The following is a 72,089-nucleotide window of genomic DNA, read 5'->3' as shown; positions in this document are numbered from 1 at the left end:
TTACAGAGAAAAGGGAATCATTTAACCATGAAATAAACCCAATAGGGCTGTTCTGCCCCAATAAGGGGTAATTATATCTTAGTTGGGATCAATTACAGGGACTGTTTTATTATTACAGAGAAAAGGGAATCATTTAACCATTAAATAAACCCAATAGGGCTGTTCTTCCCCCAATAAGGGGTAATTATATCTTAGTTGGGATCAAGTACAGGTTCTGCTTTATTATTCCAGAGAAAAATGAAATCATTTTTAAAAATTGCTTATTATGGAGTCTATGGGAGATGGCCTTTCCATAATTCGGAACTTGCTGGATAACGGGTTTACAGATAAGGGTACATAAGGGAAGTACCTTTCAAATCAAACTCATTTATGTTCCTTTATATCTATTATAAGATTGTGTTTCAGTGTTGACAAATAATAACCCCCCCCCCCATACAAATCTTGTTCTGCTTTACATGCCAAATTGACCTGCAGCCAATAGATAAGAACAGAAGGGGGAGGGGGAGGCAGCCATTGCATTTCCTGCATCTGGAACACTTCACTTCAAGTCACACACTTGACATTTAAGCAGTTTGCGTGACCCCTGAGCTTTTCCAGTATGTGGGGGCTTATCACTATCACACTGAATGGGTCAGAAATTCTACAAAAATATATCATGAAAGCTTATTTTTTTAAATGTTTCAAAGAAAATGGGTGTCATGGCAGCAGTGGATGCTGGGAAACATAATTTACAGTTCCACTGTGCAAAGACTGATGGGAGTTATGCAGGGGGCCCGGGGCTGCTGGGATACTGGGCAATATCTTACCTACTAACTATACTCTGTTTGTGGGACAGTCCCAGTTTTTGCTGCCCAGCCTGTGGCCCCAGATTGGCCCTTAATGTCCTTTTCTCCCCCTGGCCTGTCACAGTCACTTCCATCATGCTTGAGGGGGGAGGGGGGGGTCCACCATTTTGTTTGTCATGAGACGTTTGGGGCCCATAGTGTTATAAAATACTGGCTACAAAACTGGCTACAAAACATTTTCAAGGCAGTATCTAGGTAGACGCTTGTTCCAGTGGGGCCCGAAACCTAATTATTAAGTAATTAATTAATCATAATCCACACACACAACAAAAGTCCCTATTTCTGGCCCTTTGGCCCTGTTTCTGGTTACAATATGAGCCTGAACAAATGTCCCAAAGCCCATAAATGTGCCGGCACTTTCCAGGAAGTGACAGCAATAACCCCTTCCTATTGGCAGCTGCACATAAAGGGGCGGGCATTCCCATGCTTCCTGCTTCTGTGTATGGTGTGTTTTCCCTGACAGAGACAGGGGAAAGTGTTGGAAGGGTTACTGCCTGCCCTGCTCTCATTTCCCTACAGAAATAGGGGTTGGTAGCACTAGGTAGGTACCTAATATATAGGGGCAGAGACAGGGGAAAGTGTTGGAAGGGTTACTGCCTGCCCTGCTCTCATTTCCCTACAGAAATAGGGGTTGGTAGCACTAGGTAGGTACCTAATATATAGGGGCAGAGACAGGGGAAAGTGTTGGAAGGGTTACTGCCTGCTCTGCTCTCATTTCCCTACAGAAATAGGGGTTGGTAGCACTATGTAGGTACCTAATATATAGGGGCAGAGACAGGGGAAAGTGTTGGAAGGGTTACTGCCTGCCCTGCTCTCATTTCCCTACAGAAATAGGGGTTGGTAGCACTAGGTAGGTACCTAATATATAGGGGCAGAGACAGGGGAAAGTGTTGGAAGGGTTACTGCCTGCCCTGCTCTCATTTCCCTACAGAAATAGGGGTTGGTAGCACTATGTAGGTACCTAATATATAGGGGCAGAGACAGGGGAAAGTGTTGGAAGGGTTACTGCCTGCCCTGCTCTCATTTCCCTACAGAAATAGGGGTTGGTAGCACTAGGTAGGTACCTAATATATAGGAATTTTTTTTTATTTATAATATCACTTTACAATGAATAATCAACATATCATACACATTTCACAGATCATGAAACAAACATAACAAAACAAACCCCACAAACCCACCATATCCCGCCAGCCCACAGAGTCCATCCGTCCATCCATTGGCAACTCCCCACCAAACACACCAAATCAAAGGCTGGTTTGCAGAGTCCTGTGTTTGTCCATACGGCTTCCTTCCACCACCCCCAACCAACCCACCATCCCCAGAAAAGTCTTTCCTGGTCCAACCCACCAACCTCCATTTTCCATCCCCCAACAAAAAAAAAAAACACAATCAATAGCATATAAGCAACACAATAACAGAATGATGCACATAACATATATATATCCATGCCGAGCAGATTGCCCCAGGCCACACAAAACCGCCCTCCAGCCTATAGAGAGAGGGAAGAGCAGTGTCAGTGCTGGGGGGCCATATACACACAGTAGGTACATACCTAGAGAAGAGGACATGTTTATGAAGAGGACAGAGTAAGGTGCACCCCTCGCCATAGTTTCTGATTGGAGGGTGACCTCTTTATCTCATTTCCCTTCAGGAAACTCAGCTGACCCAGAGCTGCCTTCACAATGTTGCCTGCGTTAGCCTCCAAATGGCCAAAGGATCTCCTGCACCTATGCTGCCAGATCTGGTACCGTGTGCATGCAATGATCATATAGAGTGTCTCACGGTCCAGTGGGTGGTACCTAGCGGGAACCCCATAGGCTGAGCCTGCATAGTTCAGGTGGTTCAATACTGGGACCCTAAGGGCGGCCGCCATCTGACCATACACATCCTTGGTCACTGGGCAACTGACAAGAAAGTGCTCCTGGGTCTCCTCCTCCCCACACTCCCAGGGGCAATCCCTGCTGTCAATGTTAAGGTATGTCAGGTTGCCACGGACATAAAGTTTCCCCTGAAGTGAAAGCCAACTGATATCAAAGAACTTAGGGGGGCACCTCCTGCCATTAAGATAGCGAAGGCTTTCCTCAAGGGTGTTCCCCACACAGTCTCTCAGAGCGAGAGGAACAGCAAAGTAGGCCCTGATCACCCTGTGGTACAACTGCCTTCGGGAACATGTGGCCAACTCACCCACCCCGACATTCCACCTCTTCAGAATCTTCAGAGCGAGAAGAAGGTATGATGGGAGGGGACCCTGTCCTGCCCGAACTCTCTTCATGCTACCGCCTTGTAGCCATGTCCCTACAAAAGGCGATACCCAGTTCCCGATACAAACTTCCCACAGGGAATCACTTCTTTGGGCCAAACCCCCAAAGTTAAACTTCAGGAAAAGTGACCCAAAGAAAGCCACAGGACACAGCATGTCCAGCCCTCCCTCCTTCCGCTGCAGGTACGTTATCCCCCTTTTGACTGGATTCAGCCTGTGTCCCCAGAGCAACTGGAAAAACAGGCTGTGGACCCTGGCGTAGAGAGATTCTGGCAATGGGTACACGTACGCTACAAACAAAAACAGAGGGACCAGGTAGGCCTTGATAAGCTTCACCCTTTCCCTGTAGGCCAGCCTCCATCCCTTCCATCGCTGGACCTTTGCTGTTCCGGCATTCAGTTTCTCATCCCAATTTAGCCTGCAATTGTCTTCCCTCCCAAACTTTATCCCAAGGATCTTTATGTGGGATGGGGCAGTTGAAAATTCAGGGAGCTGGAAGTCAGGCTCACCATTCAACGTCCAAAAAGCCTCCGACTTGTCATAGTTAATCATTGACCCAGAGGCCTCAGAGTAGCTTTCGATGGCTTCGTTAAGCAGCCTCCTGTCCCCTGGACTGGACACTACCACTGTGACATCGTCCGCGTAGGCGAGGGATGCCAATGTCTGGCATCTGGGGATTGACATACCCCTCAAGCCACAACTCTCCAGACTCCGCAGAAAGGGGTCTATGGCAAATACGTACAAGAGTGGGCTTAAGGGGCAACCCTGTCGCACACCAGACTCTACATTGAAATCATCTCCCCTCCAACCATTGACAAGTGGGAAGCTTACGGCCCCTTCATACAAAACTGCCAGCCATTGGATAAATTTGCCCGGGATGCCGTACTTACCCAAAGTAGACCACAGGTACTCGTGATTCACCCGGTCAAAAGCCTTGGCCTGGTCCAAAGAGACAATGTAGCAGCCCTTGCTCTGAGCTTTGCATACCTCTAATGTCTCCCTGATAGTAAGGAGAGCACCAAAGATGCTCCGCCCTTTCACCGTGCCGAATTGAAAGCCTGACAATAATGTGCCTGAGAACTGAATAAGTCTATCAAAAAATACCCTTGCGAGGATCTTTCTATCGTTATTGAGAAGGGCAATAGGCCTCCAGTTCTCAATACGCTCTGAGTCCTTACCCTTTGAAAGCAGGATCAAAGAGGAAACCCTCATGGAGGGGGGCAAGATGCCCTCCGCCAGGCTGTCTCTAAAGACCTCCACGAGGACCGGGGCCAACTCATCTTTGAAAGTCTTATAAAACTCGGCCGTTAAGCCGTCTGGGCCTGGCGCCTTCTTTTTATGAAGGGTGTCAATGGCTGCTCTTACCTCGGCCTCCGTGATCTCTGCTTCCAGAGGGGAAAAGTCCACATTGGAAGTATTAGGCCCTGGGGTCGCCTCCAAGTAGTCAGTCAGCCAGTCCCTATCCAAAGCCTTGTTCTGGAAAAGGTCGGCATAGTATGACCTCACAACACCCAGAATACCCTCCCTGTTAGTCTGCAACTTACCCTGGGTGTCCATGAGGCCGGTCACTAACTTCCTGGCCACAGAATCTCGGTAATTCTGAAAAGGGTCCGGTGAGTGAAAACTCCCATAGTCCCTTTCTAGAACCAGAGATCTGTACCGGCTGTACTGATGCTGCCTGATCTCAGCCTTCAGCTGGTTCAACTTTGCCCCATCCACCCCGTCCGAAATACTGGCCTCTAACTTCTTTCGTAGGGACAGGTACCTTTTGTATTTCTCCCCCTCCCTGCGTACAGATAGCCTCCTGAAGTGAGTTCGGAAGGTCTCCTTGGCCTCCTCCCACCACAATGACACAGAGTCATAAAAGTCAACCCTATCAATCTCGCACTCAAGAAGCATCTTGAAGGACCGCTGAGCTGACTGCCCCACTAGGGAATTGGCATTAAGCCGCCAAAGGCCCCTCCCTCTGACTGGAACAGAAGAAGCCCCCCACAAAAAAGAGACTGCCAAGTGATCGGAGTATTCCACAGCCTGCTCCCGTACATCTGTGAAAGTCTCCCCTGCCCCAACAAAGGCCATATCCAGACGACTGGATCGCCCCGCACAGTGGTAAGTATGCCGCCCAGTACGGCCATTCTTGGTAGCAACATCAACCAGGCCTGCCTGCTGGATGATATTATTAAGGAAATACCCTTCTGTTCTGTAGCCTTTAGTCCCTGTTCTATCTTGTGGCCTTAAAACCTGGTTGAAATCACCAGCAAGAACCACTGGGAGGGAAGTGTGGAGGTACTGCCTCATGTCCGACAGCAGTGCGTTCCTTTCCTGCGCAGACTGGGGCCCATAGATATTAATAAGGCGCAGCTTCCTACCCCCCACTGTGACATCAAGGAGCAGACACCTGCCTACCTGGATCTCAATGAGACGGTGAAGGACAACATTTAAGGCAGCTCTGAACAGCACCCCTACACCCCCGCATGGCTCGGCCGCTATTGACCAGACAGAGGGCCCATCGTGCCATTCAGAGGTTGCCCTCCGAATGTCAGCTCTGGTAGTTAAACGAGTCTCCTGAAGGAAAAAGATGTCTCCATCTGACGATGAGAGACTAGAGAAGGCTAGAAATCTAGCCTTGGGCGAGCGGATGCTACAGACATTGGATGTATAAATCCTAATTGGAGACGTAGCCATGTTGGTTTTTAAATTTGGCTTTTTTCCCTTCTCTTTCCTCTTCACATACCTCTTCTCCAAACCTCTTAATTTGAACCCCTGCTGGTATAGGGTCCTCATCCCCAAGAGGGATCACCTCAACATCTGTAACCAGATCCACCTCAGGCTGAGATATAGTGGGCCCAACCACTTCTGAAGAGGCGTTACTACACCCCACATCAGCTGATATGGTCCCACCACCCCTAGGGGTTGACTGACTAAATGCAGCTGATTGCTGCGCTGACTGCTCCAGAGAAACTTCTTTCTCCATTCTCTGGTACTCCTCCTCCATTATGGATCCCCAAGAATCATCCTCATTGGAATCATCCTCCCCGGAGTCATCCCCTTCGATCTGCAACTGGGCATAACGATTGGATGTCTCCGGGAAGGTCATGACTCCGGGGGACCTCTTACCTGAGGACTTAACAAACTGCCAGCCCCCTACCTCAGGAGAATCAGCATCTACCTGCTCACTGCTTCGTTTATTCTTTTTATTCTTCTTCTTTCTCTTTTTGGGGTGTTCCTGCAAGGGGGGTGCAGGGCTCAGGCTGATTTCCTGAGATTGTTGGGGGGATGCTGCCCTTGAAATACTCAGTTGTTGCTTGGGATCAGGGGCATTTGGGGGGGTTGTTGGAGCCTCTGAAAGGCCTTTTTTAGCCTGTGATGGGCCCGCTTGTGGTGATGACCTCTGATCATCAACCCTCTGACCATTGGAGCTCCCTTCCTGACTTTGTGCCTTCCTGCCCTTACTGCTCTGATCTCCCACTGGGACTTCCCGCTGGGCCTGATTTGCCTTTGCAGCCTCTGGTTTCTGCCTAAGCTCCTCCCTGCACTGCTGCTCCACCTCCTGAACTGCCTCAAACATGAGCTGATCCTCCTCCTGCTCCGCCATGTTTCCCTTCTGGCCGTTGTTATTATGCCAGGCTTTAGGGCACAGGCGGTGGGGGTGACCCTCTTTACCACAGAGGTTGCACTTTATGATTTTACACACCTTTTTTGTGTGACCTATCTTCCCACAGTAAGCGCACCTTTCCACCAGACAGGAGCTAGCAAGATGGTTAAGGGAACCGCACTTAAAGCACCTCCTCGATTGGCCGGCATAGAAACAGATGCATTTCTCTTTGCCAATGAAGAAGGTGTTGGGCAGATGTTGGGGGACGTTATCTACAACCTTCAGTTCTACCTCTGTTTTCCACCCACCTGTCCACACATCATCTTCACATACACGGGTCAGTGGGGCAAGGAGGGTGCACTGGCGCTTTAACCACAACACCACATCATTTACTGGCACGCCTTCATTTTTGACGATGATGGTGATATTTTTGGTCTCAGGCCTGGAAACTGGAATGGCATCAAAGTTTTTCCATTCGGGCTGGTTCTTAAGGGTGTCAAAGAGACGCCAAAATGCATCTAAGCCCTGCGGGATTCTGAAGCTGACATCCCACTCTGTAGGGGACTGGACAATACAGGCCTCCAGGTCACTGGTCTTAAACTTGGCAGATTTCTCTAGCAGGGTCCTAATGACATAGGTTCTCTTAGGGGCCTCCTCTTTTTTCCCTCCCCACACCAATTTGACACAATTTTGCCTACAGAAAGCCTGACCCCCAAAGGAAGGCCCTTCCCCTGCTGGGAAAAACCGTCTGCGCTCCCAGAAATTACCCGATGTGCCCCCATCTGCCCCAGAAGTTGAGGCCTGTTCCCCAGGTTGCTGACCCCTAGGATTCTGTCCCTGCTGCCTTTCCCCTCCTGCCTGGGCCCTGCCACCTCTCCCTTCAGCTGTAACTGACTGCTTTGGGGTTTTATTCCCATCACTACCCGACACCCCTTGTGCACCCATCACCACTGACTCTCTGTGAGCACTCACTCCCGCAAGCACAGGCGCACCCTCACTCATACCAACAGCACCTCCATGCACCACCCCAGACATGCCACTCGCAGCTGAACTGTTGGACGGTATTGGTGCAACTGGATCTCCCTGCGCCACCTTGGGATGAGCTGGTTGGGCGCCGGGTGACAAAGGAGGGAAATCTTCCTGGGTGACGTTAAACTCTTCCCTCTGTTGCTGCTGCTTTTTCTCCTGCTCCACCTCCTCCTGCACATTAAATGCCAGCTGCTGCCAGTGGATGGCATCCTTCCTCTTGCCCTTTGGCGGTGCTTTCTTGGCTGGGGCTTGTGGCCGCTTGAATTCCCCCTCTGTATCAGAAGAGGCCGAGTGGCTGGTGGAGCTGGGCTTGCGGCTACGGTACGGCACCTCCTGCCTCAGAGATTTCTGCATCTTTTCAAACCGCTCTCTGTTCTCAAAGTCTCTCTCCAGGGCCCGGCTTTGCTCAGCAGTCTCTCTATGGAGACCTCGATTTCAAAGAGCTCCCCTTTAAGAGTGATGAGGTCCAGTTCCAGTCTGCCTCTGGTTTTGTTATTAGCAGCTTTGATCAACTTGCGCTGCACAACTATTGCTGCCTCTTTCTTTCCTTTCACCTTATAAATATCATTCAGCTCTTGCAGAAGAGGGACAATATCCTTATGACTGGGTGCCTGGGGGTTTCCATCAGTGGGTGCATCTGGGCTCTTTTGTGCAGTTGGCTGGCACTTTGCATGTAAATGAGAGTCAGTGGATCCCTGAGATTCCTGCTCCCCATCTGAATCCCCAGCCCCACTGCTTGTATCAGACCCCACACTCACAGCCGGGCTGCCCACGTTCCCTCTAGTGGCTGCACTCAGTTTGGCAGCGGAAGGGTTAAGCTGGGAATTGGGTTCAGGTGTCTCGTTACCTGCAGGATCCTGAGAGTTGGATTCCCCGGCCTGGGAAACCTCAGCAGCAATTCTGCCAGATTGGGACAAATAATCTGCTTTTTCCCTTTCAACTGGACTTTCCCCTGCAACACAGGCCTCAAGGGGTGTTTCTGGCACCACATATTCCCCCCCCCCCCCCCAGTGGAACACATTTGGCTCCCAGAAGTGATGTTTACAGGGGATGATGGGAGTTGTAGTTCACCTACAGGTAATTGTGACACAGCTTTGCCACCATCTTGTTTTTTCCTGTTAGATGCACCTTTAGCATTCAGTGTTGCTTCTCCCCCCACTGTAGCGCCAGAAGGTGAAGCCCCCACAGATACAGAGCCCTGGGATTTCTTGGCTTTAGGAACAGGGGGTTTGGTACTTACCCCACCAGTTCCCTCCTCAGCTGCCCCCGGGGTAAGTTCTGCTGCATTTTGTTGCTTCTGTTTGTTTCTCTCACTCCTTCTTACTTCTGGAGCTTCAGCTCCCAGCTCTGACTTTCTGCCTCCAACGGTCTTTCCCTCTGCAGTTTGCTTGGCCGGGCGCGGGGCCCGGGGCTCCATCTCTCCTGCCTGCACTTCCACTGTCCCACAATGGCTGCCGCTCAGTTCCTCCTGTGCAGGTCTCCCCACACCTCCTCCAACCGACCCAAACTCCAATGTCTGAGAGTCAGAATCTCTCTCCAAACCTTCCTCCAGGCTGGGCCCTAAAGCCTGAGCCTCCAGTGCTGAAATTGGCTGTCCAGAGCCTCCTGGTCCTGGGCTAACGCTGGCCATGCAGAGAGATCAGATTACACGTCTGCCCTGCTCTCAGTTCCCTACAGAAATAGGGGTTGGTAGCACTAGGTAGGTACCTAATATATAGGGACAGAGACAGGGGAAAGTGTTGGAAGGGTTACTGCCTGCCCTGCTCTCATTTCCCTACAGAAATAGGGGTTGGTAGCACTAGGTAGGTACCTAATATATAGGGGCAGAGACAGGGGAAAGTGTTGGAAGGGTTACTGCCTGCCCTGCTCTCATTTCCCTACAGAAATAGGGGTTGGTAGCACTAGGTAGGTACCTAATATATAGGGGCAGAGACAGGGGAAAGTGTTGGAAGGGTTACTGCCTGCCCTGCTCTCATTTCCCTACAGAAATAGGGGTCGGTAGCACTAGGTAGGTACCTAATATATAGGGACAGAGACAGGGGAAAGTGTTGGAAGGGTTACTGCCTGCCCTGCTCTCATTTCCCTACAGAAATAGGGGTCGGTAGCACTAGGTAGGTACCTAATATATAGGGGCAGAGACAGGGGAAAGTGTTGGAAGGGTTACTGCCTGCCCTGCTCTCATTTCCCTACAGAAATAGGGGTTGGTAGCACTAGGTAGGTACCTAATATATAGGGACAGAGACGGGGGAAAGTGTTGGAAGGGTTACTGCCTGCCCTGCTCTCATTTCCCTACAGAAATAGGGGTTGGTAGCACTAGGTAGGTACCTAATATATAGGGGCAGAGACAGGGGAAAGTGTTGGAAGGGTTACTGCCTGCCCTGCTCTCATTTCCCTACAGAAATAGGGGTCGGTAGCACTAGGTAGGTACCTAATATATAGGGACAGAGACGGGGGAAAGTGTTGGAAGGGTTACTGCCTGCCCTGCTCTCATTTCCCTACAGAAATAGGGGTTGGTAGCACTAGGTAGGTACCTAATATATAGGGGCAGAGACAGGGGAAAGTGTTGGAAGGGTTACTGCCTGCCCTGCTCTCATTTCCCTACAGAAATAGGGGTTGGTAGCACTAGGTAGGTACCTAATATATAGGGACAGAGACGGGGGAAAGTGTTGGAAGGGTTACTGCCTGCCCTGCTCTCATTTCCCTACAGAAATAGGGGTTGGTAGCACTAGGTAGGTACCTAATATATAGGGGCAGAGACAGGGGAAAGTGTTGGAAGGGTTACTGCCTGCCCTGCTCTCATTTCCCTACAGAAATAGGGGTTGGTAGCACTAGGTAGGTACCTATATATAATGTAAATTTTCTCAAGTGAAAATAAAAACACTATTTCCAGCTTGCGCTGCTTGGCCCTTTAAAGTAATAATCTTTGCACAATAAGATGCCAGTTCCATAGCAATAAGACAGCATCACGTAAAATTCTAAAAGCAGCATAGAATTTGCCAGGGTTGACACTTCTGCTTCCTTTGGGGCCCAAGGCGGCAGTCAGACCACCCTCTGCTGCCCATTGCTGCACGTGGTCATTTAGTAACCAACCACCATGACTATATTTAACCTGCGTGGGAGATGTAGGGATTCTGATGCGCCAGCGGTACAAACCTTGGGTTAAAAACAGACTTTAATAGCCTGAAAGTAAAAACAACATGAATATTGCCAGGTCCCACAGGCCTCAGCTCCAGTGTAAAGGGGCTTTATGGGAAAGAAGGTGCTGGGTCGGTACTGAAGAACCAAAACTAAGACTATTTTGGGAAATGGTTAACAGACCCCCCCGCTGGCCATGAAATCGCTGAGTGAAGTTCTTTGTATCTGGGAGTTGTTTTGAAAAGCCCACAGTGTGTTATTTACCCCAGGAAAAACTAAAATGGCATGTTTAAAGGGGAAATATGCCCTCAAATTATAGCTAAAGGGCAAGTAAACCTAAGAAAATGTAATTCTAAGCAACTTTCCAGTATACACCCATTAGTACACATTTTCAAAGTAATTGCTATTGTTCATGTGTCCCTTCCTATTCTCTACACTGCTGGTTCTGACTTCAGAAACGACGCAGCAGTACTTTGTAGCAATAGACAGGACCATCAGCTGCAAGAGGGACATGAAACCCCATTTGGCATATGTATATTTTGGTTATTATTAATATAACATTGTCTTTATTTTATAGGCAAAGTGTGCGCTTGTGTCTGGGTTTGCTTTAGTCATAATACTGAACAGATGATGCTGTAAATTCTTTGGCACTGTCATATGCATAAAGGCGAAAAACTCCCATAATGCACTTTAGGGTGTTCTGTCATAGGAGTGTAGAACTGCCAGCTATAAGAGTTAACACTGAGGAGGGATAAAAGTTTATAGCTGAGAAGTGTAAATGTTATGGTTTACCCTTTAAAAGTAAGAAAACATTAAAATAAAATAAAGGTAGGCCACACCCTCTTTAACACTCCCCTCCCCCCTTTGCCACTCCTTGTAACTACAATGAAGCAGAAATGCCAGTCTGGCATGTCTGCAGTTAGATCAGTATTCATCTGTTTTCTGCATTGGTCACACTGGCATATCTGGGGTTAATGCTGCAGCCATTATCCATATTTTTCAGTGATCTTAACAGCGTTCCTGGGGTTAATTCTGTATTCTGTATCCATTTTTAGTAAATTTACTGGCATGTCTTGGGTTTATGCAGTACTCAAGCTACTGGCGCAACTGGGGTTAATGGAGTGTACATTAAGACTTTTCTGCAGGGATCTTCCTGGCATATCTGGGGCTATTGCAATGCTGAAAATGGATAACAGGCGCTACATTAACCCCAGCCAGGCCAGTAAGATCACTGCAGAAAATGACACTACACTACAATTAACTCCAACCATGGCAGTAGGATAAGACCGCAAATCCTGTGATGCTTGGTCCTGTGAGCAGCTGACCCTTCTTTGCCATTCTATCTCACCCCATACTTACATTCTTTAATGAGACACTATGAGACAAATTTCAACAAAAATACATAGGCAGAGATCAGTATTTGGGATACTACTGTTCATTTCACAGTTGGTAGAAAATGCATTTAGTAAGAAGAGAAAAGTCTTCTGATATTGTTCCACTTAAAACTGACTCTTCACTGTTCACTAATTTCATTTTCTGAGAAGAGAAACATCACAGCACTTTCCTCTTCTCACTAACTTAATTATCTGCCACCAAAAGCCGGTTGGCCAAAATAAATAGCAGGCGGCATTGTTGCAAAAGTGCAGTCTCTAAGCAGTGTTACAATGCCTAGTTGCTAAGGTAAGGACACCCTAGAAACCTGATTCAATCCAATTTCAATTCCAAACTGGAACATGCAAAGAATAAGGGATAAAAATGCACATACACACATAAGGAAAGAAGGGCAGATTCAATGTCTGTCTCATACTTAAAGCTCATTTCAAGTTCAACTGTCCCTATCAGCAAAGGGAAGGGCAAGCAACAGCCTGCAGGCCTTGTAGAGTGAAATTCCAAATCCTGTTGGATTGTACTGCAGGCAGACTGAATAAAGCAGAGCCGGGGGAAGCCAATAGCGTGCTGCATTTGTATATATTCATGGCTCTGAGCTTCACAATTCTCTTTAGACTTGAAGGAGCAACATCAGAGCAAGCGCACAGCAATAAACTGAGTATATTTTCTGTACATACAACGGCTCAGCCTGATTCTTCACATTGGCTCAATGTGCTTTGATTCCTGCTCTTAAGCAGATAAACCCAGTAGGGATACATATAAATATATATCATAGAAGGGCTTATATTAAAAGCAAGTGCAATGTGCAAAGTGTTTTTTTTCACCCAAAATGCAGTAGTTTTCCCAACTATTACAGGGTAAATACAGGTTCCTGTACCTGATCCTGTTCCTTCCCTTATCCAAGATCCTGATTTTCCTTGGCTGACCCTCTGGCTTTGACCTCAGCCCCTTTGTTGATTCCTCACTCTGTACCTGCTCTGACTTCTGCCCTGTGTTACCAATGAGCTGATAATGAGCCTCAAGACCTATATCATGGTGTCAAGACTCATGAGCTATATCATGGTGGCAAGACTCATGAGCTATATCATGGTGGCAAGACTCATGAGCTATATCATGGTGGCAAGACTCATGAGCTATATCATGGTGGCAAGACTCATGAGCTATATCATGGTGGCAAGACTCATGAGCTATATCATGGTGGCAAGACTCATGAGCTATATCATGGTGGCATGACTCATGAGCTATATCATGGTGGCAAGACTCATGAGCTATATCATGGTGGCAAGACTCATGAGCTATATAATGGTGGCATGACTCGATCTATATCATGGTGGCAAGACTCATGAGCTAAATCATAGTGGCAAAACTCACAAGCTATATCATGGTGGCAAGACTCACGAGGTATATCATGGTGGCAAGACTCATGAGCTTTATCATGATGGCTAGACTCATGAGCTATATGATGGAGGCAAGACTCACAAGCTTTATCATGGTGGCAAGACTCATAAGCTTTATCATGGTGGCAAGACTTGCAAGTTATATCATGGTGGCAAGACTTATGAGCTATATCATGGTGGCAAGACTTGCAAGTTATATCATGGTGGCAAGACTCATGAGCTATATCATGGTGGCATGACTCGATCTATATCATGGTGGAAAGACTCATGAGCTAAATCATAGTGGCAAAACTCACAAGCTATATCATGGTGGCAAGACTCACGAGGTATATCATGGTGGCAAGATTCACAAGCTTTATCATGGTGGCAAACTCACAAGCTATATCATGGTGGCAAAACTCATGACCTTTATCATGGTGGCAAGACTCATGAGCTTTATCATGATGGCTAGACTCATGAGCTATATGATGGAGGCAAGACTCACAAGCTTTATCATGGTGGCAAGACTCATAAGCTTTATCATGGTGGCAAGACTTGCAAGTTATATCATGGTGGCAAGACTTATGAGCTATATCATGGTGGCAAGACTTGCAAGTTATATCATGGTGGCAAGACTCATGAGCTATATCATGGTGGCATGACTCGATCTATATCATGGTGGAAAGACTCATGAGCTAAATCATAGTGGCAAAACTCACAAGCTATATCATGGTGGCAAGACTCACGAGGTATATCATGGTGGCAAGATTCACAAGCTTTATCATGGTGGCAAACTCACAAGCTATATCATGGTGGCAAAACTCATGACCTTTATCATGGTGGCAAGACTCATGAGCTTTATCATGATGGCTAGACTCATGAGCTTTATCATGATGGCTAGACTCATGAGCTATATGATGGAGGCAAGACTCACAAGCTTTATCATGGTGGCAAGACTCACAAGCTTTATCATGGTGGCAAGACTCATGAGCTATATAATGGTGGCATGACTCGATCTATATCATGGTGGCAAGACTCATGAGCTAAATCATAGTGGCAAAACTCACAAGCTATATCATGGTGGCAAGACTCACGAGGTATATCATGGTGGCAAGACTCATGAGCTTTATCATGATGGCTAGACTCATGAGCTATATGATGGAGGCAAGACTCACAAGCTTTATCATGGTGGCAAGACTCATAAGCTTTATCATAGTGGCAAGACTTGCAAGTTATATCATGGTGGCAAGACTTATGAGCTATATCATGGTGGCAAGACTTGCAAGTTATATCATGGTGGCAAGACTCATGAGCTATATCATGGTGGCATGACTCGATCTATATCATGGTGGAAAGACTCATGAGCTAAATCATAGTGGCAAAACTCACAAGCTATATCATGGTGGCAAGACTCACGAGGTATATCATGGTGGCAAGACTCACGAGGTATATCATGGTGGCAAGATTCACAAGCTTTATCATGGTGGCAAACTCACAAGCTATATCATGGTGGCAAAACTCATGACCTTTATCATGGTGGCAAGACTCATGAGCTTTATCATGATGGCTAGACTCATGAGCTATATGATGGAGGCAAGACTCACAAGCTTTATCATGGTGGCAAGACTCATAAGCTTTATCATGGTGGCAAGACTTGCAAGTTATATCATGGTGGCAAGACTTATGAGCTATATCATGGTGGCAAGACTTGCAAGTTATATCATGGTGGCAAGACTCATGAGCTATATCATGGTGGCATGACTCGATCTATATCATGGTGGAAAGACTCATGAGCTAAATCATAGTGGCAAAACTCACAAGCTATATCATGGTGGCAAGACTCACGAGGTATATCATGGTGGCAAGATTCACAAGCTTTATCATGGTGGCAAACTCACAAGCTATATCATGGTGGCAAAACTCATGACCTTTATCATGGTGGCAAGACTCATGAGCTTTATCATGATGGCTAGACTCATGAGCTTTATCATGATGGCTAGACTCATGAGCTATATGATGGAGGCAAGACTCACAAGCTTTATCATGGTGGCAAGACTCACAAGCTTTATCATGGTGGCAAGACTCACAAGCTTTATCATGGTGGCTAGACTTGCAAGTTATATCATGGTGGCAAGACTCATGAGCTATATCATGGTGGCAAGACTCATGAGCTATATCATGGTGGCAAGACTCATGAGCTATATCATGGTGGCAAGACTCATGAGCTAAATCATAGTGGCAAAACTCACAAGCTATATCATGGTGGCAAGACTCACGAGGTATATCATGGTGGCAAGATTCACAAGCTTTATCATGGTGGCAAACTCACAAGCTATATCATGGTGGCAAAACTCATGACCTTTATCATGGTGGCAAGACTCATGAGCTTTATCATGATGGCTAGACTCATGAGCTTTATCATGATGGCTAGACTCATGAGCTATATGATGGAGGCAAGACTCACAAGCTTTATCATGGTGGCAAGACTCACAAGCTTTATCATGGTGGCAAGACTCACAAGCTTTATCATGGTGGCTAGACTTGCAAGTTATATCATGGTGGCAAGACTCATGAGCTATATCATGGTGGCAAGACTCATGAGCTATATCATGGTGGCAAGACTCATGAGCTATATCATGGTGGCAAGACTCATGAGCTGTATCATGGTAGCCCAAAGGGAGGAACACCATGGTTTTACATTACCACACAGTCCGCATAGACATTGCATACATTTCTTTTATGACAGAATTTTGACACTAAGATCCATATTTTTGGCTTCAGTATAAAACAACATAGACATCGCTTTCCTATATTGTTTCCATAGCTAGGCCACCATCATGTAGGACTTTGCTCCACCACTCTGCGTGTCTAATATGATGGTCATCTTCCAGCCCCAAGTTTCTCTGTACCCAAATACCTTCACTTCTCTATTAGCAGTCCATAAAAGTCCAAAAATAAACAGCAAACTCCATTTCAATAGCTCAGTTCATCTGCCCCCTGCCTTAATTGATTAATCCCTACCTTCTTCTGTCTGCAAAGCCCTCGCTTGTTAAAAATAATATTGGGGTTCTTTGTGGATGAGGAGCAGCACGGTGTGTACCATAAAATTAAATTAGTTTAATTACAGTGCCATTAACTGGCCAAATAGACTTCTCACAGTGTGCAGCCCAATTGCTCGCCCTGTTTATTCCTTGGACGGAGCAGTGTGTGTATTTGTGAAATCGAGCCCTCAGTTCTGTGGTTAGGGACCCAAGGAACTGTGTGCAAAGGACGGTCAGCACTCTCGCCCCCTCCGTGGTTTGGGTGGAATGTGCGCACACTGTGTTGCTTTGAAATGACACTAATGCTTCAAGGGTGGCACATCTTAAAAATAGCTTGAGCAGAGAAATACACTGACTTTTGTTATTGGCCGTAATGACAGCCTCCACATTATTCCCTCCTAACCTCCACCCACAGACTCAAACAAACCCCGAGTCAAAATAGGTTTATGGTGGAGAAAAAGCAGGAATGGCGCGGTAATTGCTTCAAGCTGAATGATCCTTCTTTGCATCGGCCTTTTTTACTCTCTCCCATTCATCCGTCGTGTTTTTTTAGTCGGCTCTCCACAGGAATGTTGTGGGGGCATGAAAAATGTGTAGGGGGGACGCCAATCCAAGAGTTCCATTCTCCACACTTAATATACAATATTAATGGCACAGCACTGGGGAGTAGGTTGGTATTTTATAAATCCAGAATAATAAAAGAATATGTGCATGATTTTAATAAATAATATTATTGAACATGAAGAATGGCTGTGAGTCACATAATACGCTGAAGCCAAATGGCGAGACCTACGGAGAAACAATGCCCAGCATTCTGCCATGTTGATACATCTTGCAGACTTCATCTCCTGAGATGTATCTTATATCCAGCCTTCTAGAACCTCCAGAGTGCCATAGTTGCCTATTTCCAGTGGTTGCCTGTTCCTGGACCAGCGGGCATCAAACTAGCTTTCATATTGCATCGGAAGTGGAGATGACTTTGGTGTTATTATTATTATTATTAACATTTATTTATAAAGCGCCAACATATCCCGCAGCGCTGTACAATAAGTGGGTTACATACATTGGACATACAGAGTAACATATAAAGCAATCAATAACCGATACAAGAGGTGAAGAGAGCCCTGCCCTAAAGAACTTACAATCTACAAGGAGAAAGGGTTGAGACACAAGGGGGCTGATTTAATAATCCACGAATCCGAATCCCGAATGGGAAAACATCGTATTGGAAACGAACATTTTGTGACTTTTTCGTATTTTTTGCATTTTTTTCATCACCGTCGCGACTTTTTCGTAGCCGTTACGACATATTTGCATAGCCATTATGACTTTTGTAAATTGTCGCGACTTTTGCATAGCCATTATGACTTTCGTGAATTGTCGCGACTTTTGCATAGCCATTATGACTTTCGTGAATTGTCGCGATTTTTCTGTATTGAGCACTCGAAAAATTTGCGACAATTCGCAAAATACCGATCATTCAAAAAAAAACGCATTTGGACGCTTTTCGGACATTCGTGGATTAGTAAATGTGCCCCAAGGTGTGTTAACGTACGTACAAAGGCTCAAACCATAGGCCGATGGTATCAGGAAAATGATATATGTGTTATTGTTGACCATAAAATTGTATTCTAATTCTAGCAAGAAGTTCTGGAATTCAGCTTAATCCCAAATTTGTTGCACCCCTAGTTGTCTGTGGAGCACCTCAAGGGCTGTCCTAGTCCACTGTCTTTTTCTTCATCAGTCACTGCAAAAGAGGCATTGTAAGTGCTGTCCATGCAGGATGTATTCACTTTATACGGTAAGTCATACAAATCGGGGTATTCAGTATCTACATGTCAAGCTGTAGACCTAGAATAAACTCTATAGTCAAAAGTATCGAGATACCTGCCTGTCCAACATCTCATTTCCAAACCAAAGTGATAAATATAAAGGAGGTCCTTCATTTACTGCTATAACAGCTTCTACTCTCATGGGAAGGCTTTTCTCTAGATCCTGGAACCTTATTGGTGGGATTTGCTTCAATTCAGTCACAAGGGCATCAGTGATGTTGGGCAAGAATATTGAGGTTTGTGCCTGAATCAACGTTGGGGTTCCAGTACATACCACAGATGTTTAGTTTGGTTAAGGTGAAAGCTTTGTGCTTTGTGAATGGGGGCATTATTGTTAGGGATGCACTGAATTCAGGATTTGGTTTGGGATTCGGCTAATATTCGGCCTTTTTAAGCAGGATTTGGCCGAATCCACGCTTCTGACTGTACCGAATCCGAATCTGTAAAATCACATGTCTTTTTGTCACATAAACACGGAAGTTGCAAATTTTTCTTTTCCCTGCTTCCTTATCCTATTCATGAAGGTTCGGGGGTTTGACTGAATCCCAAAACAGTGGATTCGGTTCATTCCTAATTATTGTGCAGCAAGAAACTCCCTCCCTCCTCCACCAAATGTAACCATCACCATTTTTCATTAAGGTAAGTAAAGTTGCCCTGACATCTGCCATACCCAGTATTACTCCAGAAGACACATTTCCACTTCTCCAGAGTCCATTGGTGGTGACCTTTACACCACTCCAGCCAATGGTTGGCTTTGTACTTGGGAATGTTTTTTGCTTTTTATAACCCATAAACAACTGTTTCCAGCAAATAGTTCTTGTACTAACATTGCTTTTTAGAGTTACCACTGAGGACATGTCATTTTAAAGGGACTGTCCAGAAACTTTTGGCCAAAATTGTCCGGATACATTTGGTTGAGTAGCGTGCATGATATGGAACACTATAGTATCTCCAGCAATTTCACAATGAACTCTGTCCTGCCTTTTGTAGAAAACAACAAAAACCCTTTTTGCTTTTCATTATGGTAGAAGACACATTGGGTTGGTCCCCAGCGTTTAGTCAGGGACAACTTGATTGAACATTGCCAGAAGCAATTGAGCAGTGAGTGACGCACCTCCTTCCCATAAAGTGAGAGAATGAGACTGATTATTGAAAGCAATGTACGGAATAACATCTCAAGAGCAGCCATGAAGCTGGGAGATACGCAGCCTGTCATTAAGTGGGACTGATGTGACAGGTAGGTGCTAATAATTTGCCACCGGTACATTTCCCTTGCTGTTTCCAAATTCTGTAGTAGGCAGCTGGAACTGACAGTGTCACTTGCTCTGAACTAGGAAATATCAGAGGGAGCCAATAATTCAAAGAGAATAGCATATTTCATTTTGTTATACACTGTTACCTGAGGCTGGGGTTTGGTTGGAGGGACCACAGTAATACAATAAGGCTGGTAGCTATAAACTATATATTTAAAGGGATACTGACATGATTTTTATGGTGTACGTAGCAAATAATTCCCTCTGCCATTTAACATTTTATTCTTGAACCAACAAATGTATTTGTAGCTGTAATATTGGTGTGTAGGCGCCATCTCAGTGCATTGTGCCTGAGTCTGAGCTTTCAGCCAGCGCTACACATTAGAACTGCTTTCAGCTAACCTATTGTTTCTCCTACTCCCATGTAACTGGGGGAGTCCCAAGCCGGACTTGGATTTCTTACTATTGAGTGTTATTCTGATACCTACTGGGAGCTGCTATCTTGCTCCCTTCCCATTGTTCTGCTGATCGGCTGCTGGGGGTGAGGGGGGGGGATATCACTCCAACTTGCAGCGCAGCAGTAAAGTGTGACTGAGTCTGAGCTTTCAGAAGGAGCCAGCGCTACACATTAGAACTGCTTTCAGCTAACCTATTGTTTCTCCTACTCCCATGTAACTGGAGGAGTCCCAAGCAGGACTTGGATTTCTTACTATTGAGTGCTATTCTGATACCTACTGGGAGCTGCTATCTTGCTCCCTTCCCATTGTTCTGCTGATCGGCTGCTGGGAGTGAGGGGGGGTATCACTCCAACTTGCAGCGCAGCAGTAAAGTGTGCCTGAGTCTGAGCTTTCAGAAGGAGCCAGCGCTACACATTAGAACTGCTTTCAGCTAACCTATTGTTTCTCCTACTCCCATGTAACTGGAGGCAGAAGAGGCAGCTGCCTAGGGCGCAACGATTGGAGAGGCACCAGGCAGGAGCGGAGCGATAAGAAGTGATGCGCAGGTGCAGGGGCGAGGTGGCCGACCGGGTTGCCTAGGGCCAGCGCTACAGATTAGAACTGCTTTCAGCTAACCTATTGTTTCTCCTACTCCCATGTAACTGGAGGAGTCCCAAGCCGGACTTGGATTTCTTACTATTGAGTGCTATTCTGATACCTACTGGGAGCTGCTATCTTGCTCCCTTCCCATTGTTCTGCTGATCGGCTGCTGGGGGTGAGGGGGGGGGGATATCACTCCAACTTGCAGCACAGCAGTAAAGTGTGCCTGAGTCTGAGCTTTCAGAAGGAGCCAGCGCTATACATTAAACTGCTTTCAGCTAACCTATTGTTTCTCCTACTCCCATGTAACTGGAGGAGTCCCAAGTCAGACTTGGATTTCTTACTATTGAGTGCTATTCTGATACCTACTGGGAGCTGCTATCTTGCTCCCTTCCCATTGTTCTGCTGATCGGCTGCTGGGGGTGAGGGGGGGATATCACTCCAACTTGCAGCACAGCAGTAAAGTGTGCCTGAGTCTGAGCTTTCAGAAGGAGCCAGCGCTATACATTAAACTGCTTTCAGCTAACCTATTGTTTCTCCTACTCCCATGTAACTGGAGGAGTCCCAAGCCGGACTTGGATTTCTTACTATTGAGTGCTATTCTGATACCTACTGGGAGCTGCTATCTTGCCCCCTTCCCATTGTTCTGCTGATCGGCTGCTGGGGGGAGGGGGGGGGGATATCACTCCAACTTGCAGTGCAGCAGTAAAGTGTGACTGAAGTTTATTAGAGCACAGGTCACATGGCTGTGGCATCCTGGGAAATGAAGAATATTGCTAGCCCCATGAAGTAGCTGCACAGTAACTTAATAAAGGTATAAAGGCCAGATGTAGTAAGACTCCACTGTTTGTTTACTGTGGTTAAGCTGTGATTACTTGGGTTATACCTATACTGTCACTGTGGTGTCATCAGGGTGGGGCTTCTTTTGACCAGAGATACAACATGGCCGAACAACAACAGCGTTAAATAACAAACATTCTGCAAAAACAAGATTTAGCTTTTGCTTTTCACTTGTCCTTTATATCATGGCTCTCCATTCTCCATTGACCAAAACACAAGGGAGTGGGATCTACCGTAGAAATAATTACCAGGTAGGTTTAGTAGGCCTTTATCCAAGGATCCATCTTCAGCAGTATATTTTATAGGGGATTGTGTGTTTTGGGGACGTATAATAAACATTTTGAAGAAAAACAAATGGGTGGACATCTCCCTTAATAATTCAGGCGAATCAATAGAAGAATAAAAGCACCAAAGTACAGTAACCCTTCGAAAAATGTGAGATTATGAATTTGACATTGGATTATACCCAGATGTGTTCCTTGGATAAAGCCTCTGTGATTAAAGGCCAAGTTCTCAAGCCTAGAGAGAAAGCCAACAGCAAAGCATAAATGACCGGTTGGCACTGCACATGTGAAACCTGCCTATGATGTGTGTAGGGATGGCCGCTTACCCTTTAGCCCCGCCCTCTGGCCTGTCCTCCCCGTAATTATCCTACAAAACTCTTCCAACATCAATGTTCTTGGTGTAACCCTCAGCATGGAGAAGAGTTCCCAGGATCCGTTGACTGGAAATGCCTTTCAAATGAAGTTATAATTTTCCCATTAAGACGCCATTCCAGGGTTTTATAGAAATTACAACTTGATCCTTTGGGCTCGCTGCAGCTGTAACACAATCACCCAATGACAAAAAAATAGGAGAAAGTCAAAGGAGGATTAAAGGGAAAGTCTCTTCTCATCTTCTTAAATATAGTAATTCAGGCATCTTTATATGTCGTCCAGCGGGATCTCACGTAATATGAGCTCGTGCAACAGAACCGCAGGGGCCACATGAATCAACGTGGGGTAATAATAGCCCTGAGAGTCCAGAATAGTAAAGGCAATGGTTTCACAAGAATATACTCACTATTCTGGAGGTAAAGAATATATATATATGTATAAACATACTGAACATGCATTCAGTCCCTTAGCAAAATCTCTCATTTTAATAGGATGGGATCCCTTATCCGGAAACCCGTTATTCAAAAAGCTCTGAATTATGGAAAGCCCGTCTCCCATTGACTCCATTTTAATCAAATACAGTGGTGTGAAAAACTATTTGCCCCCTTCCTGATTTCTTATTCTTTTGCATGTTTGTCACACTTAAATGTTTCTGCTCATCAAAAACCGTTAACTATTAGTCAAAGATAACATAATTGAACACAAAATGCAGTTTTTAAATGAAGGTTTACGTTATTAAGGGAGAAAAAAGACTCCAAATCTACATGGCCCTGTGTGAAAAAGTGATTGCCCCCCTTGTTAAAAAATAACTTAACTGTGGTTTATCACACCTGAGTTCCATTTCTGTAGTCACCCCCAGGCCTGATTACTGCCACACCTGTTTCAATCAATCACTTAAATAGGAGCTACCTGACACAGAGAAGTAGACCAAAAGCACCTCAAAAGCTAGACATCATGCCAAGATCCAAAGAAATTCAGGAACAAATGAGAACAAAAGTAATTGAGATCTATCAGTCTGGTAAAGGTTATAAAGCCATTTCTAAAGCTTTGGGACTCCAGCGAACCACAGTGAGAGCCATTATCCACAAATGGCAAAAACATGGAACAGTGGTGAACCTTCCCAGGAGTGGCCGGCCGACCAAAATTACCCCAAGAGCGCAGAGACAACTCATCCGAGAGGCCACAAAAGACCCCAGGACAACATCTAAAGAACTGCAGGCCTCACTTGCCTCAATTAAGGTCAGTGTTCACGACTCCACCATAAGAAAGAGCCTGGGCAAAAACGGCCTGCATGGCAGATTTCCAAGGGGCAAACCACTTTTAAGCAAAAAGAACATTATGGCTCGTCTCAATTTTGCTAAAAAACATCTCAATGATTGCCAAGACTTTTGGGAAAATACCTTGTGGACCGACGAGACAAAAGTTGAACTTTTTGGAAGGTGCGTGTCCCGTTACATCTGGCGTAAAAGTAACACAGCATTTCAGAAAAAGAACATCATACCAACAGTAAAATATGGTGGTGGTAGTGTGATGGTCTGGGGTTGTTTTGCTGCTTCAGGACCTGGAAGGCTAGCTGTGATAGATGGAACCATGAATTCTACTGTCTACCAAAAAATCCTGAAGGAGAATGTCCGGCCATCTGTTCGTCAACTCAAGCTGAAGCGATCTTGGGTGCTGCAGCAGGACAATGACCCAAAACACACCAGCAAATCCACCTCTGAATGGCTGAAGAAAAACAAAATGAAGACTTTGGAGTGGCCTAGTCAAAGTCCTGACCTGAATCCTATTGAGATGTTGTGGCATGACCTTAAAAAGGCGGTTCATGCTAGAAAACCCTCAAATAAAGCTGAATTACAACAATTCTGCAAAGATGAGTGGGCCAAAATTCCTCCAGAGCGCTGTAAAAGACTCGTTGCAAGTTATCGCAAACGCTTGATTGCAGTTATTGCTGGTTTGGATTTTTTTTTCTCCCTAAATAATAAAAACCCTCATTTAAAAACTGCATTTTGTGTTTACTTGTGTTATCTTTGACTAATAGTTAAATGTGTTTGATGATCAGAAACATTTTGTGTGACAAACATGCAAAAGAATAAGAAATCAGGAAGGGGGCAAATAGTTTTTCACACCACTGTAATTCAGAATTTTAAAACTGATTCCCTATTTCTCTGTAATAATAAAACAGTACCTGTACTTGATCCCAACTAAGATATAATTACCCCTTATTGGGGGCAGAACAGCCCTATTGGGTTTATTTAATGGTTAAATGATTCCCTTTTCTCTGTAATAATAAAACAGTACCTGTACTTGATCCCAACTAAGATATAATTACCCCTTATTGGGGCAGAACAGCCCTATTGGGTTTATTTAATGGTTAAATGATTCCCTTTTCTCTGTAATAATAAAACAGTACCTGTACTTGATCCCAACTAAGATATAATTACCCCTTATTGGGGCAGAACAGCCCTATTGGGTTTATTTAATGATTAAATGATTCCCTTTTCTCTGTAATAATAAAACAGTACCTGTACTTGATCCCAACTAAGATATAATTACCCCTTATTGGGGGCAGAACAGCCCTATTGGGTTTATTTAATGGGTAAATGATTCCCTTTTCTCTGTAATAATAAAACAGTACCTGTACTTGATCCCAACTAAGATATAATTACCCCTTATTGGGGGCAGAACAGCCCTATTGGGTTTATTTAATGGTTAAATGATTCCCTTTTCTCTGTAATAATAAAACAGTACCTGTACTTGATCCCAACTAAGATATAATTACCCCTTATTGGGGGCAGAACAGCCCTATTGGGTTTATTTAATGGTTAAATGATTCCCTTTTCTCTGTAATAATAAAACAGTACCTGTACTTCACCGATCAGAATTCTACTTCATTAGAAATTCAATTGACCAATGAGAATGCTTATTCCCAGCACTATGTCAGCCAGGTTTATACAGATCAGCTAGGATTCTCATTGGAGGATTTTTTGCATTTTAAAGCAGTCGCTGGCCCTTGAGATTTTAGAGAAAAGTTTTGGAAAAGTTTTATTGTGCAGTATTGCTTTAAGAATACAACTCTGATGTTGCTGGACTACAGCTCACTGCATGCCTAAACCTATGTATATTATATGTTACATAATTGTGGGATTTGTAGTATATTAGTAGTAAAGTTTGTTTGAGCAGAGCTGTGCCAGTGTTTTTGGCTTTGACCTTGAGTATTGGATTTTAAAAATATAGACTTAAATGAGTCTGTCTTGTTATTAATAAGTATATGAACTGCGCAGAGCAAGAAGTAGTCCACTGCCAATCAGACCAGTAAAGAAGTAGTAGTTACAGCGGGCTAGCAACCAGTCAGAGCATTTCCCTAAGAACTTCTATGATCAAATTTTCAAATTCTCCTGTATCTGCAATCTTGCTATGTGCTAAGGGAGGCTTGGCCAAATGTTGGACTTTTGGGCAACGGAAAACCTCTGAAACAGAGCATTAGAATGTTCACAGAACCTCTCAGTGACTTCTAATATCCTTATCATTTACTGTAGGGGATACATTATCCCTTATAATACATGAGTGATACTCAGAGTTCCCTGTATAACTCAGCCTGCAGCCTTGTGCCTTTATATGGGCACAGAACCCCTCAGTGACTGCTAATATCCTTATCATTTACAATAGGGGGTACATTATCCCTTATAATACATGAGTGATACTCAGAGCTCCCTGTATAACTCGGCCTGCAGCCTTGTGCCTTTATATGGGCACAGAACCCCTCAGTGACTGCTAATATCCTTATCATTTACAGTAGGGGGTACATTATCCCTTATAATACATGAGTGATACTCAGAGTTCCCTGTATAACTCAGCCTGCAGCCTTGTGCCTTTATATGGGCACAGAACCCCTCAGTGACTGCTAATATCCTTATCATTTACAGTAGGGGGTACATTATCCCTTATAATACATGAGTGATACTCAGAGTTCCCTGTATAACTCAGCCTGCAGCCTTGTGCCTTTATATGGGCACAGAACCCCTCAGTGACTGCTAATATCCTTATCATTTACAGTAGGGGGTACATTATCCCTTATAATACATGAGTGATACTCAGAGTTCCCTGTATAACTCAGCCTGCAGCCTTGTGCCTTTATATGGGGGGCACAGAACCCCTCAGTGACTGCTAATATCCTTATCATTTACAGTAGGGGGTACATTATCCCTTATAATACATGAGTGATACTCAGAGTTCCCTGTATAACTCAGCCTGCAGCCTTGTGCCTTTATATGGGGGGCACAGAACCCCTCAGTGACTGCTAATATCCTTATCATTTACAGTAGGGGGTACATTATCCCTTATAATACATGAGTGATACTCAGAGTTCCCTGTATAACTCAGCCTGCAGCCTTGTGCCTTTATATGGGCACAGAACCCCTCAGTGACTGCTAATATCCTTATCAGTTACAGTAGGGGGTACATTATCCCTTATAATACATGAGTGATACTCACAGTTCCCTGTATAACTCAGCCTGCAGCCTTGTGCCTTTATATGGGCACAGAACCCCTCAGTGACTGCTAATATCCTTATCATTTACAGTAGGGGGTACATTATCCCTTATAATACATGAGTGATACAGAACCCCTCAGTGACTTCTAACTCAACATCTTGTTGAAGACAAGACAACCATGAAACTGGAAAACAATATTTTTGGTACCCATAAAAGTTAGCCAAATAATGCTTTATTGTTAAAGTGCACATTGATCTGAACATGGAGGATGGGTAAAAATAATGAGAGTGAGAGTTGGGGGAACTTTGGTATCAATGAGTAATAAGATGCAGGAATCACAGCCTAGGAATGAAATGTTGCCTTTTTATGTTGAAGGGTGGTTAAGCCTTTCTCATATGTTCAAGTAGACAAAGATGGGTGGTCTATGGTCCTAGTTGTGGTGGACTAGTAGTTTAGCAACATCAGGAGGAGCCCTGGTTTCCCTCATGTAAGATCTCACCAAACCCCAATAAAAACCCCAATAAAAATGATATGTTAATCTAAAGGGTAAACTATCTCGACTAGACAAAGCTTAGACTGACCCGAGTCATGTAACTGGTCACCAATAGAATTCCATAAATACTGGGTGTATGAGAACCGTGTCCAAGCTTTTTTATTGTTAACAAGAACATTTCATATGGAAGAGCAAGTCAAGAACTTTATTGGTTCGTTGGACGCAGAGCTGAACAACCTTCGGATCCGATGTTCCTGAATGGTGTTTCTGTGCAACCATAAGCGCGTCGGCCATTGTTATGACTAGTGGATAAAAAAATATGGCATAAATATGGCTTTTCAGATTAAAGACCCACTTCCCTTCGTTTATGACCAACTATAGTTGACACCTTTTGGCTAATTGGGTAGCTTATGTCCCAAAGATTTTGTAGCCGTTATTCCTGCTTATTCTTGACCCAATGCAGTAGTTGCATGGGCCTATCAATACAATGTTCTGGGGCCCTGCCTTTCCATGCAGTTTCTCTAGCCCCAGGCATTACACTCCGACTATACCTATGAATGATGCCCTGTTCTTTCATGAAGTCATTTTTATCACTGCGCTGTGTTTATTTGCCTTTCTTAGCTTTGCTTTATAAAAAAAATAAAATCTCTGTTTCCATCGTTCCATCATCTTACCTTGTGTTCAGTTTGCCAAGATGTACTTTGCAAAGGCTGTAAAAATAATAAAAAATCAGACATTAAACAACATGATATGAAATAAACTGTACTCGGCAGATGAATGGGTTTAATTCTCTGCACAAGTCAGCAGAAAAAGGTTCATTACTGCATTTGCTGTGCTGATACCAGGGACACTCAGTATATATATAATGGGTGGGGATGACATTTCCCCAACACTAAGCTAGAAATGCTTCTTCTATACGTTCAGTATTTATTTCCCTGTCATGTTATCTAGCTGAACATTAAGGGCTGAATGGATCATCATATTAATTTCCTTAGTTCTTACAAAGATTTCCCTAGCTCAGCCTGAGTACCGTAATTCCCTTACCTGAAGGGACCATTCTATAGGGGGTCAATAATTCCAGCGTAATTGGAGCTGGTTTCCCAGTTGCACCCACCAAAATCCCACCTGATACATCAAAACAGCAAACCGGTGCTTGCATTTTGATGCAAAAATGGGTGCAAGTTGGGCATAGTGGGTTAAGTCAATTCTGGAAAGCTAATTTTCTGGGCAGCTACTCATGCTATGCACTGTGGGAATGCTAGAGCTACTGCCAGGTCCAGGTGAAGTGCCTGGACACCAAGGTCCAGGGTGGCAGCAGCTTCAGGGTTCCCCAGTAGGGTTGACACCTTTGCCGGAGGGTAAACCTGAACAAAGGGAGCAGGGCAGAGGGCATTGGGGTGGGGCAGTGATGTGGATGGGGGCATGATGACATCAGAGGCTGTCACAATTATGTTAGTGGGATTATGATGCGATCATGGGATGCCGATGCAGTCACGGAAAAATCAAACCTGCCCAATTGAGATCTGGTCGATTTCAGACCACATGTCGGTCGGGGAGGCCTGTCATTTGTGCCCATACACGGGCAGATAAGCTGCCGAATTGGTCTTAAGGACCGTTATCAGCAGTTAGAATTGAGCCATGTATGGCCACTTAAGCCATGTTGAGGTGAGTTTTTGTTTTTCATTTATCAACCAGATTTTTGTTCGGGTTTCAACACTCTGAAAACCGAACAGACAGTTGAGACCCAAACAGGCCGGATAAAAACTGAACTGGTGGCAACCTTATTCCCCTACGTCAGTAGGGCCCATTCATCAGAGAAGCAAGAGGGATCATTGTCAACCAAGTGCAAGTACCTTAGGGAATTGAGTCAATATGTGCCTCCATTGTTTCCATTCTAGAACACTTGCACTTGTGGGTACGTTCACAAGTGACCCCGTATGGGTACGGGGCAAAAGCATGGAGCCAAACAAAACCAAACATTCTTTGCAGATGGTACCTAGGCTTGTCTCATTGCCAACAGGTAAGCTCTTCCATAGAGTAGATATAAGGGGTATAGGTTGCACCATGTCTACAAGTAAATGCTATTTTCTATGGGCTGTAAACTTTGCTCCCTTTATTATAATACTCCATAATATGTTACAGAGAAAGATCCTTTCTTATGGGTCTATAAAGAAACAAAAAAATTGCAGCAATAACCTAGTTATACATCCTTAATCAAACTCACCGTTTTCATATTCTACCTTCTCTGGGGTTCAGGTATCCCTTATGCATTTATAAAAATAAAGAGAATTGCCAAGGTAACTGGAAAAAATATCCTTCAATCTTTACCTTCGTAGTTGATATGACCGTTGGGGTCTTCCTGCCCTTGCAGTAACCTGTCTACCTCTTCTTCTGTCATTCTTTCTCCTATACACGATAGAGAGATATGTGACTAAGGCAAATCATAGTTATAAAACAGCAGTTAGAACTGTCCATGTATATAGGGGGCAGATTTCTGAAGGTGTGAGATTAGAGCTCAACACAGGAAAAATTCACCCACCTGTCTAGGGGATTTTTAGAAGCATATTTATCATATTTATCATTTGATAAATACACTTAAAAATCCCATAGGAAATAATAGAAATTGTGTGACTTTTTTGTGGTGAGCTCTAATCTGACATTTTGATAAATCTGCTCCTCAGTGCCTTAATCACCAGCCCCAGAAGTGTGTCCTACAAGATGCTCGAGGTCTAGTTGACTAGAGGAGTAATTATAATAGCCTCATATCAATGCTATAGAGCAAAAGAGCATTGCAGAAATGTGAGTAAAGCAGGGAAAGTAAATATAGGAAGAGGTATTGGCTATAGATATAAAGCTGAAAACAGAATTGAAGTTGGAGTTGGCCAATAGCAGTAGGGCTTCTGTCATTGGCCCAACCACAACTTTAATGCTGTGATCGGTTTTGGAGGCCCATCTGTTAAAAGGTATCAACATAAAACTAAAATCGTTCAAAAGTGGCTAATTTGGAGCAATTTAAGAAATAATACTCTGCTGTGGGTTTTGCCTTAGTGGCTGCACTGAGCTCTAACACCTGATGCCAACTGTAAGCACAGATCAATGATTTGGACAATCAGTTAATGAAAGAACTGTCCGTGTTGCTAATCCGTGTTTGCAACTGGGGATTAACTATTCAGGGGGGTGTTAGAGCTCAGTGCTTTATTATTCTGCATGGGATCCAACTTCACCTCACTTCCTATGACCCACAGCTTTGATAATGTAGTATATATATATATATATGGCATTACAATTCTAGCTTGACTGTGTTCCGTAAGCAAGTCAAAGTTGTCCAAAGGGTTTAACCGACCCTGCATTTTTACTAGACACATTGAGGCACAGGGGGCAGTATAGAGCTTACCCAGAGTAGCCAAGACGTGACGGATTTCAGCTCCCATAACGGTACCATTTCCTTCTTTATCAAACACTCGCAGCCCTTCAACAAAGTCTTCATATGTTCCCTTCTCCTTTGACTTGGAAATGTGTTGGAGCATCGGGAGGAAGGTATCGAAATCCATCAGCTTAAGGCTTAATTCTGTCAATGACCATTTGCAAAAGCTCATCAGTGTTTTACTATTTAGCTTTGTGTGTCATATTAGATAGGGAATCATTGATTCCTTTGCTTCTCATCAGTAATGATAAGGTGGCCTATTCCTCATTAGCTCAAATACCGATCATTTAGGTGGCCCTACATTGGCAGCTTCCAGGTTGACGTATACACTTGGCTATACATGGGGATGGCCTAATGCTATTGGTTCGTTTAGGTCGATGGGCCAAATAAGCCAAAAACGGAAATGTGGCTCTGCCTGAGGAACGTAATGTTTTTGTAACCTAGTAGATCTGCTTCTGGAATGAAGTCACTTCCAGTCCATAGTGATGTTAGTTTCAGGTCAGGGTTAAAGTAAACCTCCATGGGTAACTGTTCTGGACCAGAGGTGGGGGGTCTGGGATGGGTTTCAGATCAGCAGGTCATGGTTGGGCATGGGTCTGCCCTACTGGTCCTTCCCAGCAGGTATGGGTTGGGCATGGGTCTACTCTACTGGTCCCTCCCAGCATTTATGGGTTGGGCATGGGTCTGCTCTACTGGTCCCTCCCAGCAGGTATGGGTTGGGCATGGGTCTGCCCTACTGGTCCCTCCTAGCAGGTATGGGTTGGGCATGGGTCTGCTCTACTGGTCCCTCCCAGCAGGTATGGGTTGGGCATGGGTCTGCTCTACTGGTCCCTCCCAGCAGGTCTGGGTTGGGCATGGGTCTGCCCTACTGGTCCCTCCCAGCAGGTCTGGGTTGGGCATGGGTCTGCCCTACTGGTCCCTCCCAGCAGGTATGGGTTGGGTATGGGTCTGCTCTACTGGTCCCTCCCAGCAGGTATGGGTTGGGCATGGGTCTGCTCTACTGGTCCCTCCCAGCAGGTATGGGTTGGGCATGGGTCTGCCCTACTGGTCCCTCCCAGCAGGTCTGGGTTGGGCATGGGTCTGCCCTACTGGTCCCTCCCAGCAGGTATGGGTTGGGCATGGGTCTGCCCTACTGGTCCCTCCCAGCAGGTATGGGTTGGGCATGGGTCTGCCCTACTGGTCCCTCCCAGCAGGTATGGGTTGGGCATGGGTCTGCCCTACTGGTCCCTCCCAGCAGGAATGGGTTGGGCATGGGTCTGCCCTACTGGTCCCTCCCAGGACTCAAGGTGAGTCTGCAAGTGCTTGAGTGCCAATTCCCTATGGGTAAATGACCCCTATTAACATGATTCTATATGGTACAGAACATTTTTCCTTTGAGGATCTATATAAAATATGCTCTGAAACTGTTAAACTGCTTGCAGATCAAGCCATTTCATTTTCAACAATGTATTTCTGCACGAAGCAGTAAAACACATGTATTAATTTTGCTGCTAATGAGCAAAGTGTTTTGACATGAGTCTGGTCACCCTTATTTACCTGTCATGTTATTCATGTTAATTATTATTAGATTCGATTGGAGGTTTGTGTAACCTACAGAAATGCAATTACTCAGCCTGCATGAAAAACACACAGCTTCATATTTACATATAAGGTTTGCTTATCCGAGGAGAAAATGCATTGTGGTTGAGGAAAATGTATATGGGACAAATTAACAGTTATTACTATCATAATAGAACCTGAGATGGAGATAAATGCGAATGCACGAGCTATGGGATAATATAGGCCAGCCTGAGAATAAATACAGCTCTAAATACAAAGCAGTGCCGGGTTCCCAGCATAAATGATGCACTGAAGATGTGTCTCTGTTCTTCAGTGTCAGAAAGTATGGTTGTCCCATATTTGCTCCTCGTGGGTGGGGCTTACTTCAGACAGGCAAAAGGCCCTCCTGTATACCCATAGCAAATCATACACTGAAGATATGTCTCTGTTCTCCAGTGTCAAAAAGTATGGTTGTCCCATATTTGCTCCTCGTGGGTGGGGCTGACTTCTGACAGGCAAAAGGCCCTCCTGTATACCCACAGCAAATCATACACTGAAGATATGTCTCTGTTCTCCAGTGTCAAAAAGTATGGTTGTCCCATATTTGCTCCTCGTGGGTGGGGCTGACTTCTGACAGGCAAAAGGCCCTCCTGTATACCCACAGCAAATCATACACTGAAGATATGTCTCTGTTCTCCAGTGTCAAAAAGTATGGTTGTCCCATATTTGCTCCTCGTGGGTGGGGCTGACTTCTGACAGGCAAAAGCCCCTCCTGTATACCCACAGCAAATCATACACTGAAGATGTGTCTCTGTTCTCCAGGGTAAAAAAGTATGGTTGTCCCATATTTGCTCCTCGTGGGTGGGGCTTATTTCTGAAAGGCAAAAAGCCCTCCTGTATACCCACAGCCAATCAGAAGCATTGCAATGCACTTTATCCGACTAAAAACAGCAAAAGGCATTAGGGTCATTTATCAAGTGCAGAGTGGGGTGCAAAGTACACAAAATGTGCAAAAAACCCACAATATTTTCTGCAAGTTTTAACCTGCTCTGCACTTTAAAAAAAATGACACAGGTCTCTGATCTCTAAAACAGTGAAATAGACTTGCATTCCCCTTATGAATACAACACTGCCGGTGTTTGGCAGCACTGTATTCATGAGTCGTGGCTAAAGGGGGGGCAAAGGGTTCCCACCTCCCACCTTGCATCCAGGGTCACTGTAAATGACCCCTGTTATATTTATATCATATATCAGGGGTCCCCAACCACCGGCACCTGGTCTCCCACTGATTTTGTATTATGGTGAGCTCTATTATATTTTATAATGTAATAATATCAATAACAATAAAGTGCATAATATACAATGTAATAATGACATTAACATGCGCTTTGGGTCCCACGGGAGAAAAGTGCTTTACAAATGTTTGTTGTTGTTGTTGTTGTTATATATGTAATAATTAATAACTTATATACTATGCACTAGTTGCGCCCCCATCCCCCCCAACCTCAGTCCTTGGAAAAATTGTCTTGCTTGAAACCTGTCCGTGGTTGGGGACCACTGTCGTATATCATTTAAGGCTCCATGCCATGTAAACCATATTAAACATTTTGGTTCGGTCTTTCTTCTATATTACAGCTCTCCACCCTCTTTCTGATATTTACCCATAATGCCTATTGACAGAAGCAGGGGGGGGGGGAATGAATATGTCTATTAACAATCAACCTCTTGAAAAATGACTTTCCAAATATGCACTGACCTTCAGCTTTTGGCTTGCCGAGGACTTTTAAAACTTCTGCATTGGTTGGATTCTGTCCCAAAGCTCGCAGGACGTCTCCGCACTGTCCATAGGTGATTTTTTGCTCACATTTAGGGGTCCGATCAAAGAGGGAAAAGGCTTCCTTAAATTCTGCCAAGGAAAAGAAAAATATTAGACTTTGAGACATTTGCGTACACTTTTGAATTTGTTGCACGTTGGTTATTATTGCAAAGCCCAGCAAATATTTGTGTTGGTGGAACTTTACAAGTAACCATCATCCACATCATTTTTTATTATGAACTGTGTTTCCTGGAATGATGGTATGAATGTCTGTGCGGTTAGGGCCTCTGTAGTGTTGGATGACGGAACACTCGCGTTTGATTCCAAACTCTGCAAAATGATTGGCTCCGGGACAGGGGGAAAGGAACATTTATTGATGTTTTCAATCGGAGAACTTGGTGGAAGAGCCTAAGACACCTGCTAAAGGAGCCTGAGATTTCCTGCAATGAAGGACCTGTAGACCTAAACAATGGATTGAATTGGAGCGACATGGTTATATATTAAGGGGCCCCTGGGACCCAAATTCAATATTTAATCGCAGGACAGAATGTACAGTAACTTGCCCCCCATCTGTCATCAATTTAAGTTTCCTTTGTCTTGTTCTGTTCTATGGACTCTGGAACGTTCGCAAATAAGACTCGAGATCCCCTCAAGAAATCTAACTGGTCTCGGAGCAATCTTAACGGCAGAGGATTATCTCAAATTAAAGGTTTTTGTTTCCCCAGTTGCTAAGCTTCTATGCTAAAGTAAACAAAAGAACATGTGCTGGGAATTTGTGGTGTTTTTTTTTTTTACACACAATTAAATCAGTGTGTATTGTTGTTCAGAAAGAGCATCCTGAGAAATAAGCGGAATTCTTAGTGGTTGTATGTAGAGAACTGCGTTGAGCTGTACTTGACACACACAGTACACACAATAGTATGCAGCTGCTGGACCCCGAGGGTTTGTGAAGAGGACTTGGACAAAATACTTCCATCAGAAAGTGGTCAGACCTCACGCATTTCATGGAGCTGCAAAGTTAATTGTTTGCTTCTGAGTTCTAGGACAATATAAGGACATGGGTTTGATTTATTGACATAACAACTAAACTGCACTAGTGCATTGGCTCTTAACAATTTATAAATTGTAGTTGATTATTTGCCAATTGATTGCTGTTGGCTCTCAACAGTGGGCTAACGCTAAGTTGCCTCCTTTAAAGATGTCTTGGCCATGGTCCCTAACCATGTTCCCTACTGTGTTCAGGTTCCTCCAGCTGGTAGTATCTGGATTTATCTGTGTCACTAGATGGGTTGCAGTCGGATTAACTGTCAGGGAACAGGGACACAAAAGAGTATGTGAAGCCCTAAAAAGTTGCTGGGGTTACTGGTGGGACCAAAGAATAACTTGTGTTTCACCCTCTATGGAGAAAGATGGACATCCAGGGAAGCAAGGAAGAAGGGTTCAGACAGAAGTAATTCCTGGAACTTAAGAGGGTCTGATTTGGTTCCTGGTAAACTGCCTGATGCTCAGGAGCTCACCATCTCCATTGCTAAGAAGCTGCTGGTGATCTACTACTGGAGTTCTCCAGGAAATATTTAAGCCACTAAGTGGGAAGATGCTGAAAGAACTAGAAGATGTCTACTAAAGGGATAGGCTTGTCCCATACCTGCTAGCTCAGGGAGATCATTTGGGAAGCAAAGCAACTCTAGCGGTATTAAACATGCTCAAAGAGGAACTTTTATGCATGGATTTAAGAGGACTGATATTCCAATGACTGGTAATCAGTCAAGTAGGTTACACTGCCAAAGGTGCATGTTGTGTTAGATACCACTATTATTTCAGTTAATTTCTTCCTTACCTTCGATTTGATCTGCAGAGAATTCAATCTGGGGGAAGGAAAAAGGAAGAATTATTAAAGGTATTATTTCTAAATTACACTGTTTACATAGTATGGCACGATGGTAACAGAAAGGTGGGTGGTAATGAGAGAAGGAGAAGATGCCAAAAGAGGGGCAAGATGGCAGTAGTTGGATGAGATGTTCAAGGCAGAACAAAATGGAGTCAGCAGTGCAAGGTGGAGAACAGCAGGACAAGGTAGAGGCAGAAGGACAAGATGGCAACAGTAGGACAAGGTGGAAACAGTAGGGCAAGATGGACTGGAGACAGTAGGGCAAAGTGGAAACAAGAGTGACAAGGGTGAACCAGCATGACTAGATAGTAGCAGCATATGGCCTTGCTCTCAACAAAAGCTCCAACGTATAGGTCAGAAGTACAAAAGTTTTTATTCTAATAACATAGGCAAACATAGCCTTACTTTTTTTGTTCCCATCTGGCACATCATTAAGCCTCATTTCTGTACTTCTATACTTTTGTCCTGTTCGTTTAAGCTTTTGTTGAGTGCAAGCCCATATGTTACTATGGTGGTCTGCTCCCCCTCGCTGGTGATTGGGCACCCAAACCCAATGTTTGCACTGGTGAGATTCTACCCATAGAATGGTCTAGACTGCCCTGCTTTTTATTATAATGATATAATGGAGTTTGCACCATATGGTGGATAAGGATGGTGGCAACGGACTTCGGCTATATTTACTTTGGCTTTCTGGCATAAATGGGGCATCTTTTCCCAAAAATCCCCTGGAAACTGCCAGCACTAAAGAGCAAATTTGTTAACCGCTTCATGCTTTTATTTGGGGTAAAGTCCGCTGAGGAGAAATGATTTTTTGTCTCCATTAAATCTGTGTCTTTTCTTGTTGGCTGGCCAAGGCTAAACTTGATGCTAGAGCACTGGGGGAACCAGAATGTAGAAATGTAGAGTAAATATTATAGTGTCTGGAAGGACTGTGATGGCAGAGTGCCTGATCGTTCAGAATTAAGCAGATCATTCTATCCCCCCTATGTGCAGACACGGCTTCTTGTCACTTGCCCTGCCCGCAGAATAAGGAATAATGAGCTGGCCCTGCAAGTGGTGAAATGTCAGCGCTGAGCACTACAGACCCAACGCCCCGCACTGCAGGCAGGTCACAGGCTTTAATTGAGTCAAGTGGCTGTGGAACCATGAGCAGGAACGGAAGCATCCAAAGGGCAAGCCACGTCATGGAAAAAGTCAGAGAAACCATGCCTGTTCTTCTTTCCCAGCTATTGTCAGTATATTATTTCTAGCTTGAATTATCCAGTGGCAAATAACTAAACCTATGCTGCCATTCTGTTAGTATAAGTGAGCAATGCTTTATTCAAATAACAATATGGACATGTTTACTTTGGGAAGGTTTTGATTGGCCAGGGGTAGTTCTAGTGCAAAGAACACTTGACTACACTGGTTACAGGTGGTTCTAGTGAAGAGATTATTTTCATCTTTCTATCTCTAGTGCAGAGAACGTTTCAATGCTCTGATTGGCCACGGGTAGTTCTAGTGCAGAGAACACTTGACTACACTGGTTACAGGTGGGTCTAGTGAAGAGACTACTTTCATCTTTCTCGGTCTAGTGCAGAGAATGTTTCAATGCTCTGATTGGCCACAGGTAGTTCTAGTGCAGAGAACACTTGACTACACTGGTTACAGGTGGGTCTAGTGAAGAGACTACTTTCATCTTTCTAGGTCTAGTGCAGAGAATGTTTCAATGCTCTGATTGGCCACGGGTAGTTCTAATGCAAAGAACACTTGACTACTCTGCTTACAGGTGGGTCTAGTGAAGGGACTACTTTGATCTTTCTAGGTCTAGTGCAGAGACCATTTCAATGCTCTGATTGGCCAGGGGTAGTTCTAGTGCAGAGAACACTTGATTACACTGGTTACAGGTGGGTCTAGTGAAGAGATTATTTTCATCTTTCTATCTCTAGTGCAGAGAACGTTTCAATGCTCTGATTGGCCTGGGGTAGTTCTAGTGCAAAGAACACTTAACTACTCTGGTTACAGGTGGGTCTAGTGAAGAGACTACTTTCATCTTTCTAGCTCTAGTGCAGAGAACGTTTCAATGCTCTCATTGGCCACGGGTATTTCTAGTGCAGAAAACACTTGACTACTCTGGTTACCGGTGGGTCTAGTGAAGAGACTACTTTCATCTTTCTAGCTCTAGTGCAGAGAACGTTTCAATGCTTTGATTGGTCTGGGGTAGTTCTAGTGCAAAGAACACTTGACTACTCTGGTTACAGGTGGGACTAGTAAAGAGACTACTTTCATCTTTCTAGGTCTAGTGCAGAGAACGTTTCAATGCTCTGATTGGCTACAGCTAGTTCCAGTGCAGAGGGCACTTTAATAATTTGATTGACCATCTGTAGGCTTTGGGTTGGTCCTCATAACTATTTGAATGTTCCCTTTGCATTCTTGCACAGCACCACAAACTCAGGTTGAAGTTATACGAGAGAGGACAATGCAAAGGGTAAAGCAGGTTGGACGTTTCTCGTGCTAAGAATATTAAACACACACATTATAATGATACATAATTTGTACTTTTCCACAGGACGTTTTTTTGGATGAGAATTTGCTATGGGGTTTTGGGCCCAGGGTGTGGTCTCTCTCTACTCTGCTCTAAAGCAGCCAACTCAGCATTGTAAAGCTTGGCACCCCCCTTCATTCTGCAGGCTATAATCTACAGCAAGCCGATGTACAACTACAAACAGCACAGCCCCAGCCGCAGCACGGGATCCATTCACAACTTAAGCAGCAATATTTCCCCGGCCACGGAAAAAAATAATAGAATAATTATCAAGAGCAATTCCATTGAAAGAATAACTCAATGTACAAAGATTAGACGAGCTAGACTGGCACAAAAAAAAAAAAAAGGTTACCGTCACTTTAATATGGCAATCACTACCCCGCCCCCACGGAGCTTTTAACTATAAACACATAATAAATTAAATGCAGGAGGATGGGATGTTCTTCATCTTTCTGGCTAAATACGTTTGTGAAGTAGGGATCTAGAAGTAATGACAGCAAAGCTGCCAGCAACTGTAACTCCCAGCATTCCACTGCTCCTAGTGCTAAGTACTAGTGATGAGCGAATCTTTCAACAGATCCGTGAAACGGCGAAAAATTCGCGAAACAGCGAAAATGTTGTGCCGCAAAAGAAATTGTCGGCCACGACTATTCTTTTGTCGCCAGCAGCTATTCTTTTGTCGCCCGCAGCTATTATTGTGTCACCCGCGGCTATTATTTTGTTGCCTGCGGCTATTATTTTGTCGCACGGCTATTATTTTGTCACCCGCGGCTATTATTTTATATGAATTTTTTCATCCGTTTCACGAACCAATCCGGCAATGGCGAAACGCAGAAATTCGCCGCGAATCCATGCCTGCTGAAATATTTCACCCATCACTACTAAGTACAATTCATAGGAACATAGGATGATGAGGTTGTTGGTTGAGGTGAACCAGTGAAGTGATCTGTGAATGTCTGTTTAGAACACAAACACACCGCCATAGACAATTCCCCCAAATAAACATTACCCTGCGGTACCAAAACAGAATTTCCCAGAACTGACTCCGAGTCTGGAGAAAGCATTTTATATTGGCGACCGCAAATAAATACAGGCCTGCCTCCTTCTAAGGTATCTGTTTAAAAGGGAAGGTTTCGGGTTTCTAGTAAAATGAAAAGAAGCATATTATGCATTTTTCATTTTGAGGTTTTCAGTGTAATTTATGAATTTTCCTTATGGTACCGACAGCTCCTGCTTTTCAATATTCCCTCGCAGAAAGCACAAAAAGCGAAGATTCAGGCAGACTACGGGTGTAACAAAGCTAAAGTTTGTTTACGTTCCATAAGAACCAATCAGATACGATCAGGAAATACTGGTTGGTCGCTATGGGTTACTAGACCAGGGTAAACTTTGATGCCTAAACTGTAAGCTCTCATGAGAAAGGGGCTCAATATGCCTGGAAAAAATATGTTTAGTGCTTTATACCAACAGTCCAATTTTTTCGCCAGGCATGGCGAATTTACGCATTTTGCCATTGGCGAGTTGTTTCGCGAAACTTCTGTGACAAATTGACGTTCACAAAAATGGCCGCAGTTGTGTAAAAATTGGCTGTGGTCGTGTAAAAAAAATAGACGCGGGTGACAAAAAAATCACGTTTCGTGAACTTTTCGCCGTTTCGCGAATTTTCTTGCTGTTTCACGAATTTTAGGGCAAAGCGAAACAGGACAGATTCACTCATCACTACTGGTCATCTGACTAGTGATGAGCGAATTTTTTTTCGCCAGGCGTGGATTCGCCGCATAATTCAACATGCAAAAAAAAACTGGTTGTGTGTGTCATTTTTTTTACGCACGTTAAAATCCACGTAAAATTTGTCAGGCATCAAATAAATTTGTTCTTCGTCAAATTGTGCGGTCAAATGGGCGCGGTTGCATACAAAAATGGATGTGGTAGCGTAAAAAAAAAACACGGGCGACAAAAGAAAAAACGCGGGCGACCAAAAAAGATGCGGGCGACAAAATAGATGCGGGTGACAAAAGAATCGTGCAACGAATGCGTTTTGCAAATTTTTTGCCGTTTCGCAAACTTTATGGTGAAGCAAAACGGGACAGATTCGCTCATCACTAGCCAAGACAAACAAGTTGGCGAGACAAAAAGTTACAGAGACAAAAAAGTCGCCAAGAAAAATGAAACAAAAAGAAAACAAAGGAGGAACTTTAGAACATTCCATCCTGAGACGAGTAGGAAACATTTGATTGTAGCCATCAATCTCTGGTTGGAAATGACTCTGAGCAGCAGTTCTGTCCCTTTCTACCTCCCGACTCTGCTGAGCTTTGCAAAAATAAACTATCGAGTCAATATGACAAAGGAACTGTCAGATTAATATAGAAAATAAAGTCTCCGCTGCCCTTATCTGTATAGCCAGACTGACAGGCACAATGTGCTGTATAACTGAGATATGAATACAAGCTACACACGGCTTCTTGCATCAAACTATTGATCTCCACATGATCCACCCTCCCCCCCCAGTAAGGGGTAATTATATCTTAGTTGGGATCAAGTACAGGTACTGTTTTATTATTACAGAGAAAAGGGAATCATTTAACCATTAAATAAACCCAATAGGGCTGTTCTGCCCCAATAAGGGGTAATTATATCTTAGTTGGGATCAAGTACAGGTACTGTTTTATTATTACAGAGAAAAGGGAATCATTTAACCATTAAATAAACCCAATAGGGCTGTTCTGCCCCAATAAGGGGTAATTATATCTTAGTTGGGATCAAGTACAGGTACTGTTTTATTATTACAGAGAAAAGGGAATCATTTAAGCATTAAATAAACCCAATAGGGCTGTTCTGCCCCAATAAGGGGTAATTATATCTTAGTTGGGATCAAGTACAGGTACTGTTTTATTATTACAGAGAAAAGGGAATCATTTAAGCATTAAATAAACCCAATAGGGCTGTTCTGCCCCCAATAAGGGGTAATTATATCTTAGTTGGGATCAAGTACAGGTACTGTTTTATTATTACAGAGAAAAGGGAATCATTTAACCATTAAATAAACCCAATAGGGCTGTTCTGCCCCAATAAGGGGTAATTATATCTTAGTTGGGATCAAGTACAGGTACTGTTTTATTATTACAGAGAAAAGGGAATCATTTAACCATTAAATAAACCCAATAGGGCTGTTCTGCCCCAATAAGGGGTAATTATATCTTAGTTGGAATCAAGTACAAGATACTTCTTATTATCAAAGAGCAAATGGAAATCATTTTTAATTACTTTATGACAATAAGGTCTATGGGAGATGGCGTTCCTGTAATTGGGAGCTTTCTGGATATTGGGTTTCCGGATAACAAATCCTATAGCTGTACTAGTAGTATAAGTAAGTAAGGCCACGCTTACTGGAGTAACTTGGTCGAACATGGCATGGCATGACCTCCCTTAGCCATGGAGGGGGGACTAAGGTACAGCAGACCCCCTGTTGCCCAGGTCCCCCCGTAACCCCCCGGGTCTGCTGTAAATGTAGTTACACCACTGGCCACACTACCCTTGGATTACACTCCTGTCCCTTTATATGGGGCAACTAAGAGAATACAGTAAATACCCCAGAAGGGCATATGACCACTTCAATAGAAATGCCCATTGGATGAAAGCGAGGGGGTGAATCCATATCAACTCACTGTAGTTTTCACCGCTAGAAATCCAAACCTCCAATTCCTTCCTTCTCAAACTATAATTTCAATATGTTTATCCAGATGTTTTTGACCAATGAAAAACCACCCTCTGATGACAGGTCACCGTGTGGTGGGGGGAAATTTTATGTTTGTCGGTGGTTTTCAGAAAAAACGAGAAAATGGCTGAAATTAAAATGCCTTCGTGGGAGTGAGAGAATTGATGTTGGAAGCCTCGGCAGACAAATATTTAATATAGAAGCTTGGGTTTTGTACAGGTCGCGCTCCTTCCTGCTACAGGGAACAGAAACCGAAAAAGAGGAGCGGATTCTGGTGCAGCTGGGGCCCAATGGGCAGGGGATACTGGGATTGTATAGCAGGAGCGGGAAAGTGCTGTATCAGCAGGTTATACTCTCTCATTGGCTGCAGCGGCACCCAATGCACACAGAGAGCTTCATAGAAGGGAAAATAAGCCCCAGATCCTATCTGCTCCCCCCCCCCATTGTAAGCAGCAGTCCTGCCCTGCTTTATGGCTGAGATTCTAGCTATCTGTATAACAGAGCATTCTGTCACAGTGGCACAGATCCTATCTGATCCCCCCATTGTAAGCAGCAGTCCTGCCCTGCTTTATGGCTGAGATTCTAGCTATCTGTATAACAGAGCATTCTGTCACAGTGGCACAGATCCTATCTGATCCCCCCATTGTAAGCAGCAGTCCTGCCCTGCTTTATGGCTGAGATTCTAGTTATCTGTATAACAGAGCATTCTGTCACAGTGGCACAGATCCTATCTGATCCCCCCCATTGTAAGCAGCAGTCCTGCCCTGCTTTATGGCTGAGATTCTAGCTATCTGTATAACAGAGCATTCTGTCACAGTGGCACAGATCCTATCTGATCCCCCATTGTAAGCAGCAGTCCTGCCCTGCTTTATGGCTGAGATTCTAGTTATCTGTATAACAGAGCATTCTGTCACAGTGGCACAGATCCTATCTGATCCCCCCCATTGTAAGCAGCAGTCCTGCCCTGCTTTATGGCTGAGATTCTAGTTATCTGTATAACAGAGCATTCTGTCACAGTGGCACAGATCCTATCTGATCCCCCCCATTGTAAGCAGCAGTCCTGCCCTGCTTTATGGCTGAGATTCTAGTTATCTGTATAACAGAGCATTCTGTCACAGTGGCACAGATCCTATCTGATCCCCCCCATTGTAAGCAGCAGTCCTGCCCTGCTTTATGGCTGAGATTCTAGCTATCTGTATAACAGAGCATTCTGTCACAGTGGCACAGATCCTATCTGATCCCCCCCATTGTAAGCAGCAGTCCTGCCCTGCTTTATGGCTGAGATTCTAGCTATCTGTATAACAGAGCATTCTGTATTACTAGTAGCATTACACATTACATCCTCGCCGATGGACCGACACAAGCCTCTGACTTTAATGGGCCAATGTCAAGGATAATTGACACCGCTGTGTCAGAAATAATTGTGGGTGTGATGACTGATTGCTTGTGGCTATGACCTGCCCATTAGGCTACGGCCTTTATCTCCACGGCTTTACTGTTCCCGTTTTTCCCTCCGATGCGCTTTGAACAAATCGCCTCTCGGCTCGAAGGGGCTCATTTTTCACAAGGTGCTATGAAATAATTATGCCCAGTGGCAAGATGTCGATGGAGGAACAATCAATAGCTATGTAGAAGGCAATTGTGAGATGAAGAAAATGAATGAAAAGGAAAATTCAATCCAACTAGTGTAGAGTAAGCAAATATGGACAATATCTGAGGCCTCTTTTATGTAAAGGAAAGGGAATTGATTTACCTGTCGGCGCCTCCGGCCCCTGATTAAATGAATAACGGACCCTTCGCTTGGATCTGTCCAATAGAGTTACATGTGCTACGCTGCTCTATGAAGCCTATGGGGCAATTCTGAGAATAAGTCAATTTTTTACTTCTAGATATTTTCAAGATTTACAAATAGGACTCGATATTGTTTCTTTGAGTTTTTCAAAAATAACTCCCGTAATTCATAATGTTTCATAGTAATACTAATGTTTAGTTAACTTTTTTTGGTCCAAAAAAAATCGGCAGGTTTGATCTGTCAAGTACCATTAAGTCCTATGGAGGGTTAGAAAAGCCGAGGAATAGAATAGGTAATCCCTTTATTGTTTTCTTCATCCAGTTTCAAGGGGAAGTTAATCCCCTCATTGTTTTCTGTTTCACACATTTTCAAGGGGAACTTAATCCCCTCATTGTTTTCTGTTTCACGCAGTTTCAAGGGAAAGTTAATCCCCTCATTGTTTTCTGTTTCACGCAGTTTCAAGGGAAAGTTAATCCCCTCATTGTTTTCTGTTTCACACATTTTCAAGGGGAAGTTAATCCCCTCATTGTTTTATTATGTGTAAAACAAGACGTGACCGCGCCCAATTTTGACTCGACTGTGCCTTTTTTTTGACGTGACAGCGCCTGATTTGACGCGGCCACACCCTTTTTTTACGTGACTGTGCCCAATTTGTCACGCAACAACACGGAAGTTTCGCGAAACAATTCGCAGATGGCGAAATGCGGAAATTCACTGCAAATTCTTGCCAGGCAAAACAATTCACCCATCACTAATGCCCAGTGTTAATAAATGAGTCCCACTCAGGGTCGGATCCAGGCCCGGATTTGTGGAGAGGCCACAAAGACCCGGGCCTAGGGCGGCAGAAATTTAGGGGCGGCATGCTGCCCCGCCACAAAAATTTTTTTTAATTATGCACCCATACGGAGCAATGGGGACCTTACCCCACTGCTCCATATTGGAGTTGAACTATTTGCGCACTCGCTGCCACGGGGGAGGGGGGGTTTCGCGCGTTCGCACATGCGTGCTCGGGGAGGAGGGGGGGTGCGGCCTAGGGGCGCACGGAACACAAATCCGGCGCTGGTCGGATATAGGGGTAGGCAGAAGGGGCACCTTCCTAGGGTACAACTATGCGGGGGGGGGGAAGTACCTCTTCTGCCTATCCCTAGGGCAAGTGGTTCATGGGTGGGGGGCCCTATCCAGGACCTTGAAGTGGGGCTTGACAACCGCTTTATGTGTTGAATTTGTTGGCGATTACAATGCCAGCATCTCCCATTGGCTCATTCCAATTAACATCTATACACCCCCCCCCCCCCCCCAGCACAGTTTTTGGAGATAAAGACCATTGCATTCATCCTGTACAGGCCCCTATGGGAAAGAAGTAAATATTACGGCTCGTAGCCGGCGAATCAGTCCCAATTGACACTTTGAAAAGAGCCAAAAAGGCTTTGATAAATGTGCCAATTTGTTGAAACACTTTCCAGATGGTCCGGAATGTTTTTGGCACCTTATTGGTACCATGTGTTCTTCCTTCAAAAATTCATTTTCAATTATAAAAAATTGAACTCATTCCGCTCTGTTCTACATGGGTGATCTTGGGAAATAAATAGGCGCTTTTCATATAAATCTGCGAATATCAGAATAAAACACTGGCAGCCACTCTCACCCATAATAACGTATTTAGGGGTTTGCTGCTTTTTTTGTGATTACATTTTTTTTTTAAAAGACGGCAGATCTGAAATTTTCCCATAAAAAAAAGATCAGAACATTCTGCAAGTTTGGGTTTATGGCTCTGGAACTTTAAGCCGTGTCTGTGATAATAAAGAAATGGCTCTACAGTGACCTTTAAAGGTCACAGACACATTTCATTCTGGCATATAATGCACCATACGACGAGCGGGGCGATCATTTGGATATAGGAAACAAATGCATTCATTTATCATATACAGGTATGGGATCCCTTATCCGGAAACCCGTTATCCAGAAAGCTCCGAATTACGGAAAGGCCATCTCCCATAGACTCCATTATAAGCAAATAATTCTAATTTTTAAAAATGATTCCCTTTTCTCTGTAATAATAAAACAGTACCTGTACTTGATCCCAACTAAGATATAATTACCCCTTATTGGGGGCAGAACAGCCCTATTGGGTTTATTTAATGGTTAAATGATTCCCTTTTCTCTGTAATAATAAAACAGTACCTGTACTTGATCCCAACTAAGATATAATTACCCCTTATTGGGGCAGAACAGCCCTATTGGGTTTATTTAATGGTTAAATGATTCCCTTTTCTCTGTAATAATAAAACAGTACCTGTACTTGATCCCAACTAAGATATAATTACCCCTTATTGGGGGCAGAACAGCCCTATTGGGTTTATTTAATGGTTAAATGATTCCCTTTTCTCTGTAATAATAAAACAGTACCTGTACTGGATCCCAACTAAGATATAATTACCCCTTATTGGGGCAGAACAGCCCTATTGGGTTTATTTAATGGTTAAATGATTCCCTTTTCTCTGTAATAATAAAACAGTACCTGTACTGGATCCCAACTAAGATATAATTACCCCTTATTGGGGGCAGAACAGCCCTATTGGGTTTATTTCATGGTTAAATGATTCCCTTTTCTCTGTAATAATAAAACAGTACCTGTACTGGATCCCAACTAAGATATAATTACCCCTTATTGGGGGCAGAACAACCCGGAATCTGAAACAATTTTTATCCGGAAAACCCCAGGACCCAAACCCGATCCACACTTGCCCAGCTGTCAATGCTTCTCCTGTGCTGTCGCTCCCACACTGCCCTGTGCCCCCCCTAGGGGGAGAGGAAGGGAGGGGCTGGCTGTGGGAGAGCGAGGGGCCCCTGAGGTGGTGTGAGGGTCCCTGGGGTTTCTTTGCATCCACAAGACATTTCTACCCCGATTTTCGATCAGGTGTTAGAGTTCTGCCCCTGAATTCTAACACCCAATAGAATAAAACTAAAGTCCCCAGTAGCGGAGTCAGTTCTGGTGCAAAGACTAAAAGACTTACATATGCCAATTCCTTACAACCACAAAGTCTTATTAAACGGGATCCGATACAAAAATCTAGACTCCACGTTACAGGAATAATAACACTGTATTACGAGATGACTATCTGTGCATTTTCTGTTCAGTACAAAGGCAATTACATCTGTAAAACCATAACTCGGCCGAGCAGCTCTCTTCTCTCGCCTCCCCTGACCTTTCCCATTAACCAATGAATGAGTTTTGCTCATTAATATCTTCTATTACTCAGATAAAGTGCATTTCATTAAACAGCAGCTTTCCCATCTAATCTCCTTTGGTTCCACCCATCCTGGCGCGGCTGTGGCCCCCGGGCGCCGGCTAATTCAGTTACTATCAATCCATTTACATGTCTCCGTCCGACGGGAGTCTAATTGTCCGACAATATCCATGTCATAAAAATCTGTATTTTGTCCTTTTTAATCCCTTTCCGCCTCATTACTTTAGGTAATGGCATTTCTCTAGCAGTAATCGCCCGTGCAATTGCCTGGAGTAACTCTATGGATTATTTACATTTTACGGGGAATTACTATTTTTTAGCCATTGTTTTATCTTTTATTTCATTTGAAAAGTGGCCTTAGTCGGTTGAAATTCCAAATTTAGGTCTATGTATGCCAAATGTTGCTATATCAAGGATATTATGGGGACCCCCACAAATAAAATTTGCTTCTGTTTCCTGCATATCCCCCCCTCCCCCCCTACCTTGAGTTCTACAAAGTAGTTGTATTTCTATATATCTATATTTCTTTATTGCTGGAATATCATTGGTTCTGAAATCCAGCTGCAAAACAGTTCTTCTCTTTCTGCATCATTTGAAATCCTGGCAGGGGAGGAGGGACTAAAACACTGATGTTACAAACTTCTCCACAGCTTACAGACAGCATGCAGGAACTACATAACCCACAATGCATTGCACTGGGATGTTCCTTTCCTTATTGACATCACGTGTGCAGGGGATTCTGGGATTGGGAGGAGGCATTCTGCGAACAGGCGACTACTGCTACATTTTATTTGAGTCACAAAGTAGTCAGATCAGCAGGGAACAGGGGGTGGGGCTTAGGGAACAGGGGGAAGGGCTTAGGGAACAGGGGGTGGGCCTTAGGGAACTATTCCAAACCATATTTTTCCAATAATCAGCATGAAAAGGCTGCAGATTTTTGAATTGATATATATTTGAATTGATGTATATTTGAATTGATATATATCTGAATTGATGTATATTGCAAAGTTGCACTGGTATGATATCAATAGAGACAAATACATGTGTAATAAATAGCCCCGATCAGTTCAGTTTCCCAAGCTCCCCGTGCCTACATCCCACCCCCTGCAGCTTCATTCCCTGACTTGTCTGATAACCTCCAAATGGCAGAGAAGGTCAGCGCAATCTCGGCTCAGACAGTCGGCAAGTGGTTGATGACAGCTTTACTGTGAGATGTTGATAATGGCGCTGACAGCCCACTTAGGTTAATGATATGGTACCTTTATTAGGGGTTTATTTTTAAACTTGCTCCCAAATCTGTCAGTAGGCTCTGTAGGGAGTTGGGCTGACAGTTACCAGTTGCTGCTGTTGGTTGAGACAAGGACAATGGGGCTCAGTCTCTATGTACTTGTGAGTAGTGTATATCTGGCGCAGGGATGCCAGAGAAATGGCATAATATTTTAATCCAGCTCACAAACACAGCAGCACCTCCTTTTGCTATTTTTGTGCCACTTATCCATGCCCCTGTATCAGCCTCTAGGACCCAACCATTCTCATATAAAAGAACTTTGGACACACATCAAGCTTTGGATCTAGGCCCCTGTATCAGCCTCTAGGACCCAACCATTGTCATATAAAAGAACTTTGGACACACATCAAGCTTTGGATCTAGGCCCCTGTATCAGCCTCTAGGACCCAACCATTCTCATATAAAAGAACTTTGGACACACATCAAGCTTTGGATCTAGGCCCCTGTATCAGCCTCTAGGACCCAACCCATTACCTACAAAAGAACTTTGGACACACATCAAGCTTTGGATCTAGGCCCCTGTATCAGCCACTGGGACCCAACCATTTACTTACAAAATAACTCTGGACACACATCAAAGCTATAGATCTAAGCCCCTGTTTCAACCTCTAGAACCCAACCATTCCCATATAAAAAAAACTTTGAACACACATCAAAACTTTGGATCTATGCCCCTGTATCAACCTCTAGAACCCAACCATTCCCATATAAAAGAACTTTAGACACACATCAAAGCCATAGATCTAAGCCCCTGTTTCAACCTCTTGAACCCAACTATTCACATATAAAAGAACTTTGGACACACATCAAAGCTTTGGATCTGTGCCCCTGTATCAGCCTCTAGGACCCAACCATTTACTTACAAAATAACTCTGGACACACATCAAAACTATGGATCTAAGCCCCTGTTTCAACCTCTAGAACCCAACCATTCACATATAAAAGAACTTGTTACACACATCAAAGCTTTGGAGCTATGGCCTTGTATCAACCACTAGGACCCAACCATTTACTTACGAAAGAACTTTAGAAACACGTCAATTGTTGGATCTGTGCCCCTATATCAGCCTCTAGGACCCAACCATTTACTTACAAAAGAACTTTGGACACACATCAAGCGTTAGATCTATGTCCAATGTATAAGCCTCTAGGACCCAACCATTCGCCTTGTATCAACCACTAGGACCCAACCATTTATTTAAAAAAGAACTTTGGACACACATCAAAGCTTTGGATCTATGCCCCTGTATCAGCCTCTAGGACCTGACCCATTATTTACAAAAGAACTTTGGATACACATCAAGCTTTGGATCTAGAACCCTGTATCAGCCTCTAGGACCCAACCATTTATTTACAAAAGAATCTTTGGATCTATGTCCCATGTATCAGCCTCTAGGACCCAACCATTTGCAGTTAAAAGAACTTTGCACATATCATTGCATGCACTACAGACATACATAGTTCAGCTGAGATGGATTTGAGGTGAAGGTGCAGCTATTTTGTAGGGGTTGCACCAAATTCAGAATTCTTTTTAAGAACCTCAAAACTTTTTCCCTTGTTTGGATTGGGCCAAATTATTAGGGTTTGGCAAATACTCAGTGCTCAGTAAAAATACACACAAATGAATAATAAATGTGGTGCAATGGAGACAGATGTTACACTATGGGGATGTGAGTAACTAATCATTTCAGTTGATACCTTTATAAATAAGCCCTGTGCTTTTGGGTCTTCAAAACATAACATATTCTGTTATCTACTCGCTTTTTGCTCCTATGTGATCTATAATCAGGCATCAGGGTTCCACGGGGATAATAAATGAAGTCAGAGGAAGACGCCAGTTCTTTATTCTGCAGATTTACACTGCCCCCGGGGGAAGCGCTGAGCGGCAGCTGTGTGTTTTGTTAGGCTGTCGCTGTGCGGGAAGCTGCCAAGTTAGATACAGTGAGCCCCGGCCTATTGTGCGCTGCTTAATGGGGCTTATCGCAACTTTCCACTTAGCCTCTCAAATACAGCAACTATGGGAAGTGTTACTCAGAGCGCTAGGCTGTGATATCGTTGCAGAGGTCTCGTATATTTAAGAAACAATAAGTTATTTTTGGGTGGGAGCAGTTAGAATGAGCAGAATTTAGGGGAACTCTGAGTATCACTCATGTATTATAAGGGATAATGTACCCCCTACTGTAAATGATAAGGATATTAGCAGTCACTGAGGGGTTCTGTGCCCATATAAAGGCACAAGGCTGCAGGCTGAGTTATACAGGGAACTCTGAGTATCACTCATGTATTATAAGGGATAATGTACCCCCTACTGTAAATGATAAGGATATTAGCAGCCACTGAGGGGTTCTGTGCCCATATAAAGGCACAAGGCTGCAGGCTGAGTTATACAGGGAACTCTGAGTATCACTCATGTATTATAAGGGATAATGTACCCCCTACTGTAAATGATAAGGATATTAGCAGTCACTGAGGGGTTCTGTGCCCCCCATATAAAGGCACAAGGCTGCAGGCTGAGTTATACAGGGAACTCTGAGTATCACTCATGTATTATAAGGGATAATGTACCCCCTACTGTAAATGATAAGGATATTAGCAGTCACTGAGGGGTTCTGTGCCCATATAAAGGCACAAGGCTGCAGGCTGAGTTATACAGGGAACTCTGAGTATCACTCATGTATTATAAGGGATAATGTACCCCCTACTGTAAATGATAAGGATATTAGCAGTCACTGAGGGGTTCTGTGCCCATATAAAGGCACAAGGCTGCAGGCTGAGTTATACACAAGTGATGTATGGTATCAGTTTTGTATTGAAATGAATAATGTACCCTCTACTATAAATGCTAAGGACATTGGAAATAAAAGATTCTGTTGCAAACAGGCACAGCATTGCAAATTATACACTGAAGGTTATGGAACTATAAAAAAGCGCATTAACTTGAGGGATGAAACCATAATTTTGCCCCTTTATAGGTCCCTGGTAAGGCCTCACCTTGAGTATGGGGGGCAGTTTTGGGCTCCAGTCCGTAAGAAGGATATTAATGAGCTGGAGAGAGTGCAGAGACTGCAACTAAACTGGTAAAGGGGATGGAAGGGTTAAACTATGAGGTTAGACTGTCAGGGTTGGGGTTGTTTTCTCTGGGAAAAAGGCGCTTGCGAGGGGCTTGGATGATTTCTGGAACAAACATAATGTGATCTTACAGTTAGTATATATATTAGTACAGGAATGAAACCTATTATCCAGAATGCTTGGGACCTGGGGTTTTCCGGATAAGGGATCTTTCTGTAATTTGGAACTCCATACCCTAAGTCTACTAAAAAATTATTGAAATATTAATTAAACCCAATAGGGCTGTTCTGCCCCCAATAAGGGGTAATTATATCTTAGTTGGGATCAAGTACAGGTACTGTTTTATTATTACAGAGAAAAGGGAATCATTTAACCATTAAATAAACCCAATAGGGCTGTTCTGCCCCAATAAGGGGTAATTATATCTTAGTTGGGATCAAGTACAGGTACTGTTTTATTATTACAGAGAAAAGGGAATCATTTAACCATTAAATAAACCCAATAGGGCTGTTCTGCCCCCAATAAGGGGTAATTATATCTTAGTTGGGATCAAGTACAGGTACTGTTTTATTATTACAGAGAAAAGGGAATCATTTAACCATGAAATAAACCCAATAGGGCTGTTCTGCCCCAATAAGGGGTAATTATATCTTAGTTGGGATCAAGTACAGGTACTGTTTTATTATTACAGAGAAAAGGGAATCATTTAACCATGAAATAAACCCAATAGGGCTGTTCTGCCCCAATAAGGGGTAATTATATCTTAGTTGGGATCAAGTACAGGTACTGTTTTATTATTACAGAGAAAAGGGAATCATTTAACCATGAAATAAACCCAATAGGGCTGTTCTGCCCCAATAAGGGGTAATTATATCTTAGCTGGGATCAAGTACAGGTACTGTTTTATTATTACAGAGAAAAAGCAAATAATTTTTAAAAATGTGAATTATTTGCTTATAATGGAGTCTATGGAGGATGACCTTTCCGTAATTCGGAACTTTCTGGATATCGGATCCCATACCTGTACGTATATTTTTGAGGTACGGAAACTTTATGTTTGGACAAAGGAGGAGCAAGAAAAACATAAACCCAATAACATTCATGAACAAAACCTTCTACGTTCCCCTGAATCATAAGGTTTTTTTTTTCTTACCAGAAATCTGACCCAAAATAATAAATAATAATAATATTATATAATATTATATAATAATAATAATAAATATAATAATCATATACAGAATCTATAATACATACTGTGACAGTGGAGGGGTCAAACAAAGGCTCCTTGGGGGGTTCCGGCTCCGGGGGCTTGGGTACGGGCTTGGGTTCTTCCTTCTTGGGCTCTGGCTTTTTGGGTGGCATGGTTAACGCTGGCACAGAGGAGAAAGTCTTGGGTTGAGTGATGTGCAGTTCAGTCTGGCCCAGGACCCTCTTATCAGCAGGGCATTATAAGGCCTCCTAATCTGCCCCCCTCCCCTTGTGCTGCTTGTTACGGACCTCATGACAATAGGGAGACTTCTATAAATGGCGAAAACATTTGCTCAGCTATTTAGGGCAGGTGGGCATAGCATTGTTCTGAATTATCACATACATGGAAAGGCCGTGCCACCGCATCACAGCCTTCTGAAGTTTATTAATAATGGCCCTCCCACCCCCCGCTGCTCTCTATGCTGTACATGAATGTGTCACCTATTGAGGGATTTCCATACATTGTAATTCGCAGCTTTTTTTCTTATCAGAGAAAATGTGTCAGCGACAAAATAATGGGTTTCTGTCTCCTCGGCAGTCACTGACCTGCAGATCAATAGGACTCAATACTAAACTCATTCCAGCTATCATATATACTGTTTAACCCTTTAGGTGCTGCCCATCTTGAAGGCCAGTTAGGGGGAGATTTGGGGTGAGTGCTTATTTGTGCCCTGGGTACCCCTGGAACTATAGCAGGGTGACTGTTACCCCAATGTTTCTATATATCTGTAACCTTGTTATGGGCTAAGGGGGCCCAGCCTGAAGGCCAGTTAGGGGGGATTTGGGGTGAGTGCTTATTTGTGCCCTGGGTACCCCTGGAACTATAGCGGGGTGACTGTTACCCCAATGTTTCTATATATCTGTAACCTTGTTATGGGCTAAGGGGGCCCAGCCTGAAGGCCAGTTAGGGGGGGATTTGGGGTGAGTGCTTATTTGTGCCCTGGGTACCCCTGGAACTATAGCAGGGTGACTGTTACCCCAATGTTTCTATATATCTGTAACCTTGTTATGGGCTAAGGGGGCCCAGCCTGAAGGCCAGTTAAGGGGGGATTTGGGGTGAGTGCTTATTTGTGCCCTGGGTACCCCTGGAACTATAGCAGGGTGACTGTTACCCCAATGTTTCTATATATCTGTAACCTTGTTATGGGCTAAGGGGGCCCAGCCTGAAGGCCAGTTAGGGGGGGATTTGGGGTGAGATCTTATTTGTGCCCTGGGTACCCCTGGAACTATAGCAGGGTGACTGTTACCCCAATGTTTCTATATATCTGTAACCTTGTTATGGGCTAAGGGGGCCCAGCCTGAAGGCCAGTTAGGGGGGATTTGGGGTGAGTGCTTATTTGTGCCCTGGGTACCCCTGGAACTATAGCAGGGTGACTGTTACCCCAATGTTTCTATATATCTGTAACCTTGTTATGGGCTAAGGGGGCCCAGCCTGAAGGCCAGTTAGGGGGGATTTGGGGTGAGTGCCTATTTGTGCCCTGGGTACCCCTGGAACTATAGCGGGGTGACTGTTACCCCAATGTTTCTATATATCTGTAACCTTGTTATGGGCTAAGGGGGCCCAGCCTGAAGGCCAGTTAGGGGGGGATTTGGGGTGAGTGCTTATTTGTGCCCTGGGTACCCCTGGAACTATAGCGGGGTGACTGTTACCCCAATGTTTCTATATATCTGTAACCTTGTTATGGGCTAAGGGGGCCCAGCCTGAAGGCCAGTTAGGGGGGGATTTGGGGTGAATGCTATATCAATGAGTTTTTGTACCAGGAAAGTGAGCTTGAAATCTAACATCCCAGCGCCACAGTACTAAAGCAGGGAACTACCCATTAATCTCCAAAGACTTTCTCTGGCCACAATATACTTACATCTGTAAATGATAAAACAGCAGTTAAGCCTTCTCCTGACATATTGCTGTAGTCTGTAAGAATAAATAAAAACAGTACAGCGGGAATCTCACTGGACAGTTGATGAATTCCCAAAAGACAGAGTAGATTTAATTACATGAATGCTATCAATAAATGTAAGAATTTGTCAGGCTTTATGCAGGAACACCAGTTAATAAGAAAAGCAGGATTTCCGGACTTAGATAAGGGCATTGATTTCCTTGTGTGTGGCGTTTAGGTAATTAGGTTTTGTCCCTATATATTATAAGGAACGCCTCAGGGGACTTATAATATTCCTATATGTTACAATAGGGGGCACTTTATTCCCTATATATTATAAGGAACTCCTCGGGGGCTTATAATATCCCTATATGTTACAATAGGGGGCACTTTATTCACTATATATTATAAGGAACTCCTCGGGGACTTATAATATCCCTATATGTTACAATAGGGGGCACTTTATTCACTATATATTATAAGGAACGCCTCGGGGGCTTATAATATCCCTATATGTTACAATAGGGGGTACTTTATTCACTATATATTATAAGGAACTCCTCGGGGGCTTATAATATCCCTATATGTTACAATAGGGGGCACTTTATTCCCTATATATTATAAGGAACTCCTCGGGGGCTTATAATATCCCTATATGTTACAATAGGGGGTACTTTATTCACTATATATTATAAGGAACTCCTCGGGGGCTTATAATATCCCTATATGTTACAATAGGGGGTACTTTATTCACTATATATTATAAGGAACTCCTCTGTGACTTATAATATCCCTACATGTTACAATAGGGGGTACTTTATTCACATTTATGCAGCAGGTTCTAAGCAACTGGAATGGTGGGTTTATATATAATGAAATCATCATTTAAAGCTGAATTACATGTAAGCCAATGCCCAGCTGTAATTATCTGATTTGCAGATTTTCCCTTCTTTTTGCGGATAGAAGTGCCCGGCGTATGTATGGACCCTAAGTAAAGGCTTTTGATCATGACATTAAATGACATTATTCTTTTGTGCTTTGTGGAGGCAATTATTTTCCTAGTGCAACCTGGTCCCCTGCATGCCCTTCTCACTCCATCGCTCCATTTCTCTGCTTTCTCTGCTTTATATGCTAAAATAAATGGACGCACAGCTGGTCTGAACCATTCACAGAGCCAGCGGGCTTCAGCTACGAAGAATATAAAGGCTTTTGAAAAATAAAATAAAACCTTCAATATCAAACCTGCCATTTCAACAACCCGTGTGTTCTCTTTGTGAGCATCTTCAATCAGGAATATTCCACGTGCGCTAAACCAAGGATGTGGGTTTGCTGGTTATTCCAGTGGTATATGACCCCTTCTGCATCCTATAGACTTACAAGGACTCACAAAAACAAACTATGTATAAATAGAAATATAAGCTGGAAGTGGTGCAAACCTGAAATTGGGCAGATCTCGATCGGGCAGGTTAGAAAATCTAGTCAGATCGGGGACCGCATCGGCTTGTTAATGCGGTCCCCGGACCAATTTTGCCTATACCCGTCATTATAATTCTATCGTTTCACCCCAGGGCCAAACGACCGAATTAGCCTAAATTCCCCCGATATCGCCCACCCATAGGTGCGGATATCGGGGAAGTTCCGCTTGCTTGGTGACATCGCCAAGCGAGCGGATCTTAAGGTGTATGGGAACCTTTATACTAAAATTTGGATGTTGCCTTGGTCATGATAGAGGTTCACCTTCTTTTTCATGTTCCTCAACCCATGCCTGAAATCATCTGGCCATGTATAGGGTGCAATTATCCTAAAAAGTTTGATCATTTGTTGGTTTGTGTTATTGGCTGCACCCAACATGGCAGTCAATGTCAAAGGTTTTGATTTGTCCCTGGATTTGGTTTGTAGTTAATCATAGTTGGCATTGCTTGGGTAATATTTCCACCAGTGGAGAAATGGCAGTGTAGAAATTGCCATGTCTACCATGAACCTAAGTGCATAGCTCCTTAGAGCCGTTGGCCAAACCTAGGGTGTTGTTCCTGTTGTAACTATCTGACTGAGTATCTTGACTGATGGTTTTCACCATTATAACTGTTGGTGTCTTGTAGATCGATTAAAACCTTGCAGGATCTGGCTACTTCACTCCAAAACCAAGAATTACATACCGATACAATGTTGGAGGTCGCCCCTTTGATCGGTGCTGTGCATTCATTTATACAGCACTAATGAGCTGTGGAAAGATCAAAAGGGAACCAGAAATCTATAATCCATGGTGAACAATGGTCACTTTTTTGGTAAAAGACTCTTCTTCTGCATGATCTAAGATCATTAAAGATATCCCTTATGTGCAAGTACTGTAGTGTATATTTCTGCCTATTCCCTCATTAGCACCTTAGTCTTGGGCCTCCCAGCTATGCCCAGAGAATGTGAGGAATGCTCAGCCCTTTCACCCTGTGTTTGTTATTAGGTGCCATGTTTAACACTAGGACAGCTGCTTCCAACCTTAGTGCAAGTGCTAGCTATTTGTGTTGTTCTTATTAATGGAAGGTCTCCTTTAATTGACACTTACATAGCAGTGCATTAACAACATGACCCCAGTGCTGTACAACTCCCTCAGATAAATGAGACTAATGATGTATCGTTTTTCTGGAGGAGACAATGGAACAGAATCATTCTGTTCTCCTCTAGGAAACATCTAAGCAGACCACTTTAAAAAGTAAAGCCATTTTGGGGAGATACCTTCAAAAGGGGGTCACTTGGTTGAGCTAAGCAAGAGTAGGGATGGGGTGAAACTATTTTGCTATGAAGGGAGTGTCCCTAGTATTGTGTGTCCCATGTGAATGGAGTGAATGGGAACATGTATGGGTGGAGACCCTCTGTGTGTGATGTACAGTCCTGTAGGTATAGGGTAGAGTCCTATGTGAAGCATTGTACTTGGGTTTCTGGGCCCACTGGGCAGACCTTCCTCCCCCCCCCCAGTCGTAAACCTCCACCCTGCTCCCCCTGTGCGCACTCTTATTTACAGCCGTGATTGGGGGATGAGGGAGGAGTGGAGCAGGAGGAGCAGCGAGGTCCATCAGGTTGAGGTCCCGCTGGCCTAGTCTGACCTTACCTACTGTATGTGGTATAGGAAGGATCAAGTAATCGCTACTTTAGTTATAAAGGAAGGGGATGGTCCGTAATGAAGAGGGTGTATATGCAGAGACTGGTATAGTGGGAAAAGAAAGAAGTTGAAGTCGGGTCTGGGGTCAGGGGCTTGTTTACTAAGATTGGAGATATCTCTGGTGATGTTGCCCATAGCGACCAATCAGCAATAAGATTTCACCTGCAAGTTAGTATCAAAGCAAAGACCTAACTGGTTGCTACAGACAACATCACCAGTGATATTTATCTCCATTCTTAGTAAACATACCCCTTAGTTAGAATGGCATTAGGTAATGTTCTTATCTAGAAAGGGCCAGTGACCAGCCCATAGCTGCAATGAAGAGTATTAGTTGAGTTAGTAGCCTGAGGACTATTTCCAAAGTAGAGACCCAAGTGCTCAGGGGAAGCAGTTATTCCTACTGAGAAATCCTGGTGGCCCCAAGGAACCAAAAAGTACAAGCTATATATTCATTGTGCTTTGATATTGAATATTTCTATATTACTGGCCTGACTGCTCAAATAGACACCCCATTGTTTGCCTGTTACAGCTTAATATGGGTGTAAAGAAGCCAATAAAGTTACTAAGTACCATAAAACTATGGCAGCATAGGGATTCCCCTGTACTAAGCACAATTCAGCAGGAACAGCCCCCTAAGTTTGCTCATAGCCTGTACAGAGAGATACCATAAAACTATGGCACATAGGGATTCCCCTGTACTAAGCACAATTCAGCAGGAACAGCCCCCTAAGTTTGCTCATAGCCTGTACAGAGAGATACCATAAAACTATGGCACATAGGGATTCCCCTGTACTAAGCACAATTCAGCAGGAACAGCCCCCTAAGTTTGCTCATAGCCTGTACAGAGAGATACCATAAAACTATGGCACATAGGGATTCCCCTGTACTAAGCACAATTCAGCAGGAACAGCCCCCTAAGTTTGCTCATAGCCTGTACAGAGAGACACCATAAAACTATGGCACATAGGGATTCCCCTGTACTAAGCACAATTCAGCAGGAACAGCCCCCTAAGTTTGCTCATAGCCTGTACAGAGATATACCATAAAAATATGGCACATAGGGATTCCCCTGTACTAAGCACAATTCAGCAGGAACAGCCCCATAAGTTTGCTCATAGCCTGTACAGAGAGATACCATAAAACTATGGCAGCATAGGGATTCCCCTGTACTAAGCACAATTCAGCAGGAACAGCCCCCTAAGTTTGCTCATAGCTTATACAGAGAGATACCATAAAACTATGGCACATAGGGATTCCCCTGTACTAAGCACAATTCAGCAGGAACAGCCCCCTAAGTTTGCTCATAGCTTATACAGAGAGATACCATAAAACTATGGCACATAGGGATTCCCCTGTACTAAGCACAATTCAGCAGGAACAGCCCCCTAAGTTTGCTCATAGCCTGTACAGAGAGATACCATAAAACTATGGCAGCATAGGGATTCCCCTGTACTAAGCACAATTCAGCAGGAACAGCCCCCTAAGTTTGCTCATAGCCTGTACAGAGAGATACCATAAAACTATGGCACATAGGGATTCCCCTGTACTAAGCACAATTCAGCAGGAACAGCCCCCTAAGTTTGCTCATAGCTTATACAGAGAGATATCATAAATACCATGGGCCAGTTGTTGCCCCATACCCTGACACTATCTTGCCTTACAATATACATTCTTGACCTCTTTTCCTTATTACACACAAAGTCCCACTTATAGCCTATCCCTTATCCCTTACTATACACACTTTCAGACAGTTCCAGAACTTTCTAGATAAAATATGCATCTGTTCCGCTACCCCAGGCAGGGGCCCCTATTTGCACCCAACATTTAACAGAGTTCTACGCAGGGCTATCCAATGACTGTCGCTAATAGCGAGTACAAAGCCGGGGCCGGTATGGCAAACACTGGGGCTGCTTCATAATAGGCGGTGACAGATCCTGTCCAACTGTTTTGTCATTGGCCAAGGTCACAGAGATATCTGCCCCCATTCACTAAAGTACTCGCTGCTCCTTCCTGATAGAGACGGATCCTATTAGGGGGTGTATGGAGTCACACTGACCGATATGCAGAGTATGTCCAGTGTCACATGACACAGCCTTGGGGGTCTCTGTTCTACAGATGCCCCCGGTAACATGGCCATTCTGTATAACAGAGCATTCTGTCACAGTGGCACTGGCAAAAATGTCATCTATAAAGGCTGGAGTGGGCAGATGTCTAACATAATAGCCAGAACACTACTTCCTGCTTTACAGCTCTCTAACCTCTTATTCAGTCAGTGACTTGAGGGGGGCCACATGGGACAACTATTTTGCCTTTTTATTGCAACCTCAAAATCGGAACTGATCCACTGGGGGCTCTGGGTCTTGCTTGGGGGTCTCTAACCTCTTAGTCGGTCAGTCACTTTAGGGGGAGCCATATGGGACATAACTGTCAGTTAGTTTGTAAGCACTCAGGTCTGATTCAAATGCAAACTAACTGGCAGTTATGTCCCACATGGCTCCCCCTAAAGTCACTGACTGACTAAGAGGTTAGAGACCCCCAAGCAAGACCCAGAGCCCCCAGTGGATCAGTTCCGATTTTGAGGTTGCAATAAAAAGGCAAAATAGTTGTTTCCGAAAGCTTAGGGCAAATATTCCCACCCGTGGCGCAGTAATTACAGTGTAACAAAGCAATGGTATTCTGGTATCACACTCTCACACACTCACTCACTCACTCACACTCACACACTCACTCACTCACTCACTCACATACAGTACTCATGCACACACACGCTCTCTCCCTGGTAGAAAGAGACAGCCAGTGTACAAATCACACCCATCAGCCCCCCCTCCCCATTCTATCCATTCTCTCATCACTTCTGTAGGAAAGTCAGATTCTGGCTGTGCAAGCGGCGCGCTGATAGATGCCACGCGTTTCATGCCCTCCCTTTCCAGCTATTGCTGTCTGACTTCTAATTCCAGCTGCTTTCAAACCCCATCAGAACTGTGTCTCCCCAACAGGTGCCCGCGGGCAGGCTGGCACGCTGCTAAATATAACATGTCCCAGTGCTACACACTATATACTCATATATATATATACAGTATATACAGCAGGCAGCTACTCATTCCCTGAAAATAACAGAATACTCAGAACCTCTAATGCAGACTATAGCTTATGGAAACTGAGCTGGATACTAGGAGATGTTGGGCAGGAACGGCCGGAGGGCTACACAATGGATAAAAGTAGTGATGAGCGAATGTGACCCGTTTCACTTCGCCATAAAATTTGTGAAACGGCGAAAAATTAGTGAAACGCATTTGTTGCACGTTTTTTTTGTGGCATGCGTAATTTTTGTCGCCTGTGGCTATTTTTTTGGCGCCCGTGCTTTTTTGCCACGACCGCGCCCATTTAGCTGCAAACGCGCCCAATTTAACGCGGAACAAAAAATTCTGCACAATGACTTTTTTTGCTGCAAATTTTCACAGAAGTTTCTCTAAACAATTTGCCAATGGCAAAATGTGGAAATTCGCTGCGAATCCATGCCTGATGAAAAAATTCGCTCATCACTAGATGTAAGTAAAGTAGGGGGGCACCCAAGGGCACCCAGTTGCACCCAGTTGCACCCCCACAGCCCATACACTAAGCACTTGTGCCAAACCCACAGGAAGGTGCCGGCTGCTCTTTTCCCCGGAATGAAACACAGGAACATGGGGAACCTGGGGGGGACCCCCAAATGCAGATCAATCAATTACTCAATGCACCCCTACTAACCACAAAAAGGCAGCAAATGGTATGTTTAACGTATAATGCTCTTTATATGGAAACTATTCACAAAACAGTAAATACAATTACAATGCATAATATACCTACCACCAGTTGGACAAAATGTCATATACAGAAAAAGCAGACACGTGTGGATTGAGAAAACCCCAACGTTTCGTCCTTTGCCAAGGGGACCCCCAAATGCAGCCTATAAGTGACCATAATCGCTGCGAGGGATGGGGGCTCCCCATTTGCCCACCTAGCCACCCCCTGACCTGCCCCATCCCTGGATTCATCCACCCAAAACCAGGATGGGGGTCCCTGTTCTTTCTGTGAGCAGCCTGAGCCCCCCGATTTCCCCTGCCTGCTCCCCAGGCCAGTGCAGCTGTACTGATTACTGGGGGGCCCCTATTTCTATTTACCCCCCCTTGTTTTGTTTTCCCCTTCAGCCCTCTGGGTATTGGAACACATTTCCCAGCCACGCGGTATTTAACTTGTCAGGGAGCAGACAGCTTAATGGGCCGAACTCAGATACAAATGGTTCAGCAATAACTGCTCCGAAATGAAATGTATCCCTGCCGCTGCCCAAATTGGATTTCATAACAGCAATCTGGCTTTTCATTTCGGCGGAAACGGAGGGGTCAGGGAAATGCTGCTGGGGACATGTTGTTCCATCCCCCCCCCCCGGAACAGCGGCAAAAAGTAAATAAATGAATTATATCGACTCCCTTCTTAGTAAAAAAAATATCTTTACTTTTCAAAAAGCTCAAGTTGTGTTTGGGTGTAGTTCCCCTTTAACGTGAGCCGCCTCCATCCTACTGTGCATAATAGATCACACTAACCTTCATTAACTATGAAAGAAACCAAAGCAATTAATAGTCCAAGTTCCTTCCTATAATTGGGTTATTACCGCCCCATTCACGGCCATGGGGATTATTTTTTCATCTCGGAGAGGCGGAAGCAGCTGACATTTGGGCGAGTAATAAAGCCATGTTCAATGCGGGACTTTCTGCCCCTTCCCAATGATCCGCTGGTTCCGCGCAGAACTCTAACTCCGGGATAAGCTGACCTTTCACGCCGAAATCGACGGCACCGGGAGAAAGTGGCAATTACTTTGACGTATGAAGCTTTAATAGATACAAACTTTGTGGAAAGTTGCTGCCTGTGTAATGGCGGGGGGGGGGGGGGGGGGGCGCGTGTTTAACAAGTCTGCAACCCAAAAATACCAATTCTCACTTAATTGGAAACCAACTTTAATCAAAAAAAAGAAGAAAAAAAAGAATAATCCTCACAGCAAAAAGGGCGACTCTTAGAGCTGAATGCGCAATCACAGCCACTCGCTATTACTGAGCTTCTACTGGGCTTGTGTCTGTGGGGGCTTCTGTGCTTCCCGAATGGGGTGTAAGGGGGGGCATATGGCAAACTTAGGGGGCTGTTCCTGCTGAATTGTGCTTAGTACAGGGGAATCCTTATGTGCCATAGTTTTATGGTATCTCTCTGTACAGGCTATGAGCAAACTTAGGGGGCTGTTCCTGCTGAATTGTGCTTAGTACAGGGGAATCCCTATGTGCCATAGTTTTATGGTATCTCTCTGTACAGGCTATGAGCAAACTTAGGGGGCTGTTCCTGCTGAATTGTGCTTAGTACAGGGGAATCCCTATGCTGCCATAGTTTTATGGTATCTCTCTGTACAGGCTATGAGCAAACTTAGGGGGCTGTTCCTGCTGAATTGTGCTTAGTACAGGGGAATCCCTATGCTGCCATAGTTTTATGGTATCTCTCTGTACAGGCTATGAGCAAACTTAGGGGGCTGTTCCTGCTGAATTGTGCTTAGTACAGGGGAACCCCTATGCTGCCATAGTTTTATGGTATCTCTCTGTACAGGCTATTAGCAAACTTAGGGGGCTGTTCCTGCTGAATTGTGCTTAGTACAGGGGAATCCCTATGTGCCATAGTTTTATGGTATCTCTCTGTACAGGCTATGAGCAAACTTAGGGGGCTGTTCCTGCTGAATTGTGCTTAGTACAGGGGAATCCCTATGTGCCATAGTTTTATGGTATCTCTCTGTACAGGCTATGAGCAAACTTAGGGGGCTGTTCCTGCTGAATTGGGCTTAGTACAGGGGAATCCCTATGCTGCCATAGTTTTATGGTATCTCTCTGTACAGGCTATGAGCAAACTTAGGGGGCTGTTCCTGCTGAATTGTGCTTAGTACAGGGGAATCCTTATGTGCCATAGTTTTATGGTATCTCTCTGTACAGGTTGTGAGCAAACTTAGGGGGCTGTTCCTGCTGAATTGTACTTAGTACAGGGGAACCCCTATGCTGCCATAGTTTTATGGTATCTCTCTGTACAGGCTATGAGCAAACTTAGGGGGCTGTTCCTGCTGAATTGTGCTTAGTACAGGGGAATCCCTATGTGCCATAGTTTTATGGTATCTCTCTGTACAGGCTATGAGCAAACTTAGGGGGCTGTTCCTGCTGAATTGTGCTTAGTACAGGGGAACCCCTATGCTGCCATAGTTTTATGGTATCTCTCTGTACAGGCTGTGAGCAAACTTAGGGGGCTGTTCCTGCTGAATTGTGCTTAGTACAGGGGAATCTCTACGTGCCATAGTTTTATGGCAACTAAATGGTTAAGGTGGCTGAATTTACAGGAAAGTGCAGGGGGTGGGAGCACCAAAGTTGACTGGCAGTTACAGGGTTAAGGCGACAGTATTCCCATGAGGGTGCAGGGGGTGGGAGCACCCTGATTAAGATTTCATTCGGTGCCACATGGAGCTGGTTTGCAGAGACTCCTATTTACAGAACCCCGAGTATCTAGAAGTATCCGTGTGTGCTGCCCGACTGTGTGCGACTGGGCGCTGCATGCCGCTCGCTGGGGTTTCTCAAGTTCTCAGAACAAACATGGATTCTGACAGGCTTTGCTTGAGCGCGGGGTCTCCGGGGAGCTCGGCGCTGGCTGCCTGACATTCCGCTGATAAAAACGCTGAGAGACGGAATTTGTCAGATGCTGCGCCGGAGCGACAGCCGTGATTTATTGCTGGCAGTTATTTAATGGTACATAGATCCGCGCCTATGTAAATACACTGCACTTGTTTTTGACAAGAGAATTATTTTGATTGGACGGAGAGCATGCGATTTGCAGAGTTGCCCCTTTCATTGCTCTCGTACCCAAACACTTTCCCTGCCAAATCATTTGTCAGTAAATGTACGTCAGTATCGTTATTACTAGTGTCTCTGTATAAATACCCATCCTACCTGTGTGTATAGAATATGTACTCACTCGTTCCTGCTGAATTGTGCTTAGTACAGGGGAATCCCTATGTGCCATAGTTTTATGGTATCTCTCTGTACAGGCTATGAGCAAACTTAGGGGGCTGTTCCTGCTGAATTGTGCTTAGTACAGGGGAATCCCTACACTGCCATAGTTCTGTGGTATCTCTCTGTACAGGCTAGGAGCAAACTTAGGGGGCTGTTCCTGCTGAATTGTGCTTAGTACAGGGGAATCCCTATGTGCCATAGTTTTATGGTATCTCTCTGTACAGGCTATGAGCAAACTTAGGGGGCTGTTCCTGCTGAATTGTGCTTAGTACAGGGGAATCCCTATGTGCCGTAGTTTTATGGTATCTCTCTGTACAGGCTATGAGCAAACTTAGGGGGCTGTTCCTGCTGAATTGTGCTTAGTACAGGAGAATCCCTATGAGCCATAGTTTTATGGTATCTCTCCGTACAGGCTATGAGCAAACTTAGGGGCTGTTCCTGCTGAATTGTGCTTAGTACAGGGGAATCCCTACTCTATGCTGGCAGGCCTATGCTGGGAGGATACTGGAACACAATGTATCAGGCTGTTATGCATATAATGTAAAGGACTGAGTAGGGTGCAGGGGAGTCTCAGTTCAAAGCAGAGAGGCTCCAAAGGGGTCAGGCAAAAGCCAGACCCAGAGGGCAGTCAGCAGCCATTCATAGTAATGATCAGGCCCAGCAGCCAGTAAATGTGTAGCCCAATGAGACAGAGGGCACCCTGGGACCACTGGGGAAGCAGAGTTACAGCTGGGCACAAGGTGCGGGCAGACTCTGATATCTAAATGTGTTTTTGAAGCCCAGATTAAGTGCCAGTTCATTATGTTGTACATATTCCAACTCCGCCCCCAGAATAACATACCTTTCTCCCTGCCTGCAGATTTATTTTGTTTCTCTATTACAAGCAAATGAACTGCAGCTCTTTTACTGACTTCCTTGTCTAGAATGAAGCTCTGCCCCTTTTGCTTTCTGAACACTCCCTCTCTCTCTCTCTCTCTCAAAGAGGTGCCTACTGGGCATGCTCACTGCCTCTGCTCCAACTGAAATCAATCAGGCACTTCTTTGAGGTCTTTATTGTCAGAGAGAGAGGGAGGGCTCAGAAAGCAAAAGGGGGCGGAACTTCATTCTAGACAAGGAAGTCAGTAAAAGAGCTGCAGTTCATTTGCTTGTAATAGAGAAACTAGAGATGCACTAAATCCAGGATTCAGTTTGGGATTGGGCCAAGATTCTGGCTTTTTCAGCAGGATTTGGATTCGCCCGAAATCCTGCAAATTAGGATTCGGATTTGGTTACGTATTTGGCCGAATCTTTCATGAAGGATTCGGGGTTTGCTACAGTCTGCATCCAATCTGTTCACTTCAAAATTCTTATTACCAAACCCATTCCAACAATATTTCTTTTGTTCCACTCAGTTCATAGCAGCGGGTCAAACCATTTCTTCTGAATCCCAGGGGCGTCGGGTTTGGTAATAACGACATACCTACAGTATATATTTATTTGTACTTGAACCGACTCATTTTATTTCTTTCTGACAGTGAAGATCGAAATCTAAACGTTTTATTATCTGAATACTTCATTCATTTCCTAAAATATATTCCTGTTATTGGAGTCTGTAGTTACTTCTGGGGAGAGACTGATAGTCCTGCCAGGCGGGGAGTTGGTTTCCTAATTGTAACCACTGGGCCACATGAGACACGTTCAGCCGCCACAAATGATTTTGCTTCAGGTTTAAACATAGAAAATTCTATGACTTCTTGCCTTTAGATAGAAAAATGATATACACGGGCCAACATCTGCATTGTTCGTGATTCTGATTCTTTGTCTGATGGTTAGTACAGGTATCGGACCCCTTATCCCCTTATAACAAGTCAAACTAGATCTCAGAAAGGGTTCGTAGATCCTCCAGTACTACAGAAGTCTCATCAACCTAGAAAAATGGAACCCCACCCTTTATCTTAGGAAGGGTTCGTAGATCCTCCAATACTACAGAAGTCTCATCAACCTAGAAACATGGAACCCTACCCTTGATCTCAGGAAAGGTGCATAGATCCTCCAATACTAAAGAAGTCTCATCAACCTAGAAACATGGGACCCTGCCCTTTATCTTAGGAAGGGTTCGTAGATCCTCCAATACTACCGAACTCTCATCAACCTAGAAACATGGAACCCTGCCCTTTATCTTAGGAAGGGTTTGTAGATCCTCCAATACTACAGAAGTCTCATAAACCTAGAAACATGGAACCCTACCCTTGATCTCAGGAAAGGTGCATAGATCCTCCAATACTACAGAATTCTCATCAACCTAGAAACATGGAACCCTGCCCTTTATCTTAGGAAGGGTTTGTAGATCCTCCAATACTATAGAAGTCTCATCAACCTAGAAACATGGAACCCTACCCTTGATCTCAGGAAAGGTGCATAGATCCTCCAATACTACAGAATTCTCATCAACCTAGAAACATGGAACCCTACCCTTTATATTAGGAAGGGTTTGTAGATCCTCCAATACTACAGAAGTCTCATCAACCTAGAAACATGGAACCCTACCCTTTATCTTAGGAAAGGCTTGTCGATCCTCCAATACTACAGAAGTCTCATCAACCTAGAAAAATGGAACCCCACCCTTTATCTTAGGAAGGGTTCATAGATCCTCCAATACTACAGAAGTCTCATCAACCTAGAAACATGGAACCCTACCCTTGATCTCAGGAAAGGTGCATAGATCCTCCAATACTAAAGAAGTCTCATCAACCTAGAAACATGGGACCCTGCCCTTTATCTTAGGTAGGGTTCGTAGATCCTCCAATACTACCGAACTCTCATCAACCTAGAAACATGGAACCCTGCCCTTTATCTTAGGAAGGGTTTGTTGATCCTCCAATACTACAGAAGTCTCATCAACCTAGAAACATGGAACCCTACCCTTGATCTCAGGAAAGGTGCATAGATCCTCCAATACTACAGAATTCTCATCAACCTAGAAAAATGGAACCCTATCCTTTATATTAGGAAGGGTTCGTAGATCCTCCAATACTAAAGAAGTCTCATCAACCTAGAAACATGGAACCCTACCCTTTATATTAGGAAGGGTTCGTAGATCCTCCAATACTAAAGAAGTCTCATCAACCTAGAAACATGGAACCCTACCCTTTATATTAGGAAGGGTTCGTAGATCCTCCAATACTAAAGAAGTCTCATCAACCTAGAAACATGGAACCCTACCCTTTATCTTAGGAAGGGTTTGTAGATCCTCCAATACTATAGAAGTCTCATCAACCTAGAAAAATGGAACCCTACACTTGATCTCAGGAAAGGTCCATAGATTGCTCAGTACAGGTATAGGACCTTTTATCCAGAATATTGTCCAGAATGATCAGGGCCTGGGGATCTCTCACATTTTGATAAATCTGCCTTTTCATGATTATTTCCATATTTATTAAAAAAGCCACACAAAAACACAGACACCAAACTTTGTAAAAAAAAAACCTTGAATCATGAACTTTCCATCACTTTAATAGTGCCAGACTTCTATATAACCTCGCAAGCTTTTAGCTGATGTATGTTTGCATTCAGATTTTACGTAGTTTTGATGTATAATAAATGGTGACATTTTGCAATTGTGTTTTAGCAGAAAAGTATGAATCATAGAAAAAATAATACGACCTATGTTGTCTACGGGGAACTTTTTATCTCTAAATGACATTACACAGCAAATTCCCTCTGCCATTTAACCTTTTATTCTTGAACCAACAAATGTATTTGTAGCTGTAATATTGGTGTGTAGGCGCCATCTCAGTGCCTTGTGCCTGAGTCTGAGCTTTCAGCCAGCGCTACCCATTAGAACTGCTTTCAGCTAACCTATTGTTTCTCCTACTCCCATGTAACTGGGGGAGTCCCAAGCCTGACTTGGATTTCTTACTATTGAGTGCTATTCTGATACCTACTGGGAGCTGCTATCTTGCTCCCTTCCCATTGTTCTGCTGATCGGCTGCTGAGGGTAAGGGGGGGGGGGATATCACTCCAACTTGCAGCGCAGCAGTAAAGTGTGCCTGAGTCTGAGCTTTCAGCCAGCGCTACCCATTAGAACTGCTTTCAGCTAACCTATTGTTTCTCCTACTCCCATGTAACTGGAGGAGTCCCAAGCCTGACTTGGATTTCTTACTATTGAGTGCTATTCTGATACCTACTGGGAGCTGCTATCTTGCTCCCTTCCCATTGTTCTGCTGATCGGCTGCTGGGGGTAAGGGGGGGGATATCACTCCAATTTGCAGCGCAGCAGTAAAGTGTGACTGAGTCTGAGTTTTCAGAAGGAGCCAGCGCTACACATTAGAACTGCTTTCAGCTAACCTATTGTTTCTTCTACTCCCATGTAACTGGAGGAGTCCCAAGCCGGACTTGGATTTCTTACTATTGAGTGCTATTCTGATACCTACTGGGAGCTGCTATCTTGCTCCCTTCCCATTGTTCTGCTGATCGGCTGCTGGGGGTGAGGGGGGGGATATCACTCCAACTTGCAGCGCAGCAGTAAAGTGTGCCTGAGTCTGAGCTTTCAGCCAGCGCTACACATTAGACCTGCTTTCAGCTAACCTATTGTTTCTCCTACTCCCATGTAACTGGAGGAGTCCCAAGCCGGACTTGGATTTCTTACTATTGAGTGCTGATACCTACTGGGAGTTGCTATCTTGCTCCCTTCCCATTGTTCTGCTGATCGGCTGCTGAGTTTCCTTAGGGAACTTAAAAAGTCCCAAACCTTCTGCACAATGAGAATAATAAATCTTAGAGTAAACCACAAATAGTAGGCTGAACCACATCCCCAGTATCCGTATATTTGACTTCTGTAATTTTCCATCATGGAAGCTCTGCCCCGACACAACTGACTGTTTGATTTAGTGATGACCATTCAGCTATTTCTCTTGGATATTTTTGGGTAAGAATCGCCACCACCGAGTTCAAAACCAGTCGGTTTTAGATAAATAAATACTCTTTGATAGTATTTTTATGTGAAATATACCTGGTGATGGTGTGGCTGAACCACCGGCTGGATGAGACCGATCGACCTCAGAAATGAAACAAGATGTTTTCATTTCAAATATTGTGTATAATTAGGTAATGCCCCCAGTGTGGTTTCCCTGCTCGTACTCTGGTGGCGCTGGTGGTTGCTCAGAGGACTGAGTTCCAAATCTCCGGTCTTGTTGATCCGACTCACTAGATTTCAACAATAGAACTACACAAAACTCCACCGTGCCGCCGACGATCAAATAAGGCCTTTAGACTGAGACGTTTTATTGCATTAACAGAAGGTCCATCTGTACACATGGCTTGCACAAGATAATAAATGTTGTATTGAAAACATATCTAGATCATTGGTATTACAGTATATTGGAGTTGCTCTAGTGCAGGGATCCCCAACCAGTGGCTCAGGGGCAACATGTTGCTCCCCAACCCCTTGGGTGTTGCTCTCAGTGCCCCCAAACCAGGGAGTTATTTTTGAATTCCTGACTTGGGGGCAAGTTTTGGTTGAATAAAAACAAGATTTCCTACCAAATAAAGCCCCTGTAAGCTGATAGGGTGCATAGAGGCTGCCTAATAGCCAATCACAGCCCTTATTTGGCTCCTCCATGAACTTTTATGGTGCTTGTGTTGCTCCCCAAGTCTTTTTACATTTGACTGTGGCTCCCGAGTAAGAAAGGTTGGAGATCCCTGTTATAAACGGTGCTTAGTGATGTCATCAGTTATAATCGGAGCTTAGTGATGTAATTTCTGTCACATGACTCACTTAAACTTGTATATTATAATAAATAAAGTACCCCCTGTTGTAAAATATGAGGATATTAGAAGTCATCTCGGAGTTCCATGACCTGTATAAAGGCACAAGCCCTTCAGATTTTTGTGGTTTTATCGTTTTTGAAACTACAAATAAACTCATTTTCACAAATGGCAGTCATTTATTAAAAAATACAAACTGCAAAAGCACAAAGGGAAAAAGATGCATCGATCATTCGTCGCCAGCGCTGAGTCTGATGAGTGAAAAGAGGGTGGAGCTTGTGGTGAGCTGCCTATCTAGGAAGTAGGAAGTGGGTAAAGCTGGACGTACACCCACCGATGTAATCATTAAACTAAGTTTCGTACAATTCCAGACCATGTCTGGGTTCCATATTATCATCCTGGGAATTTTGGTACCAATGGAGCGGTTGTTTAGTCAATCGGACAGGTTAGATTTGTTAATTTTAGAACTTTAATCCTACAAATTTAATCTGAATGTGTCTCATAGATTGTTGCATTAAAACCTACGATCCGTACCCAAACGTTTGTTGTAATACTAAAATCCACATGTATATGGCCTGCTTAAGCCTGAGCTACCTTAAAGAAAGCTAAAAAGAAAAAAAAAAAGACTGTGAGTGACATATTCACTTGGTTTGTGTTCTCTAAACACTTTGGAAAAAGAAAAGCAGGTTTCCAAAATATTCAGACTGCCAGTGGAGCAGTCCCTTCTGTTTTCCAAAGGATTACTTAAGATCTTAATTTATTTGCTTCATTTTATGGTATTAAAAAAAATAAATGACCCTGCTTTGAATGGTCACAGGCACAGACCTGCTTGAAGTTACGCTGGGTGTCATGGCTTCTTCCTTGGAAAATACATTGCTCTCTAGGGAATGTTGTCGAATAAAAGCCTCAGATGTGGTGCAGCTATGGGCCACAATGATGTGAATATAGGCCTATTTACAGTAGGCACAGTAGATCTGAATCTCTTACAAATATCCTCAGCCCATTACCAACTACTTCTCTGACGGGAGGGGGCTGAATCTTTAAGATGACTCTGTAGATGAACCAAGTATAATTATCAGGGTTTGACGTGAAAATGGACAACCTGATAATTAGGTGGGATTCTCCCATCCCCATAGATATAATGCTCAATGCAATACATGGCCGGGAAGGTGAAAGACCCTGACATGTAGGAGTAACTGTTAGTGATGAGGGAATTTTTTCGTCAGGCATGGATTCGCAGTGAAAGTTGCCCATACACGTTCAAATTTTAGTCTTCTTCTGACAAACGTTCGGATATGGATCGTACGTTTAAATGCAACCATCTAAAACTCACATTCAGCCTGAAACTGTAGGATAAAGCCCTAAAAATAACCAATGGGAGGCTGTTCTGAACATGGAATAGTTGGCAGCACCAATCGTAGGAAAGT

The 72,089-nt window shown here is 44.1% G+C and overlaps 1 protein-coding gene across 1 annotated transcript; it reads right to left on the bottom strand.

Moving 5' to 3' along the window:
* Nucleotides 1-27,402: 27,402 nt before the first annotated feature.
* On the bottom strand, nt 27,403-52,992 carry myl3 (myosin light chain 3). Its single transcript, NM_203681.1, is given in 7 exon segments — nt 27,403-27,576; nt 27,949-27,984; nt 29,603-29,680; nt 30,669-30,842; nt 33,994-34,143; nt 35,891-35,918; nt 52,832-52,992. Coding segments are annotated over 6 exon segments (567 nt in total). The 5' UTR covers nt 52,940-52,992; the 3' UTR covers nt 27,403-27,576; nt 27,949-27,955.
* Between the last annotated feature and the right edge of the window lie 19,097 nt (nt 52,993-72,089).

This window comes from Xenopus tropicalis, chromosome 6 (genome assembly GCF_000004195.4).
Source record: "Xenopus tropicalis strain Nigerian chromosome 6, UCB_Xtro_10.0, whole genome shotgun sequence".
Lineage (NCBI taxonomy): Eukaryota > Metazoa > Chordata > Amphibia > Anura > Pipidae > Xenopus > Xenopus tropicalis.
The sequence above is the reverse complement of the archived record's forward strand: the minus strand, read 5'-3'. Positions and strand labels throughout refer to the sequence as shown.